Source organism: Enhydra lutris, unplaced genomic scaffold (assembly GCF_002288905.1).
Source record: "Enhydra lutris kenyoni isolate GAN:26980312 unplaced genomic scaffold, ASM228890v2 scaffoldscaffold50, whole genome shotgun sequence".
Lineage (NCBI taxonomy): Eukaryota > Metazoa > Chordata > Mammalia > Carnivora > Mustelidae > Enhydra > Enhydra lutris.
The window spans coordinates 3,439,568-3,511,656 of NW_019154134.1; the positions used below are offsets into that span (position 1 = coordinate 3,439,568).

At 37.1% G+C, this 72,089-nt stretch overlaps 1 long non-coding RNA gene across 1 annotated transcript; it reads left to right on the top strand.

Annotated features, from left to right (window-relative positions):
* Positions 1–11,347: 11,347 nt before the first annotated feature.
* On the top strand, positions 11,348–40,477 carry LOC111156959. Its single transcript, XR_002641265.1, has 4 exons — positions 11,348–11,416; positions 13,577–13,654; positions 39,686–39,853; positions 39,925–40,477. It is a non-coding gene; the product is annotated as an uncharacterized LOC111156959 (long non-coding RNA).
* Positions 40,478–72,089: the final 31,612 nt, after the last annotated feature.

Here is a 72,089-nt window from a genome sequence, read left to right on the forward strand (position 1 = left end):
CAATAAGTATATACCTATTAGTAAGTACTCTAAATGTATTGGTCTAAATGATCCAATTGAAAGACACAGGGTGACTGAATGGATTAAAAAAAAACAAAAAAAAACCATCTTTATGCTGCCTACAAGAGACTCATTTCAGACCTAAAGACACACACAGATAGGGAGAAAAAGGTAGGTAGCAAGACTTATATCAGACAAGATAGACTTTATTGTTTGCAGTTGTGTTTTCCCATTCAGTAGGTTGCATTTTTCTTTTGTTGATAGTTTCCTTCATTATCTAAAAGTATTTTTTGGGGGGGGTGTAATAACAATAGTTTTAATTTTGTTTCCTTTGTTTTAGGATACATATCTAGAAAACTGTTGCTAAGGCTGATATCAAAAGGATTACTGCCTATATTTTCTTCTAGATGTTTTATGGTTTCATGACTCACATTTAGATCCTTTCAGTTATGAGTTTATTTTGTGTGTCTGGTGTGAGAAAATGGTCTAGTTTTTCTTTTGCATGCAGCCATTACATTTTTCCCAGCACCATTTATCAAAGTGATTGTCTTTTCCCATATATTGTTGCCCCCTTTGTCACAGACTGACATATAGGTTTGGCTTTAATTCTGGATTTTCTATTCTAGTCCATTGTTCTATGCCCTTTTGGGGAAGGGGGTGCTAGTAGCATACTTAAAAATCTGGGACTGTGATACTTTCAGCTTTTTCTTTTCTTTTTCAAGATTACTTTGGCTCTTCAGGTTTTTTTGTCATTTCCTACCAATATTTGGATTATTTCTTCTACTTCTATAAAAAAATACTGTTGGTATTTTGATGAGAATTGACTGAATCTATAGATTGCTTTGAGTAGTATGGACATTTGAACAATACCATTTTCAAATCCATAAGCATGATATGTCTTTATACATTTTTGTGTTGTCTTCAATTTTTTTCAACATGTTTTATAGTTTTCACAGTTACAGGTCTTTCACTTACTTTGTTAAGTTTATTCCTAAGGATATTATTCCTTCTGTTGCAGTTGATAGTTTTCTTAATTTCTCTTTGGGCTACTTCATTGTTAGTGCAACAGACTTCTTTATATTAATTTTGTGTCCAATTTTAGTGCAATTTTACTGAATTCATTTATTAGTTTTATTAAGTCTTTGGTGGAGTTTTTAGGGTTTTCTCTGTCTGGTATCATCTGAATATAGTGATAATTTTACTTTATTACCTGCAGCTAGAACTCCCAGTACTATGACGAATAAACGTAGTTGAGAGTGGAAATCCTTGTCTTCTTCCTTATCTTAGAGGACAAGTTTTCAGTTTTTCACCGTTGAGGATGATACCAGTTGTGTGTTTGTCATAAATGGCCTTTATTATGTTGAGGTATATGCCTTCTAAACTCTACTTTGCTGAGAGTTTTTGTCATGAACCAATGTTAAATTATGACATGACTATTTTTTGCATTTCTTAAGATAATCATACGATTTTTATCCTTCATTTTGATTATGTGGGGTATCATGTTGATTGATTTGCAAATATTGAACTCTCATAGTGTCCAAAGAATAAATTCCTTTTGATTACAGTGCATGATCCTTTTGATGTTTTATTGAATGTGGTTTGCTAATATTTTGTTGAGGATTTTTACATCTTCGTTCATCAGAGATATTGGCCTTTTAAGTGTCTTTGGTTTTGGCATCAGGGTAATACTGGTCTCATAGAATACATATGGAAACTTTCCTTCCTCTTCTATTTTTTGGAATAGGTTGAGGAGAATAGGTGTTAACATTTCTTTATGTTCGGTAGAATTCACCTGTGAATCTGTCTGGTCCTGGACAATTCTTTGTTGTTGGTTTTTTTTTGTTTGTTTGTTTGTTTTTTACTGATTGAACTTTGTTACTAGTAATCAATCTTGTTTAGATTTTCTTTTACTTACTGATTCAGTTTTGAAAGATTATATTGGTAGAAATTTACTTCTTTAGATTGTAGAGTTAGTTGTCATACAATTTTTCATAGCAGTCTTGTAATCCTATTTCTGTAGTAGCTTTTACTATTCAATTCTTTAACTTCTGATTTTACTTATTTGTGTTCTTTCTCTTTCTTGATGAGTCTAACTAATGGTTTACCAATTTCGTTTTTCCTTGCAAAGCCACAGCTCTATTTTTAGCCTCTGTTTTTCTCTGTTCCAGTCTTTAGGTGTATGGTTAAAGCATTGGAGATTTTTCTTTTTTCTTAGAGGTCATTATCACTATAACCTTCCCTCTTAGAAGTGCTCTGCCTATGTCCCCACGATTTTGGCCCATTTTGTTTCCATTTGTCTTCATGTATTTTTTTAATTTCTTTGTTAATTTCTTCATTCACCCACTGGTTGTTTAGACAGAATAGACTTTAAAACAAATAATGATAAAGAGATCTATCCAACAGGAGGATATAATAATTGTAAATGTCTATGCACTCAACATAATATATATATATATGTGTGTGTGTGTGTGTATATATATATGTATATATATATATATGGCAAATATTAATAGACATAAAGGGAGAAGTTGACAGTAATACAGTAATAGAAACAGGCTTTAACACTCCACTTACATCCAGACAGAAAATTAATAAGGAAATAGTGGCTTTAAGACACACCCTTGACCAGATGGGCTTAAAAGATATATACAGAATATTCCAGCCCAAACCAGCAGAATACACATACTTTTCAAGTGCAAATAATACATTCTTGAAGATAAATCTCATGTTCGGATCAATACATTTAAAAATACAAAAATCATATCAAGCATCATTTTCAACCACCACAGAATGTAACTAAAATTCAATCACAGAAAATGAAAAATGGGGGTGAGGGGAAGAAAAATGTACAGGCTAACAACATGCTATGAAACAGTAAATGGGTCAACAAAGAAATCAAAAAGGAAATAAAAATGCACCTCAAGAGTAAAGAAAGTGGAGAGGAGAAGTGAATTGGGGAAAATTGGAGGGGGAGATGAACCATGAGAGACTATGGACTCTGAAAAACAATCTGATGGTTTTGAAAGGGCGGGGGGTGGGAGGTTGGGTGAGCCTCGTGGTGGGTATTACAGAGGGCACATGTTGCATGGAGCACTGGGTGTGGTGCATAAACAATGAATTCTGGTACACTGAAAAGAAATTTAAAAAATTAAAAATTTAAAAAAAAGAGTAAAGAAAGTGGAAACACAATGGTTCAAAATCATTGTAAGGTAATAAAAGTACTTCTAAGAGGAAAGTTTATAGCAATATAAGCCTACCTCAAGAAACAAGAAAAATCTCAAAAAATCTAACCTTACACTTAAATGAACTAGAAAGAGAATAAAGCCTAAGGTTAGTAGAATAAAAGAGCAGAAACAAATTGAAATAGAGACAAAAACCAATAGAAAAGATCAATAAAAATCAAGATCTGGGTCTTTGAAAAACAAAATTGATAAACCCTTAGCCAGGACTAAAATAATACCTGAAAGAAATGAAAAGTTACAATCGACACCAAAGAACTAGAAAGGATTATGAGACTACTATTAAAAATTATATGCCAATGAATTGGACAACCTAGAAAAAATGCTGAAATTTCTAGAAATATGCAGTCTTCTAAAACTAAATTAGGAAGAAATAGAAAATATTAAAAGATCCATTATGAATAATGAAATTGATTAGAAATAAAAAACTTGCAACAAAAGTTGGAAGAACCAGATGGCTTCACAGGCAAATTCTACTAAACATTTAAAGAAAAGGTAATACCAATTCTCTGCAAACTATTACAAGAAATAGAAGAGGAAGAAATGCTTCCAAATTCATTCTATGAGGCCAGCATTTCCTTGATACCAAAATCAGACAAATAAATAAACTAAGTGCAGGCAAATATATGTCTCTGAAGAACACAGATGCAAAAATCCTCATCAAAATATTAACCAATTGAATTTCAAAATATGTGATCATTATCCTTGACCAAGTGGAATTTATTTCAGGGGTAGAAAGATGGTTCCCTATCTGCAAATCAATCAATGTGATATATACATTAACAAAATAATAGATAAGGTTACCTGAATAGCTCAATTGGTTAAGAATCCAACTCTTGATTTCACCTTGGGTCATCATTTCAGGGTTGTGAGATTAAGCCCCACATCAGCCTCCATGCTGGGCATGGAGCCTGCTTAAGATTCTCTCTATGCACTCCCTCTGCCCCTCCCCCGTCTCCTTCTCAAAATACATACATACGTACATACAGGATAAAAATCATGATTGTCAGGATGCCTGGGTGGCTCAGTGGGTTAAAGCCTCTGCCTTCAGCTCGGGTCATGATCTCAGGGTCCTGGGATCAAGCCCCGCATAGGGCTCTCTGCTCCACAGGGAGCCTGCTTCCTCCCCTCTCTCTCTGCCTGCCTCTATGCCTACTTGTGATATCTCTCTCTCTCTGTCAAATAAATAAAATCTTTAAAAAAAAAATCATGATTGTCTCCATAAATGCAAAAAAAGTCTTTGACAAAATTCAACACAATAGATTTAGAGCAAACATACCTTAACATAATAAAGTTACATATTACTGACCCAGCTAATATCTTTTTTTTTATTTAAAATTTTAAAGCTTTATTTATTTATTTAATTTATTTTTTTTTTAATTTTCAGCATAACAGTATTCATTGTTTTTGCACCACACCCAGTGCTCCATGCAATCCATGCCCAATACCCACCACCTGGTTCCCCCAACCTCCCACCCACCACCCCTTCAAAACCCTCAGATTGTTTTTCAGAGTCCATAGTCTCTCATGGTTCACCTCCCCTTCCAATTTCCCTCAACTCCCTTCTCTAACCCAGCTAATATCTTACTTGATGGTAAAAACTTAAAAGATTTTCCTCTAGATCGGGAAGAAGAATGTTCACTCTCACCACTTTTATTCAACATAGTACTGAAGTCCCAGCCATAGCCATCAGACAAGAAGTAAAAGGTATCCAAATTGTTAAGGAAGAAGTAAAACTATCACTATTTCAGAGGCCATGATACTGAATATAGAAAACCCTAAAGACTTCACCAAAAAACTATCAGAATAAAGGGACTCAGTAAAGCTGCAGGATACAAAATCAATACAGAATTATCCACTGCATTTCTATACACTAGTAACAAAAGAACAGAAAGAGATATTTTTTAAAAATCCCATTTACAGTTACACCAAAAAAATAAATATATAAATACCTAGGAATAAATTTAACCAAGGAGGTGAAAGACTTGTACTCTAAAAACTATAAGATGCATATGAAAGAAACTGAAAATGACACAAATGGAAAGATATACTCCTGGAAGAAATAATTGTGTTAAAATACCTATACCACCCAAAGCAACCTATAAATTCAATGCACTTCCCATTAATACATCAATAGTATTTTCCAGAGAACTAGAACAAAAAAAAATCCTAAAATTTGTACGGAACCACAAAATACCACAAAAAACAAAGATTAAAGAGATTAAAGAACAAAGCTGGAGTTATCACATCCCAGATTTCAAACTATACTACAAAGCTCTAGTAATCAAAACAGTATAGTACTGAAAAACAGATACAGAGAGCAAGAGAACAGAATAAAGAGCTTAGAAATAAACCCATGCTTATATAGTTAATCTGCAACAAAGGAAGTAAGAATATACAATGGGGAGAAGACAGTCTCTTCAATAAATCGTGCTGAGAAAACTAGACCACTTTCTTACACCATGAGTGCACAAAAATAATCTCAAAACAGATTAAAGACCTAAATGTGAGTCCTGAAACCATAAAAGTCCTAAAACAAAGTTTAGGCAGTAATCTCTTGTATAGTAGTCTTAGCAATATTTTTCTGGCTATGTCTCCCCAGGAAAGGGAAAGAAAAGCAAAACCAAACAATTGGAAATTCATAAAACTAACAAGCTCTTACACAGTGAAGTTAATCACCAGTATAACAAAAAAGCAACTTATTGAATGGGAGAATATATTTGCAAATAGTATATTCAATAATATCCAAAATATATAAAGAACACATAACTCAACACCAAAAAATTAAAAATGTGATTAAAACATGAGCAGTGGACCTGAATAGACATTTTTCCAAGGAGGAAATTTAGGTGAACAACAGACAAATAAAAAGATTCTCAACATTACTAATCATCAGGGAATTGCAAATCAAAACCTCACCCCAGTGAGAATGACTAGTATCAACAAACATCGTCAAGGATGTGGAGAAAAGAGAATATTTGTATGCTATTGGGAATGCAAGTTGGTGCAGCCACTGTGAAAAGCAGTATGCAGTTTCCTCCAAAAATCAAAAATAGAAATACTGTATCATCTAGTAATTTCACATCTGGGTATTATTCAGAAGAAAACAAAAACAGTAATTGGAAAAGCTATAGACACCTCTATGTTTATTGCAGCATTATTTACAATAACCAAGACATGAATGCAATGCAAGTGTCCACTAAGAGATGTATAAAGATGGTGTGTGTGTGTGTGTGTGTGTGTGTGTGTGTGTGTGTGTGTGTGTATGTATATACATATATATATATACACATGATATGTATAATGGAATACTAATCAGCCATAAAAAAGAATTTTCTCTTTAGGAGAGCAGAAATGGACCTTAGAGTACTAGGCTAAAGTCAGAGAAAGATAAATAACATAAATTTCACTTACATGAGGAATCTAAAAAAGAAGACAAATGGACAAACAAAAGAAATGAAATTATAAATCCAGAGAAGAATTTGTTGCCAGAAGAGAAAGTGGGCCAGGGTATATGTGAAAGAGTTGAAGAGGAATATGAGATACAAACTCCCAGCTATAAAATAAATACATCATGGGGATGAAAAATACTACATAGGAAATATAGTCCATGATTATGTATTCACTTTTTATGATGACCAGTGTTTACTAGACTTATTGTGGTGAGCACTGCATCTTGTACACAACTGTTAAATCATTATTATATACCAGAAACTAATATAGTATTACATGTCAACTACACCTAATTGAAATATTTAAATAATTCAATATTAAATGGCTTGCCTGCTTTCTCAAATACAATTTAGATTGTTGTTCTTTATGTGTGGTTCAATCAGCCTTTCATAAATAGCCCAGCTACTCCACCCAATTCTTAGAACCTTGACACAGTATTTCACTTTCATTCTACTTACAATATCATTTCCTTGCTTCCATCAGATTGACTATGGTTCCCGAAGAGATCATGACATTATAGACCCAAAATCTTGCTTCAGATGATAGTAACAAAAACAATAAAATACTGATAACAATTAATATCTACAGAGTGTTTACTGGGTGAAGACTTATCATGAGTGATATCATTAATCCTTCACAACAACTCTAATGATTTAGGTACCATTTTACAGATGAGGAGGAATATTGAATCTTAGGTGACAGATGGAGATTGATGCAGTTAGAAATGGAACTCAACTCTAACATAAATCAAAGCCATTACAATACTATGTCTAACTAACAGCCTTGTGTGTATTGAAGAAGTCTGTCCATTAAAGAAAAATTACCCCAAGAAGAGAATAGATACAATCCTATTTGGTGAATTTTTTCATTTTGCTCAATAAATTTTGTTCTAGTACCCGGAGGTCCTAAAGCCCATGGTGCCAAAAAGTGAACATTATTAAAATCATAGCTGTTAATATAAACATCACCAAGAGATAATTTGTAAGGGTGGGAGAAAAGCAAAATATTTAAATTACGTTTGCTAAATCACTACCACTTACTCTTTAAGTGCCTCCTCTCTGCTCTTTAGGAGATCAACTTAGGAGAGTCTTAGAAGATGATTCTGGAAAAGGAGATTCCATGTCAAGTTTTTACAAATGGCTAGAGACTCAAATACAAATACATAACCATTGCAAACAGAGAAGCTTTTTTGCAAGATCAGATGCGGATTTATTTGTAAATTTCAAATAACATTGAACTGTAATTCAATGGCTATTTTAACAGACACTTAGCTCTCTTGCCTTGGATAGAGTAAATGGATTTGACTGCTGAACAACCCACTTTTGAAATGTTAATCTTCTCAGAATACACCCTGGGTCACAGAAGTTATCAATAAAGATGAAGCAGGGCACATAAAAGACAAAGGGTTTGGACCTCTGTGGGTTAACCTCTGTGGTTCTCTGAGAGAAAAACACACAAAACATGAAGTAGACCTTAAAAAGCATAAAGAAGGATAAAGCAGGAGGTTTTCCCCGTTTTTATTGGCTCCATTCCTTTTCCAGAAGAACTTGAAGGAGAACAACAAAGGAAGAGAACTGCCTGTCCTTTACCTACATGCTACCTTGCTACTCTCTCTCCTCATCATGAGTGGAGGATGAATAGATAAAAGCGTGGAAGGAGGAGGAGAATGTGATGAAAGACTCAGCAGAATGGCTTTGGAGAAGTTCAGGCATCTGTAAAGTTCAGAGAAGGAATTAAAGGCCCAGGAGAGAAGGCAAGATTTTCTGCTGCCGGCATCTAAGATGTGACTCAGAGAATGTCTGTAGGTACTGAGAGATGCTTCTCCATCCTTGGTCAGATCTCTATTACCTGCCTAAAAAATCTCCAAGGCTGAAGTCAAAACTAACTTTGGTTAAGTATCAAAATCCCTTGTGGAATTTAGCAAACCTGTATATGCCCCACCTCACCCCAAAGGTATATGGCAAGGCTGGCAAGACCGGCAGGTTTACGAAAGTTCAAAGCGATTTTGATGCCCCCGGGACTGAACACCAAGGAAATAATGACAGACAGCAATGCCATTTAACTCTTAGGTGCATGCAGACTTTGTGGGGATCTTGATAAAATGTTGATTATGAACCAGTGGGATTTGGAGTAGGGCTTGAAATTCTGTATATCTAGCTGACTGCTCGGTGATACTGATGCTATTGCTCCCTGGACCCCAAGTTGCATGGCAAGGGTTTCAAGAATCTGTCTTGGAGTCAGATTATCTGAATGTGAACACTGTGCTAAAAGGCCAGGATACTTCTCCTTCTCTAACATTGGCTCCTTCGTTCTGGATAATAACAATTTAAAAGGGTCACTTGTTCAGTGGAAACAGAAGGGTTTTTTTTGGTTGCGTAATATTGTCCATGCTTTGAATTTAAGTTAAAGCTTTGTGTTAGGAGAAAGAAGATGGACTTTACATAGATTTCATTGGCTTCTAAGTTAGAATTCCCCAATCCCTTGCACCTTATTACACCCTTCTCCCAGAACAATGCCATGACTGCCTAGATTGATTTCACAGGGTAGGTTCAGGAAGGCTAAGAGAGCTCAACTGGAGAGAAGTCTTGCAACTGGTCTCTTCTATTCCCAAAGGACTTACTTCTGTATCAGTAATCACATTTTATTTCAGCATCCAGTATTTCTTCACAAAAACAGTGTCTTTATCTATAGAATAAAAAAAAAAAACATGGTGATGCCATTAGAAGCCTACATCAAGGCCTTGGGTAAAGTTCTTCAGTTTCTAGTGAACAGCAAGAGCTCAATAAATGGCTTATTATAACAGCATTCTTTCTACTTAGCACTCACTGCCATTTTTGGCAGAAGTGGGCTAGTGACTTACAGAAAAGAAACAGAGTCAAGTTTATGGAAGAACCCAGTCTCTGCCTCTGGTTCAGGTGGGTAAACTGAGTCCACTTTATTCCCAACCTCTCTTCCCAGGGCTTTTTTCCCAGCTCTCATGAGGCTGTTTTCATTGTCCAAATACGGACAAGCACCCTGGATTTCTCTGATAAAAGAACTGGGAGAGGGAGCAGAAAACTTTTTGTCCAGTGAACCTGGATAATTAATTGCTGACCGTTTACTTCCTATGTTTGAGATACGTGTCTAGAGTAATGAGGAAGACTTCTCAAAAAAATAAATAAATAAAAGGAAAAACTGAGTTTATAATTCAGCCTGAAGGTGCATAACTTTTTATTTGCCAGTTCAGACTTGAGCTAAGAATCACCTAATCTATAAAACACTCAGTTCTTCATGAGTTCAATTAAAGCCATGGACGCCCAGATGCAGACTATTCGGCTTTGTGTAGTGATTAAATTGCTCTGGTTCAAATGGAATCTGATTTTTCTACTTTTTTCAACATGCCACCAAATTCTATACTTGTGTTCAAAAGGCCAAGATTAATCTGATCTCCATCGCTGTCCATATTTCCTCCTAGTTTCTCCAGCTAAGCACTTCCACTAATCTTTGCAGAAGGGGAGATTAATGTAAAAGGAATGATGAAACATTTGATTTATATTAGGTGCTTGTCATTCTTCATTAGCTGCCCCTGAGTCACCTTCTTAAAGCCCTGCAAACAGAATAAAATGGGATATGCCAATAGTCCATGTAGCATATTAATAAGAAGAAATGTAAATGGGAGAAGACTTTCATTTTGCCAGAATAAACAGAGCAATATGCAACTCTCCATCTCTCAGCTTTTTGTACTTTCTCCAGGGGCTCGGTCCAATTAGCTATTTCATATTAATCACTATTTGTGCACTTGATTCCTCCTATGGCAGCTTTCCATTTTCAGTTGCCCAGAAGATCAAAAGGCTTTTTATATTTCCTCAGATACTCTGCAGGATTCAAAAAAGGAAAATAGCAATATTTTGTGTGTATATTAGAATTTATCCTTTTCAAATTCATTCCATGTTTTAGCTCCTTGACACTCAAATCCCTTACAAAATGGTCAAGCCATGTGTGCACCTCAATAGCTAGTATCAAACTTTGCATCTAGTAGGTACTCAGAACAATTTTTTTTCAAATGGATAGATCTTCATTTACCTTCATGGCAGGTAAAGAAAATGATTAACAAAGATTCTAAGGGAAAAAGAAGATGGAAGTATTTAGGAATTAAGGTTAGATGTGCTCCCATTTCTCTTGGTAACTTTTTTGGATACTGACAGATAAGCAAACTTCAGTAAAAGGTTTAATAAACCCTATACAAAGTATAATGGAGCTACTCTGACCAAATGAACTACAAGTAAAAGTATGTGAGACAAGTCCACATCAATGGTATAATTAAAATATTTATAGCACTTATATTTTCAGACAGTATTTCTTTAAACTATTTTTGTAAAGTAGCCCAATAACCCAAATCAATTAGGTAATTGGTCTTTTCATTTTTCCTAAAAATACTTGGGGTCAATAAACTTTTAGTCTGTACTAAATAAATGCATTAAAAGAATAACATGTATTGGTTCTTCCTCAGGCTTTTACATGAACTAATATTTTAGAGAAATTAACTTTGTTTTTGAAGTTGAAAATTTAGATCCACTTTCCTTTGAAGCATATATGGATATGACATCCTTAGACCTCCCTTTCAAAGAGTTTCTAATCATTCTTTTAATGATCTGTTTTGCATTTTCAGAAGAGCCACCTATGTTAGCATTATTGGTCATTTCCTCCTGGAGGATACTGACTTACCAAAGACCCTAGATGTGCTGGTAAGTATTACATGAGATATGATAGATAAACCCAACTGCCATGACTACAAGTGATTGGAAAAGAATGGCTCTTGACTAGGTTACCTTTCCCATGCTTTTGAAATACCATCTACAACACTGAGCGAGTTGGTTTGGGGAAGCAGGTCCAGAGGCTGAGGCTTCCCTGTTTTGAGCACCTACAGCTGGCCATGAGTCAAGGCATGAGTTGGGAAAGGACAAGAGAACAGTTAAAAAAAAAAAAAAAGTGAGGACAGATGCAGAGAGAAAATGGGAAATGGGTATGACAGGCAATAATTCTGGCAAAAGTCATCCATGACTTTCCCCCATATAAGAGGCTTCCTGATTGCTTGATTTGAACTACTTCAGATTTCCTTATAAGATAATATCTTACATGCTGAGGCAGCATTTTTCACTTCTTTTTTTCTTTTTGGGTTGATGGCTTCAACTTCTAAAACCACCAGAAACATATAATTACATGAAGAACAAACTACCATTTTCTAGAGAGGGATATTGTTAAAGGAGAATTTTATGCTTTACAAATGAAAAGTAAAATACAAAAAGTGGAATTGCACACACACACAAAAATCATAGAAACCCAGGTCTGTGAATGAAGAACCCAACATTTATCCCACATTTGTTTTATGAAGATGAAGCCAAGTAAGTTGAGTCCTTAGAGTAAAAGGAGTTTGGGAGACATACACTGAAACAAATGTGATGCCCTATTTAATTCATTAATTCCATTTTCACAAAGTAGACTCATTCAGTAGGACCTGACAGTTTGACATGGATTTTTTTTAAACTATAATACATTTTAGAGGGAAAAAAGTCAGATTTTTCATTTGAGAGGTAGCATGGATCATGGGCTGTGGAGGCAGACAGACCTGAATTTGAGTCTTAGAATGAGCTCTTACTTCTTTGCTACCTTGAGGAGTTTACTTTGTCTACCTCAGTCTGGATTTCCTCATCTATTCATTGGGCCAAATAATAAGTGACAATTAGTTTCACTGTTGCCTTTTGGTGCTGGGGGGAAAGTGACTGAAGATCTTTTAATATGTGATGTACTTTTTATGTGAATCTGGGTGGATTTTTATTGAACTTAGAATCTGAAGCATCAGAATATCACCATACATATGGCATTCTGTGGCCCAAAAGCATTTTCGTGAGGTACTATGACATTTAGTTCTCCTCGCACACTCATTCACTTCTTCCACAGACATCTGTTAGATGCCTGCCTTGTGCCTGATCGTGTGCTAGTCAGCAGAGATTCAGCTGTGCAGATGACAGACTTAGCCCCTGCCCTCCTGGAGCGTAAACCCCCTGAGGCGGAGTTGGCTATTTTTACATTTTATTTTTTAAGATGATAAAAATAAGAATTAGAGCACGTAAGGTACTTGTCCAATATTTGCACAGTTGGAGAGGGTCAGACCAACATCAAACTTGCATTGTGACTTTAGAAGTAAGGGAACAATTGTTGTCTTTACATCTGTGGAGGGCGCTCTGCTTCTGGAACTGAGGTGCCTTAGACAGAATTAGAACAAGTCATGTTTCTACTGAATATATTTTTTACTGATTGAGTTTCATTTGCCTGAGGGCTGAAGCCAAGCTGGTGCTATGATTCATAAGTCTCATTTTCCATATGTTTGACTTAAGATTTTCCTTGACAACAGTTGATTAGCCACTCTTGTGATTTTAACTCACTAATGATAACTTGACCCGATTTCAACTGATTTCTCTTGGTTCAAGGCTCCCTGAAAAAGAACTCCATTGAGAGACGCCAGTACAGCTAGCATTCTCAGCTTCAACCAAACTAACCATCTCCATGTGCCAAGCCTGGTGTCAGTGCTGTCAGACTGCTTCACAGGTGATAGCCTTCTAGTCCTTTAGTTAAGTAACACACTAGTCCAGAATGGAGTAATGAGTTCCCAGATCCTATGCTGCTATAGTTCTGAAGATAAGAAAGCTCTAGATCAGTTTTATCATCCAAGTCCAAGGGGCTTTCTGTTTATATAATTTCTCTGCTCAGTGCCCTCAGCAGTTGTGCACTATAGATGGATAAAATCCAACATCCTTAGTATGGAACCAGATTTTTCATGACCTGGCCTTGACATCCTTTTAGAGCCTCATTTTTTACTAATATTTTCCACATTATCTATGTTTCAGCACAACCAAAATGCTTCTGGTCCTGGATCCTCAGACATATCATGGTGTCTACTATTTCTGCACCTAAATATTATGTCTGTAAGTATTGACTTGCCATTATTATGCTAATAACTAGACGGTGCTATGATTTTTTTCTATGTAATCCTCAACTAAAGAATGAGATCCAAAGCATTCATTTAGGGAGTCTATTAAAAGATGGCAGATGTCATAAACTCTTCTCCCTGACTTGATTTCATCCAATTGGCTTATAGCTATTTTAATGAAAACTAACAGAATTCTATTTATCAGAAAGACAGGTTATTGTGAGAAGAAATCAATGTGATGTCAGGTTCAGTGGGAAAGTGGGAAGTTTATAAGCTTGAATGGGTTGGCATATTCTATTTCAGTGAGTGCCATCTAATGTGACTGTGATGGAATTTTGCAAGACAGACGGACAGCCAGGACATATAAGGGAATGCTACAGTGGTAGGAGTAATTATTAGATTTCTAAGCTGGAAACTAAATGAGTGTTGGGTTTTGGGAGCCCAGACAACATCCCACCTCTTATCAAATTATATTCTTTTTACAACGTATTTGAAACGAGAAGAAATTTAGATCCTATATTAAGTCTTTTTGGTAATTTTGTTAAGAACAAGGCATTTTCTATTAAAATGGTGCAACTGCACAGCTCTCCCTCAATTTACTGAATTCTATCTTTGGGCAGGAAAAATCCTTATAAAATAAACCAATGAAAGCTGATAATACTACATCGCAGGGGGTGATATTAAGCTAAGTCCTATAAATACCGATCCTAATAGCTATAAGTACTCATCAAGCATCCAGAAACTCATATTTTAGTATTCAGTGACAATGATTTGGTCTATAAAAAGAAAAGATGTTTTCAAAATCTGTCAAGCATGTCCCCTTAAAATCACTTTAAAAATTATATTCCACATTTAACATTATTCACATTGAAATATTTAAACTGGGAAGCATTTTGTTCAATAAGAATGTTAGGAAGACAATCATGGTAAACTGATTAGTCTTAGATGGCTTTTAATAGTGATGATTTTGGCTGCATTCACATTTACTTTTTTACATCCTTCTTAAAATAGTCATCCTTTTCTGCTCAAAGTCTATAAGACAGGTATGACTTTTTTGGAATTCATTCTGTTTTGGATAATGTTACTTTCAGGTCAGCTCAGTATTCAAGGTAAATGACTAAGGCTGACCTTGAGAGAGTTACTCAGCTTTGCTGAACCTCTGTTTATTCATCTGTGAAATTAGGGGGTAATACCAGTACCTACCTCATAGGGTTGTAATAAGGATTAAGTGAATTAATACACAGCGTGTAAAGGCTTAGAAGAGTGATTGGCACATAGTAATTTCTTAGTAAATAGTAGTTATTATTATTATGACCCAGAGCAAGAGCAGAGTTGTTGTTTTATTTTTTTAAAGAAACAAGTAAACTTTAGAAGCATGAAAGATCACAAGTGAGACGTATTATTTCTCAGAACCTGTGTTCAGATATCATTATGTCTTCCCTGCATTGCTGCCACAGGCTTCTAAATGACATTCCAGTTTTACATCTTTCCAAAGACATTCATCTGGAGTGATCCTTTGATAACTTAGATCTCTGTAGATCTGATCCTTCAGACCACTCCAACTTTCTCTCAGTCCTGTCATTATCTCCTATTTAATGTTTTCTGACAGAAACATACTCCATTCCACTCCCATTATTCCCTCTCTTCCAATACCCAACCCACACAGCTACACAAATTCACCTAGAAAATTCTCACCAACTGTTCAAGCCAGGCACAGACTTCACAATTTATCCAGGAATTTTTTCCTCATCTTTTTCAGTCATGTCTCTGAGTACCTCATTTATGCTCCTTGGCACCTTGTACATCCTTATCAAGCTAGGTCACTATTATCTATTGTATCTATTGTACAAGTAATAGTGAATTCACTTTTCTAGCAAAACCTCAAAGAATAGGAGGCAATAGAATTGAGCATACCATAAATAATCACTAAAATATTTACTGATATTAAAAGCTCAATGGAATATTTTTTTATTTTTTTAAAAGATTTTATTTATTTGAGAGACAGAGAGAGCAAGAGCAGGAGGAGGGGCAGAGGAAGAGGAAGAGGCAGAGCAGGGAGCATGGAGCCCAAGGTGGGGCTGGATCCCAGGACCCTGAGATCATGACCTATGCTGGAGACAGATGCTTACCCAACTGAGCCACCCAGGTTCCCCCTCAATGGAATATTTTTTAAAGGAATAGGTACATATCATTACCATCCTGCTGAATATTCATGTTTTAAGATGATCTGCATGATGGTATTACCATGGAGTATGGACACGAAAGAAGAGTTATCCACGTGAAGCCCCCACACAACATTCCCGTCTCCTTTTCCAAGATATCCCCCTTGAGTGCTGTAATCTAACCATTTTGAATACAACGTGATACTCTGTGCTTACCTTCCATATGCCAAAGCCTTTCAGCATTTACGTAATGTGCTCCCTTTGCCCACAATGCACGCTCCACATTTTCTCCTGGTAAAGAACCTGTTCATGTAGAGAGCAGCCCACATGTCACCTTCCTAGCCATATCTCAGAACAAACACTGATCTTTCTGCACACCTCCCTCTATTCCAAAGAGTTATTCAGCCTCCTGTTAAATTAGTCCACACGTGTCTGTCTAGTGTGGGAGCCACTAGCCAATAGCCGTGTACTGCTATATAAATTTAAATTAATATTAAATAAAGCTTAAAATTCAATTGCTCAGTCCCAATAGTCATATTTCAAGGGCTTAGTCATCACATATGCCTACTCACTAGCATCTGGAGCAGTGCAGAGTATTTCCATCAAGTTCTACTAGAAAGTACTAGTTTTTTATACCTTGTGGCTAGTACACTCACATACAAGCACTCGATAGTCTATGATAGAACGAATTTTGAAGAATCTAGTTTCTCTGTTATAGCCCTTCCATCTGTCAAGAAATAGAGTTCAGCTCCACTGTTTCAAGTGAAGATAGTTACAATAAAGGCCTGCTTCTGAGGTATTGCATGGTTAATGGAATGAACAAGACATGTTGGGACACTCAGGGAACAGTAGCAATCCAAGCCACTACCACCAGGAGAGCTGAATCAGGAAGAATGGATTTATTTGACAAAAATAAAAATACTCCTAAAAGTTTGAAAGCTTCCACCCTCCAAGGAAGAAGGCAGCAGTGTTGCCCAGAACCTGGTGAGGGCTGGAGCTCGGGGAGAGGAGAGGATGGAAGGAGCAGCAGCCATGGAAGCCAGAGGCACTTCCAGAAGCTAGATGTCCAAGCAGGGAGGAGTGGGAGAGAAAATGTGCACCCTCTGACCCTCCTACGAGAAATACAATTGGCTGAACTCATCTGGAAGCCGGTGGGTAAGGGAGCAATTCACTGGCATTAGCCTCCCTCCCAGAGCACAGAAGAAATGCAGAGAATGAATCTATGGTGTAGGAAAGTAAAGAATAGCCATATTGCTTAATTTATCTGTTGGTTTTTCTCACCGGCAAGATTGAGATCACCCTAAGTTAGGGACCATACCTTACACACCTGCGGTGCAGAGCACAATGCATGACGCAGTGCGTATTCAATAACGGCTATTGAATAAACGAAGTCATCTCCATCCTTTCTATATTGGGTGGCCGTTTTCAGAAGCTAGGGTCACAACCTGTGTGGATTGCTGCCTTCGTTTTGTTATGGTACATACATGGCCTCAACCCCTGGATTTATTTGACAAAGTGAAAATAACTCCTTCATATGTTTTAATGGTTGAAACTATGGTTTCAGGTTTTGATGCAATTGTCAATACATCCTCTGACATGCTTAGCAAATATGCTGTTTTCATTTTCCCTGGCATATATCTTATCCTGATGGCACAAGTTGCTGACAAGCCAGTCCCCAGCAGAACAATGCGATCAAACACTCAACAAAAATACCACTTTCTTTAACAATAAGGCACCATCTGCTCTTAGATCTCCAGGCAGAATTTCTGAGGAAAGGGATTAAGTCAAGGAGGAGGAGCACCTCACTGCAAAACATGGCTTAAAAACAACACAACAGAGAACCTGGGTAGTAAATGGGGAGGAGTGGTAATGTTCCATGTCAACAGAGACATGTTCCATTTCAGCTTTATTTTGTTTTCCAGTGCGGCACACGTGAAGTGAAACTCCATATAATTGTTCACATTCTGTCATCACACTTGAGTTGTTTTTATATAATTTTAAAGGACTCGAGTTCTATTAATTTTGATTTATGTGATATCCCAGCAAAACTCCCATTACTGTACATGTTTTGAGGACTGAGATGAGAGGTAGAATTGGAGTAGGATCTCTGATCTGTTGCCATATTACACTTCCTTTTTGTAATGTTGGTAATAACAATAACCAGTACCACTTAAAGAGTGGTTTCTATGTGCCACTGTGGTAAATGGCCTGACTGCATTAGCTCATTACAGAAATGAAGAAACTGAGACCCAGAGGTGTTAAGAAATTTGCCAAAGATGTCACAGTTACTTGGTCAAACCAATGTCCTGAACCATTACACTGTTAACTCTTGACCTCTTTTATATTAATTGGAATTGGAATTTATTGGAATCATTAGAATAGTGCAAGAAATCTCTTCCTTATTTCTAAAATGTGTACTTTTGATATTACAGTTGGATCTCTTAGTGTGCATACTTATAAAACCTAAACCACTCTAAATAGCACTCACTTTATTAAAATACAAAAGCTTACCATATATTTCTATCTGTAGAAAGACTATGTTAGAATGCTTTAATAGAAGTGATGACCAAGCTTTTAGGGAGAGTAACTATTGCAAGCCAGTGGTCATTTCAAAGTGTCGATTCTGGGGCGCCTGGGTGGCTCAGTTGGTTAAGCAGTTGCCTTCAGATCAAGTTATGACCCCAGGGTCCTGGGATCAATTCCTCTATTGGGCTCCCTGCCCAGCAGAGAGCCCGCTTCTCCCTCTGTCTGCGGCTCCCCCTGCTTGTGCTCTCTCTCTCACAAATAAATAAAATCTTACACACACACACACACACACACACACACACACACATACACACAAAGTGTCAATACTTTTAAAATCAAGTGTTCCTAGAAAACGGAATTCTTTTTCATACAGATTGATTTTTGCATTCAAAGAAATATAGCATTCATAGGATACATCCAGTCCTATTTGTGGAATCTACATGTGCATGAACAAAAATAGTTTTTTCTTAAGTAATCCAACATGTTCCGATGATACAGGTATACGGTGTCTCAAAATATTTCAGTATATGGTCAAAGCCCATTAAATGGTCCAGCAGCTGGAAAGCAGAAGCACCCCCCTGCAGATCCAAAGTCACTGGGTAAGGCTTAGTAAGGGAGAGTCATTAGGGCGGTTCTTCATTCTCGGACACAGTATTTAATCTCTCTGAGCCTCCATTCTCTCATCTATATGTGGGGATTATAATGGCCTACGATCCAAAGTTTCTGTGAGTTACAGACATGAGAACCTAAGGTATCTCCAACAGTCCCTGACATCCAGTAGGTGACCAACAAATGTGGAGGGTAAGCTATGTCTTCACAAAAAAAATCCCTTACTCCAGGTTGAACTTAACGGACTCATTTAACCTCTATCTTACAGACTTTGGATGACAAAATTTCCCTCAGAACTCTTCCTTTCTCCCTTTGAAACTCATCCATCAAAATTTAATTTAGACCTTCTCAACCTTTAGGAACAATTTGGATGCCTAGGGCATATGATTTTCTTTTGCCTATGGGATATGCTATTTTGGGATTGCCTATAGATTGTGCTTTTTTTTTTTTTTTTAATGCATTACACATTAGTGTTAATTTTATCCTGTACTTCCCGGCTCCTAATTTTGTATGTTACAACTTGCCAAGCCTAATACCCATTAAAACTATGTTGCTGGTTCCTATGGCTTTGCTTCATGAAAAGCTCAATCATTTATGTAACACTAAGCAGTACACAGGTCAAATCCAAACTCTCATAGAACTTGCATTCTATTTGAAGAAGACAGACAATAAACAAACACATTAAATATAGACTATTTCATGAGATAGTGTTAAGAAGAAATATAAATCACAGTAATGGGATAGAGAGTGGTCAAAGGGATTGTTTTGGAAGAAATGGGAATGAGGGAAAGGGTCTCAGTAAATATTTACAAATCTGAGTGAAGTGAGGAGATAGGCTTTCTCGGCCCCAGAAGATGAGGGTTTCAGGCAAGGGAAGGGTCCAGGGTACATCTGGCTCTGAGCTAGGAGTATGCCGGCAGCCAGTGTGGCTGAAGCAGAACATGAGAAGGGAGGGTGACCAGAAGTGAGGGAAGAGAGATCTGAAATGCATTAAGTGAAATGGGAAGCCACTTAGAGGGCTTGGGGGGAAGAGGTAGCAGATGCAACCTGTGATGTAAAAGAATCTCTGCTAGCCCCTGTGAGAAGGAGAGGCAACGTTTCCATCAGGTGGAAGCAGAGAGACCAGGTTGGAGTGTTGCAGGAGTCCTGGTGAGAGGTGAGGTAACACTGGCCCTGAGTCAGGAATGATTCTAGCATCTGAGGCCTGAACAAACCTTATCACAAAGAGGAGATCCCTGGGATATTATAAGCCCTGAAATTGCAGTAAATTCTTGACTCCCCTTACTCCATTTTTGTCATCCTCCTGGCGCAACACCTCAACTTACAACATTCATACCATGGGAGAGGGGGAGATAGAGACAAAAGTAGGCCCAATCAGATAAACCATTAACAGACTTTTTAGTGCAGCCTGAGGTTACCCTCAATAATCCTAATAGTTACATTGCTGGTATCAGACTGAGAAAAATAGGAATTCTCACCCTTCTCCCTCATGGTGTTACAGAGGACTCTGATTAGATGGCCACAAGTCTAAAGCCATTTACAAGGCAGTCTATCAATTTCCTGGGAATGAACAAGCTGTCCTATTTCAGAAAGAATATTCTGCAGAGTTTAGGTAAGAACAACAAATTTAAAGTATTCTGAGTTTTTTTGTCATTCTTTTCCTCAGACTATTCAATTTGAGTTTTAAGTAATTCCCTAGAGTTCCTCTGTTTTATCTACGAAGGTCAATATACTATAGTATGACTTAGACGAGTGGATTCTGCTGACAGAGTGCCTGGGTTCATAACCCTGTCTGCCACTTACTGCCACGGGCACTGAATAAACTCTCATACACCTGAGCCCCACTTTCTCATCGGGAAAATGAGAACAGTAGTAGTACCTCTACGGAATCTCAAAGCACCTATCCTAGGTCCTCTCTCAATAAAATTGCTCCAAGAACGTTAGACATTATTAATTTCTCAATCTGATTTCTAATTACTAGGGAGAAACAAACCAAAAAAGCCAGTAGTCCTCTTAACTAAAGAGTTTTTATCTCCTCTTCTACCTTCAGCCCATGTGAGCCTGCAGATGTGCTCAGGGGAAGTAGTCCTTAAACAAACAATTTGCATAAAATCATCGGTGCCTCTTCAAACTTGCACAGATACTGAGTTTGAGCTCTATTCAGATTTTGAGCTCAAGTTCCTGCCAATTTTATGTTATCAAAACAGGCTTGCTCATCTTAGTTAGAAATCTCATAAAACGATCTGTCACTGAGAGATTGCTCACCCTCAAAGGGAGATATGGAAGCTTTCTTTGAAATCCAGATACCCAAATTGTTTCCATTTTGCATTTGGAAACCTGAGTTAGGCAAAGCACTTCCACTTTTGTCACACCTCCACGGTTGGTGGTAGGAGTAACCACAACACTAATCCAATCTCTGACCTGCCTCAACATGGCAGACATCATGGCGCAGTAAGAAATTCTCCACATAACCCAGCTTCCTGGGATCCAGGCAACAACAGATGCTTTGCATTTGAGTGACTCCTGCATACTGCCTCCTGCATTCATCATCCCTATTCATTCTGTGCCGCACATTGAAATTCTGACTTGAATTGAAAAACCATGCTGATCTGCAAAGATTGCCTATTTTGTTGCATTTCACTGAAATGATGATGATTCAATATACCTAACAGGCAAGTTCCCTTAGAGCATCTTACTCCTCTGCACGTTTGCTACAGCCAATTTCCACTCTTCTCTTTCCCAGAGAGAGAAATACACCATTAGTAATTTAGAGTTCCAGTGGGACCTGAGGAATGAGTTACACTAATTATTCCTAACAGCACTAAATAAGTGAACAAATACAAAGATGGGTGGGAATCTGATTTAAACACAATCAGATTTTTAATTTCATGAGCTAACCAAGAACATACACCAGCCTGGTAGAATTTGTTTTGGAAGACTCGTTTTAGACTTTGATATTTCCTATACCTTTTGAGGACTTTTTGAATGAAAAGAGCCATGCAAGAGAACGGAGAGAAAGCCTCAAAAGCAAAAGTGAGAACTCATGGCAGATTGAAAAAAATAAAGTGTTTTTATTTATGGGGTTTTAATCAATATATTCCTTTGGTATTCTTTGGCTGCAGGAAAATTCTAAAATGGGTTATTGCATGTAGAATAAGGAACGTAAAATATTAAATAGTAAAAGTAGCTGTGATTCCTCTCAGCAGATCACAACTTAATAAGGGTGGGACGCCGTCAGGGAAGTCTGTGGGGTTTTTTTGGTTATTGTTGTTGTTTTTGTGTGTGGGTTTGGGTTTTTGTTTGTTTTTTGTTTTTTTTTTTCTGTAGTGAATAGTGCTAGAAATGCAGAGACATGAAGCTAAGTTACAGAAATTCCACAACCTTGGCAAGTCTGTTGATGGGCACTCCAGCAGACAATAAGCATTAAGCAGTGACTTTGTATTAATCACGGGGCTTCTAGGGTTGAATGGAAAGATGAATAGGACATTAAGATGCTATCCCAATCCACTAGAGAGTAGTGGCATGCACAGTAACATTTGTGTCATGTGATAAACCTTATGAGTGAACCTTAGAGCTCTTCATGGTCCCCTTCCAGGCAGACTGCACTTTCCACCCACTGTAAAATTAGGCATGTCCATATAACTTCTTTAACCAAAGAGAAAGGAACACAGTGACATAGTCATTTCTAATGAGGAGCTTTAAGAGCCAGCTCATGATTTCCCATGCTCCTTTCCCTCTGATGTGGAATCATGGAAACACATGTCAAGATATATTTTCCATCATCCTCAGGCCCTGAGTGACCCTCATGAGCAAAGCCCACCTCACCCATCCTTAAGATACTTAGCTATCATGAAAAAGAAACCTCCACTGTTTTAACTCTCTGAGATTTTGGCCGTGTTTCCACAGTACAACCTAGTCTACTCTAAAGGACAAACTATTTTAGCAACATGGATCAGATAATGTGTTACCAGGAGAGAAAGGTCAATTTAATCTGAGTTAGGCCAGAAGTCTTCAAGAAGTCTGCTAGAAGTCTTCGAGAAGTAATTACTGCTGTCCTATGTCTTGAAGATTATGTGGCTTTAGATAGGCAGAGAAGACAAAGGAAGAACTTTAGGAAGACAAAACAGTGGGCTGAGAAGTATAGAGCCCGGAAAGCACATGGTTGTGTAGGTAAGTTTTCTAATGAAGCTGGAGCTTGGTGTTGGGAACATGTGGTGATGAGACAAGAAAGAGTAGGTTATGACTAGAATATTTTTGGAAATTTCATTTTGATATAATTTTAGAGTTATAGGAAATTTACAACAACAGTATAAACTATCTCCATGTACACTTTACCAGATACATCAATAATTTCTATTTTTTTCTTTAGTTTTATCTCTTTCCTTCTATTTTCATAGATAGATTGATAGATGGGTAGATAGCAATGCAGATATATATGTGTATGCTTACTTTACATGCAAATTATTTATTCTGAGCTATTTAAGAGTAAGTAGTAGAAAATATTTTCCTTTACTCACTTATTTCACAGTGAATTTACTAAAAAGGAGGACAGCCTCTTATATAACCACAATGCAGTTATAAAACTTGGGAAATTTTACTGATACAGTACCATCATCTAGTTCTTAGGCCATATTCCAAGTCTTTCAGTTGTTCCAAGAATGACCTTTACAGCTATTTTTCTGATGGTCCAAGATCAAAATCAAGATCACATATCACTTTTAGTTTTAATGTGTATTTTTTATCTAGGAGAGTTTCTCAACCTTCTCTTGGCCTCAGCATTTTTTAATAGATAGACATTAATAATAGAGATAGTATTCAGCCATAAGAAAGAAGAAAATCCTGCTTCTTGTGAAGACATGGGTGGACTCTAAGGGCATTATGCTAAGTGAGAGAAATCAGACAAAGACAAATACTGTATGATTTCACATGTATGTGGAATCTAAAAAAAAAAAAAAGCAACCCACAGAAACAGATTGGTGGCTGCCAGAGACAGGGGATAAGGAATGGGACAACTGGATGAAGATGATCAAACGATACAAACTTTTAGTTATCACATGAGTAAGTCCTGGGGATATAAAGTACAGTAGGGTGACTGTAGTTAACAGTACAGTATTATATATTTGAAGGTTGCTAAAAAGGTAGATCTTAAAAGTTCTTCATCACAAAAGAAAAAATTCCTAACTATGTGTAGTGATGAATGTTAATTGAAGTTTCTGTGACAATCAGTTTGCCATAAATGTATGTATCATATCATTATGTATATCTTATGTATACCTTAAACTAATACAGTGTTACATGTCAATCATAGCTCAGCAAAACCTAGGGGGGAAGTTGTAGATCACCAACTCAGAGATACTGCATATTGGTTATGCTGCAGTTAGTTTTTCTAATCCACTAGTATTTTAATAAAAATTTAAGTTTAACATTATTCTCCATTAAATCAAAAATCCGAATGATAACAGTTTCATTCCATTGCCTCATAATATCAGGAGTATTTATTACTTACACAAAGAACCTAATGGTTTTCCTAAAGGTAAGGCTATTATTCATTTAGAATTGGGGTGAAGGTATAATACTCTGCAATAAAAAAAGCAATTTAGTCTCGTAAGGTTGTTCCATCTCATTTAAATTTCAATAATGTGTTTTTATTAAATAATAGGAAAAAACACAGGGAATGAAAAATCATCGATAACCTGGTCCACTATTTTGGTTCAAGGAATTCAGAAATGTAATTTTCCATTAAGAATATAATGTTAACATCTGTCATCTGTATTTTAGCATGGGGCTTTACAGTGTTTAATGATTTACATCTAAAAAATAACTTACTCTTTTTTAATCAGAAAACCAATATATGTTTTGTAATGCAATTTAGAAAATACAAAAATTATAAAGAAGAAAATGAAAACCACCCATTCTCCCACTACTCTGAGAGAAATTTTGGTAACATTTCATACATAGACAAAACTATGTTATGCTATGTAGGACCTAAGAACTCACATGCCCGGAAGGCAACAAGTCAGGGGTAACAGTCACGAGTGCTGGGAATTTTGATCAAGCAGAAAACATATGCCAAGTATAAAGGGGCCAAGCCTCCCCATCTCTAGGTTATTACAGCTTCCAGGTGGATGAACATTGAATATTGCCCTATCTCCAGGATTTTAGGAAGGACCTAAATATAAGGTCATTATAAAGTGAAACTAGGGGGTTCAGGAAAGATGTTGGAGTAGGAGGATCCTGAGTTCACGTCCTCCCACTGACCTACCAGATCAACAACCAAATGTATTGTAACAAACTTCAACAACAACCTGAAGACTAGCAGAACATATCTTACACAGCTAGTTCTAGAAAGATGACCACATTAGGAGGGGCAAAGACAGGGCTGAGAACCAAATGCCCTGAGAGACTAACCACAAATGGAAGCCACAGGGCTAAAAGAAACTGACACTTTGCCCTGAAAAAGGCAGTAGGCTAAGTAACTCAGCCTGAGACCTAACACAGAAGCAAAGGTTTGAAAATCATCTGAAGTATACCTGAAGGTGATTTATTGACCAATTTTAGGGTGTGTGCTAGAGGACCAGGGATCTGCAGGACATTTCTCTGGGATCAAAAGTGCTCATTCTGATGCCAATTTTCTTGTCCTTCCCTAGTCTAGATAGCCATATGCTTGCAGGAGTCAGTCCTAACACTATCTATCATGCTAGTACTGTGTGTCTCACCCCAGTAATCCCCTAAGGACAGGTCCCACCCAAAATGCCATCCTGAGCAGACACCCCCTCCCACTGGGTAGCTCCTGTCCCCCCACACCTGGTAAGCAGCCATGGCCAGGACCAGGGCCACATCAATGTGACTCCTGCCCTGGTGAAGGGGGGGAAGGGAAGATAATCCCACATACCTTTACGTCCACAGTTCCAGTAGCTTGATCTCTTAGCTGATTATGTGGGCAGCAAATCCTAACCTTCAGTGCACCCGTAGCTGTCACAGCTATTATCTGCACATAGCCAGGTTGAGTGACAGCCTGTTCACCAGTGTGCTTAAGATTTCTGCTACTGGACCTCTCAACAACATACAAACAAAACCAAAAACACTGCCCAGTATATTTGCAGGAGGTGATGGGGGTCATTGCAGCAAGCCGGACTGATGGCAAGCCACACCCACCAACATGTCCAGAGCAAATGCAACTTATCATAAGAGGAATGTAGATGGAGTCCCTACAGGGGATACCCCTTGGGGTGCCTGCTTCTTTTAACCATGGGGGTTTTACACTGAAGGGCACTACAGTACTACTACTACAAAGGGCCACACCACTTTCAAAACCAGGTGACATAGCTGACCTACCTAATACAGAGAAGCAAACAAACAGAGTTACACCAAATGAAGAGACAGAGGGATATGTTCTAAACACCCTAAAATAAAGGAAAATGAGCTAAACAATATGGAGATAAGCAATCTACCTGATACTAAAGATTTCAAAGTAATGCTCATAAAGATACTCACTGGAATTAAGAGTGGATAAGCTCACCAAAAACTTAAAAAGATTAAAAAAAAAAACAGAGCTGAAAAATACAATAATTGGCATGAAAAATATACTAGAGGGAATCAACAACAGATTAGAAGATGCAGAAGAAGGGATCAATGATCTGGAAGACAGGGTAATGGAAAGGAACCAAGCTAAAAAGAAAAAAAAAGAATAAAAAATGAGGATATGTTCAGGGACCTCAACAACATTATCTAGCATAACAATATTCACATTATAGGGATTCCAGAAGGAAAAGAGAGGTGGGGCTGGGGGGTGGGAGGCAGAAAACTTATTTGAAGGAACAATAGCAGAAAACTTGCTTAGTCAGAAAACTTCCCTAATCTGGGCAAAGTAAAGGACAACTAGGTGTAGGAATCACAGTGAGTGCCGAACAAGAGTAACTCAAGGAAATCCACACCAAGACACACAATAATTAAAACGTCTAAGACTAAAGATGAAAAAAGAATCTTAAAAGTAGCAAGAGAAAAGAAAATAGTTACTCACCAGGGAACCACATAGGCCTGTCAGCTGAGTTTACAACAGAAACCTACAGGCCAGAAGGAATAGTGTGATATAGTCAAAATTCTGAAAAGAAAAAAACCACCAACCAAAATTACTCTTCCCAGCAAGGCTGTCATTCAGAATTGAAAGAGAGATAAAGAGTTTCCCAGACAAACCAAGTGAAAGGAGTTCACTACTCAACTAGCTTTAAAGAAATGTTAAAGGAAACTTTTAAGTGGAAAGAAATGACCATAACTATAAGTAAGAAAACCATAAAAGGTAAAAACTTCACTGCTAAAAGCAAACATTAGGTAAACATAGTGGACTGATAAAACACAAAAGTAATAAAATCAATTGTGTGCAAAAAAACCAGTCAAGGAATATACAAGATAAAGAGATGCAAAACACAACATCATGTACATAAAATGTGGAGGGGGGAGTAAATACATAGCAGTTTTCGAATGTGTTCAAACTTAAGCTACCATCACTTTAATATATACTGCTAGACCCAAAGAATGTTATTAGTGAAACCAGTGGTAACCAAAATTCCAAAACCTGTAACAGATATATAAAAATTCAAGAGAACAGAATCCAAGTATAACAGTTAAAAAAAAAAGAAAGAAAGAAAGAAAGAAAAAAACCATCAAGCCACAATGGAAGAGAACAACAGAAGATGAAACAAAAAGAGAATACCTACCAAAAACAAAAACATAAACAGAAAACAATTAACAAAATGGCAATAGATACTCATCAATAAGCACTTGAAATGTAAATGGACTAATGCGCCAGTCAAAATACACAGGTTAAATAAATGTATAGGAAAGAGACTCTTAATCTCACAAAACAAACTGAGGGTTGTTGGGGGTGGGAGGGTAGAGTTAGGGTGGTTGGGTTATGGACATTGGGGAAGGTATGTGCTATAGTGAGTGATGTGAAGTGTGTAAGCCTGACGATTCACAGACCTGTACCCCTGGGGCAAATAATACCTTATATGTTAATAAAAAAATTAAAAATAAATAAATAAATGTATAGGAAAACAAAGCCCATCTATTTACTGCTCTAAAGATACCCACTTCAGACCTAAAGACATAGCTGTCTTTACTGAAAGTAAAGAAATGGAAGAAGATATTACAGGCAAATGGAAATGAAAATAAAATAAAAGGCTGGGGTAGCAAGATATATACTGGAAATAGACATTAATAAGACACAAACAAGGACATTACATAATGATAAGGGAATCAATCCATCAAGAGAATGTAATAGTGATAAATATCTATATACCCAACATAGAATCATGTAAATAGACAAAGCAAATATTAACATACACAAAGGGAAAAGGTGACAGTAACACAATAATAGAAGGGCACTTTAATACCCATTTGCATCAATGGATGGATCATCCAGACAGAATATCAATAAGCAAATGTGGCTCTGAACAACACATTGTCTATATGGAATGAATATACATATATTCATTCCATATAAATATTCATCATATATATATATGTGTGTGTATGTATATGTATATGTATATAATAGTCCATCCCCTCTAGAAAAGAATACACATTCTCTTCAGAGGCACATGAAAAATCTCTCCAGGACAGATCATGTGATAGGCCACAAAGTAGGTCCAAACCAGAAATCCATTACAAGAAAAAAACTAGGGGAAAAAAAAACCCAAACGCATATAAACAACATGCTACTAAATAATCAATGAGTCAGCAAAGCAAGAGAAAATTACAAAATACATGGATACAAATGAAAATTGGAAAAAAAAATGAGGCAAGTCTAGGATGCAGCCTAAGCAGTTCTGTCAGGTGCTATAGGCCCACCTTAGGAAACAAGAGAAATCTCCAATAAACAACCTAAACTTACACCTAATGGAACTAGAAAAAGAAGAACAAACGAAGCCCGAAGTTAGTAGAAGGAAGGAAATGATAAAGATCAGAGACTTTATAAAAATAGACTTTAGAAGTAGAGACCAAAAAAATGAAAAATATCAATAAAACCAAAAACTGCTTCCTTGAAAAGATAAACAAAATTGATAAGCCTTTAGCCAGACTCATCAAGGAAAAGAGAAAGAACTCAAAGAAAAAATGAGAAAACCTTCAACTGATACTACAGAAATACAAAGGATTGTAAGAGAATACTATGAAAATTACATGCCAACAAGTAAATACACAGACAACCTAGAAGAAATGGCGAAATTCCTGGAACCATGCAGTCTTCCAAATCTCAATCAGGAAGAAATAGAAAACATGAGTAATAACTATTCCTAGTTATTACTAAACTGATAATCAAAAACTCCCAACAAATAAAAGTATAGGACCATCAGAATCCTAGAGGAGAACATAGGCAGTAATCTCTTCGATACCAGGCACAGCAACTTCTTTCAAGATATGTCTCCAAAGGCAAAGGAAACAAAAGCTAAAATAAACTTTTGGGACTTTGTCAAAATCAAAAGCTTCTGCACAGCAAAGGAAACAGTCAACAAAACAAAGATGCAACCCACGGAATGAGAGAAGATATTTGCAAATGACAGTACAGACAAAAGATTTATATCCAGTATCTATAAAGAACTCCTCAAACTCAACACACCCAAAACAGATAATCATTTCAAAAAATGGGCAGAAGACATGAACAGACACTTCTCCAAAGAAGACATACAAATGGCTATCAGACACATGAAAAAATGTTCATCATCACTAGCCATCAGGGAGATTCAAATTAAAACCACATTGAGATACCACCTTACACCAGTTAGAATGGCCAAAATTAGCAAGACAGGAAACAATGTGTGTTGGAGAGGATGTGGAGAAAGGGGAACCCTCTTACACTTTTAGTGGGAATGCAAGTTGGTGCAGCCTCTTTGGAGAACAGTGTGGAGATTCCTCAAGAAATTAAAAATAGAACTTCCCTATGACCCTGCAATTGCACTACTGGTATTTACCCCAAAGATACAGATGTAGTGAAAAGAAGGGCCATCTGTACCCCAATGTTTATAGCAGCAATGGCCACAGTTGCCAAACTATGGAAAGAACCAAGATGCCCTTCAACGGACGAATGGATAAGGAAGATGTGGTCCATATACACTATGGAGTATTATGCCTCCATCAGAAAGGATGAATACCCAACTTTTGTAGCAACATGGATGGGACTGGAAGAGGTTATGCTGAGTGAAATAAGTCAAGCAGAGAGAGTCAATTACCATATGGTTTCACTTATTTGTGGAGCATAACAAATAGCATGGAGGACATGGGGAGTTAGGAGAAGGGAGTTGGGGGAAATTGGAAGGGGAGTTGAACAATGAGAGACTATGGACTCTGAAAAACAATCTGAAGGGTTTGAAGAGGTGGGGGGGTGGGAGGTTGGGGGAACCAGGTGGTGGGTATTAGAGAGGGCACAGATTGCATGGAGCACTGGGTATGGTACAAAAACAATGAATACTGTTACGCTGAAAATAAATTAAAAAAAAATGATTACAAAAAAAAAAAAAAAGTATAGGACCAGGTAACTTGAGAGGTGAATTTTACCAAAAATTTAAATGTAAGTTAATACCTATTCTTTTCAAATTATTCTAAAAACATAGAAAAGATAAGAAAACTTCCAAATTCATTCTATGAGATAGCCATCATTACCCTGATACCACAAACAGACAAAATACTACTAAAAATGAAAACTGCAGGCAAGTATCTCTAATGAACAAAATGCAAAAATCCCAGGACCCTGGGATCATGACCTGAGCTGAAATCAAGAGTTGGCCACTCGACCAACTGAACCACCCAGGAGGCCTCCTAGAAACAAATTTAACCAAGTAGATAAAAGACCTATACTCTGAAAATATGACACTGAGAAAAGAAACTAAAGATAACACTAACAAATGGAAAGATAAACCATGTTCACAGATTAGAAGAATTAATATTGTTAAAGTGTCCATATTACCCAAAGTGATCTGTAGATCTACTGCAATCCTATCAAAATACTATTAGCATCTTTTCAGAACTACAACAAATAATCCTAAAGTGTATATGAAAACACAAATGACCCCATAAATCATGAGTGATTATTTGAGAAAGAACAAAACTGAAAAGTATCCTAATTCCATATTTCAAAGCTATAGTAATCCAAACAGTATGGTACAGACACAAAAAAAGATACATAGATCACTAGAATAGAGAGTCCAGAAGTGAACTTTATATGGTCCATTAACTAATAATGAAGGAAGAGTACAAAGCATAAAGAGCATATATTTGATAAATGGTGTTGAGAAAACTGGACAGCTACATGCAAAAGAAGGAACCTACACCACTTTCTTGTATCAAACACAAAAATAAACTCAAAATGACCTCAATAAAGACCTAAGTATAAGACCTGAAACCATAAAATTCCTGAAGAAAACATGGGCAGTAATCTTTTAGACATTGGCATTAGCAACACATTTACAAATATGTCTCCTCAGGCAAGGGAAACAGAGCAAAAATAAACTATTGGGACTGCACCAAAATAAAAAGCTTTTGCAAAGCAAAGGAAACTATCAACACAATGAAAAAGCAACCTAGCGTGTGGACAAATATATTTGGAAATGATCTGACGAGGGGTTAATACCTAAGAACTCATATAACTCAATATCAAGAAAACTAAAACTATGATTTCAAAACGAGGAGAGAAGGGGCACTTGGATGGCTCAGTCTGTTAAGCAGCTGCCTTCAGCACAGGTCATGATCTCAGAATCTTGAGATCGAGCCCCACATTGGGCTCTCTGTTCTCTGCTTAGCGGGGTTCTGCTTCTCCCTCTCCCTGCACTCCCCCTGCTTGTACTCACTCTCTGTCAGATACATAAATAAAATCTTTAAAAGATTAAAATAAAGTAAAATAAAATGAGAGGATCTGAGTAGACATTTTCCAAGGAAGACATATACATGGTCATTAGGCACTTGAAAAGCTGTTCAACATTACCAATCAGGAAAATGCACATCAAAATTACAATGAGATATCCCTTCACATCAGTCAGAATGAGTAGTATCAAAAAGATAAGAAATAACAATTATTGGCAAGGATGTGGAGAAAAGGGAATTTTCATGCATGGATGATGGGAATGTAAATTGATGTAGACACTCTAGAAAATAGTATTGAGGTTTCTCAAAAAATTAAAAATACAAGCACCATACAACCCTGTAATCTTACTATTGGGTATTTATCCAAAGAAAACAAAGACTAATTCAAAAAGATACAAGCACCCCTATATTTACTGCAGCATTATTTACAATAGCCCAGAAATGAAAGCAACCTAAGTGGTCTATCAATAAATGAAGAAAATGGGGTACATATATACAATCAAATACTACTAAAAAAATACAGACATCTCACCCTTTGTGACAGCATGGATGAAACTAGAAACATATTAAAGTAATGAAATCAAATATCCTGATTTTTAAATTTTAGAAACTACTTTAAAAAATTACCAATGTGATGCCAGACCTAACAAAGCTATAGGCTAGCTTCCACCAAAGAGTTCTTTTTATCTCGTCTATATTGCTCTTTCATTTCCTACATTTTTTGCTTAATTTTACCAACTGAGCATTTCCCTCATATCATTAGTCTTTCTAAATGTAAACATTAATCTTAATGCCAATTTAGAATTAAATCATAAGCATCTGTCATTATGCTTATTATGCTATATTCTTAATATTTGGGGATTGTGTTAGAGTTTTTTGTTGTTATTCTTATTAATTCTGTGATGAACATTGTTGTATTTAAACCTTTGTGTACAACTATATATTTGTCTGTTCTTAATTCCTATAAATGGTCTTAGTGGTTCTAAACTGTGACATTTTTAAGGTACATATAACTAAACTGCTTTCAAAATTGTTGTACCAATTTTTACTCTCACTAGCAATTTTTAAGAACACCTTATCTATGGCAGTCTTACCATTATTTTGTATTTGTCTTTAATTTTAGAAATTGAACATGGGAAAGTGGTGTTATAACAGAATTTTTTTTTAATTTAGTACTTTGGGATTAGGCTTCAGCAACATTTTCCTTTTTCCTGAAATCGCCATTTCATAATCCAAAAATATCAATTTATGAGGAAAATCACTATCTGGATAAAACAGTGGTTCATTAATAATTACATTACCATGAACAAAGTAAAAGTCACCTTGCTAGAATATAGTTTAATGCTCAAACACTTTCCATTTCTTTCATTTATTCAGCTTTGGGGACTGATTAAGCCAAGAAACAGCCATGGAAAACTACTATGTGTTTGAAGAGTAAATGACAATGCATATTTCAAAGTGTAAATGTCTCTTGCTTTGCAGGGCCAATGCATTTCAGCAAAACTGGTTATAAAGTGAATTGTGTTTCCCTATAGACTTTTGATATAAAATCAACAATATGTTGTTTTAGCAAGAAAAAAAAATGACTAACATGAGTAATAAAAATAGCTTCAGAATAAATAAAGATTACCAAGTTGTGAGATATTACATGGATTCATTAATTCGTTCAACAGATATGTGAGAGCTTAGAGGGTCCCAGAAGCCTGCCAAAGACAGAGGAGAGAGCAGACAGAGACTGAAACAAAATGCCCTATCTTATAGTACTTTGCAAGCTTGGAGTTCACGCTTTGCTTGAAGGATTTACATCCCATGCTTAGGGCCAACTTTGGTGTCACTTTGTCCCTAGTTTCCTAGATGAGTTGCCTTCCTCTGTGCTTTGTTTATGAAATACAAAATAATTAAAATGCAATATTGGAGTTTGCATGTAGGTGTCAGTATGTATCACATACTCCTTTTTAGATGGACATTTTAGTTTCACAATGCACTTAACAGTTTTGTACATTTTGGTTTTGCTTAAGTGAATTTTCTTAAAATGAAGAACACTTTGTCTTAATTAGAAAGTTAGTTTCTTACAGTGTTTCCATGTTCACAAAAGTACTTCTCAAACACCTATTAGCACATGATACGAAAGATGTTGGTATCTTGACTGTGATGGTCAAGTATATATGGACCTTGCCTTTATAGATTTGCATTTTATCATGGGATACAGGTGAAAAAAAAAAGAGCAAATTAATTAATTGCATGTTACTGTATTAAGTGCTATAAAGAGTGTCTACTTCAGGCAGAATGATCAGAAAAGCAACTCTGAGAATATTAAGTTTTATCTGGGAATCTCACATGTGAAGATTTAGGGTAATGGTGTTCCAAGCAGAGAAAATAGCAAGTACATAGGTCCTAAGACAGAAGAAAAAGAAAAAAAAGTCTTACTTGAAAAACAAAGGAGACTAGTGTGACTGGAGTTTAGTGGAAAAGGAGGAGAGACACCGGATATGTGTCAGGATATTAACACAGAGGTCAGATCCTTTAGGACCTTGTAGATGATGGTAGAAAATTTAGGTTTATTCTAAAGGCAATGAGAACCATATGACAGAGAACTACAAGAAGGCTGCACAAAAATTTGATGGTGTTTTGAGTGCATAATACTGGTTTCCCAAGACTGAAATTCATACAGTGACAGAAGGTAATTTTCACTATTTGTAGTACTCAGATGCGTATTTTACAATATAGACTACCTATACCCAAGATTGAGAAAAAAAAATAGATGTTCTAATTGTACAAAAACCCAAAGAACATTTGCATAAGTAATATGACTACATAAGAAAGACTGCTAACTCCAACTTTTCTAGGGAGAGAAGTTCACCACACAAGCATGCAGACTTTCCAGAACATAAGCCCTGGAATGATATGGCTCCATTGCAGTTTGTAATGGTTAAGGAGATTCTGATATGAAAATGGAATTGAAAGAGCCCCAACCACAAAAGGGGAGGGAGGGAAGCCACTCCAGTCCTACGAGAAATGCATTTTGATGTGCTATCAAGTATGGAATCTTCTCTGAGATAGATTGCATATTAAGCCACTAAACAGAACTCACTAAATTTAAGGAAACTGAAACTGAAAACATATTAAGCATCTCATCCAACCTAACTATGAAACTAGACATTAATTATAACAACAACAACAAAGAAAAACTAGAAAAAACAAAAACATGTGGCAACTAAACAGCAGGCTACTAAATAACCAATGGGTCAATGAGGAGTCCGAGAGGAAATTTAAAAATATATGGTGTTGGGAAAATTGGACAGCCACATGCAGAAAAATGAAATTGGATCATTTCCTTACACCACACACGAAAATAGACTCAAAATGGATGAAGGACCTCAATGTGAGAAAGGAATCCATCAAAATCCTTGAGGAGAACACAGGCAGCAACCTCTTCAACCTCAGCCACAGCAACATCTTCCTAGGAACATCGCCAAAGGCAAGGGAAGCAAGGGCAAAAATGAACTATTGGGATTTTATCAAGATCAAAAGCTTTTGCACAGCAAAGGAAACAGTTAACAAAACCAAAAGACAACTGACAGAATGGGAGAAGATATTTGCAAATGACATATCGGATAAAGGGCTAGTGTCCAAAATCTATAAAGAACTTAGCAAACTCAACACCCAAAGAACAAATAATCCAATCAAGAAATGGGCAGAGGACATGAACAGACATTTCTGCAAAGAAGACATCCAGATGGCCAACAGACACATGAAAAAGTCCTCCATATCACTCGGCATCAGGGAAATACAAATCAAAACCACAATGAGATATCACCTCATACCAGTCAGAGTGGCTAAAATTAACAAGTCAGGAAAAGACAGATGCTGGCGAGGATGCAGAGAAAGGGGAACCCTCCTACACTGTTGGTGGGAATGCAAGCTGGTGCAACCACTCTGGAAAACAGCATGGAGGTTCCTCAAAATGTTGAAAATAGAACTACCCTATGACCCAGCAATTGCACTACTGGGTATTACCCTAAAGATACAAATGTAGTGACCTGAAGGGGCACATGCACCTGAATGTTTATAGCAGCAATGTCTACAATAGCCAAACTATGGAAAGAACCTAGAAGTCCATCCACAGATGAATGGATAAAGAAGATGTGGTATATATACACAATGGAATACTATGCAGCCATCAAAAGAAATGAAATCTTGCCATTTGCGACGACGTGGATGGAACTAGAGGGTATCATGCTTAGCGAAATAAGTCAATCGGAGAAAGACAACTATCATATGATCTCCCTGATATGAGGGAGAGGAGATGCAACATGGTGGGTTAAGGGGGGTAGGAGAAGAGTAAATGAAACAAGATGGGATTGGGAGGGAGACAAACCATAAGTGACTCTTAATCTCACAAAACAAACTGAGGGTTGATGGGGGGAAGGAGGTTTGGAGAGGGGGGTGGGGTTATGGACATTGGGGAGGGTATGTGCTATGGTGAGTGCTGTGAAGTGTGTAAACCTGGCAATTCACAGACCTGTACCCCTGGGGATAAAAATATATTATATGTTTATAAAAAATAAAATTTAATTAAAAAAATATTGTTGCTCAAAAAAAAAAAAATATATGGAGACAGATAAAAATGGAAACAAACCAAATAAAAATCTTTGAGATGAAGCAAAAGGAGTTCTAAGAGGGGATTTCGTAGCAGTATAGGCCTACCTCAAGAAAAATAAGCATGTCAAGTAAAACAATTTAACCGTACACCTCATGGAACTAGAAACAAACAAAGCCCAAAGTTAGTAAAAGGAAGGAAATAATAAAGATCAGAGAAGAAATAAATGACATAGAGACCAAAAACAAAAACAAAAAAACAATAGAAAACATCTGTGAAACTAAGACCTGGTTCTTTGAAAAGTGGATAAACCTTTAGCAAGACGCAAGGAAAACTGAGCTCTCAAATAAAATAAAAAATGAAAAAGAAGTTACAACCAACACCACATAAATACAAAGGATTTTAAATGACTACTATGAAAAGACTTATATCAACAAATTTGACAACCTAACAGAAATGTTCAAATTCCTTGCAATATGTGTTCTCCCAAGACTAAATCAGGAAGAAATAAAAGATATTAGATCAATTATTAGTAACGAAATCGAACTGGTAATCAAAAACCTCCTAACAAACAGATGTCCAGGACCAGAAGGCCTCAGAGATAAATTTTACCAAACATTTTGAGAAGAATTAATGCCTATCCTCCTCACACTGCTCCAAAAAAAGAGAAGAGGAAGGAATTTGTTCTATGAGGCCAGCATTACCTTGACACCAAAACCAGACAAAGACACTAGAAAGGAAGGACAATGTACTGGAAATCCCAGCTGCAGCATACAAGCCAGGAAAAGAAATAAAAGGTAGCCAAATTGGTAAGAAATTAGTATAATTGTCACTATTTGCAAATGGCATGATACTATACATAGAAAACCCTAAGACTCCACCAAAAAAAAAATTATAACTTATGAATTCAGTGAAATTGCATGATACAAAATATGCAGAAATATATTGCATTTCTATACAATAATAATGAAGTATCAGAAGGAGAAATTAAGAAAAGAATCCCATTTACAATTGCAGCAGAAAGAATAAGATGCATAGAAATAAATTTAACCAGAGATGAAAGACCTATACTCTGAAAACTGTAAAATATGGATAAAAAAATTGGAAATGACACAAACAAATGCAAAGATTTACCATGCTTATGGAATGGAAAAATTATTGCAGTTAAAATTTCCATACTACCCAAAACTATCTACAAATTCAATGCAATCCCTATCAAAATACCAATAGTATATTTTATAGAATAAGAATAATCCAAAAATCTCAATTGAAACAGAAAAGACACCAAACAGCCAAAGTAATTTTGAGAAAAAGGAACAAAGTTGGAGATATCACAACTCTAGATTACAAACCATATGACAAAGCTATTATAAACCAAACAGTATGGTACTGGCACAAAAACAGACACAGGGATCAATGAAACAGAATCCAGAGCCAGGAAATAAACCCACACTTATATGGTCAATTAATCTATGACAAAGGGCCAAAGGGGGAAAAACAGTCTCTTCAACAAATGGTAATAGGAAAACTGGACGGCTACATACAAAAAAAATTACACTGGACCACTTTTTTCTACCATAGAGAAAAATAAACTAAAAATATATTAATAACTTAAAGATGAGACCTGAATCCGTAAAATTCCTAGAAGAAAATATTAGGCAGTAATCTCTTAGACATTGGTCTTGGCAACATTTTTATGGATACGTCTCTTCAGGCAAGGGGAAAAAAGGCAAAAATAAACTATTGGGACTACACCAAAATAAAAGCCTCTGCACAGTGAAGGAAACCAACCACAAAACAAAAAAGCCACCCAGTTCATGGCAGAAGATATTTGCAAATGATATATACCATAAGGGGTTAATATCCCAACTATATAAAGAACTTATACAACTCAACACCAACCCCCCCACAAATAATCCAATTAAAAAATGAGCAAAGGACTTGAATAGAATGGACATTTCTGCAAACATATAGATTTCCAGGAGACACATGAAAAGATGCTCAATATTACTAATTATCAAGGAAATGCAATTCACAACACCAATGAGTTATCACCTGACACCAGTCAGAATGGCTGATATCAAAAAGACAAGAAACAATAAATATTAGCGAGGATGTGGAAAAAAGGGAATTCTCATGCACTGTTGGTGGGACTGTTAATTGGTACAGCCTCTATGGAATATAGTATGGAGTGTTCTCAAAAAATTTTAAGAGAGAGGGGTACCTCGGTGGCTCAGTGGGTTAAAGCCTCTGCCTTCGGCTTAGGTCATGATCCCAGAGTCCTGGGATCGAGCCCCACGTCGGGCTCCCTGCTCAGCAGGGAGCCTGCTTCCCCCCCTCTCCCTCTGCCTGCCTCTCTGCTTACTTGTGATCTCTGTCTGTCAAATAAATAAATAAAATCTTATAAAAAATCTTTAAGAGAGAAATACTATATGACCCAGTAATCCCACTCTTGGTATTCATCCAGAGATAACAAAAACACTAATTTAAAAAAATATATATGCAGTCCTATGTTTACTGCAGCATTATTTATAATAACCATGATATAGAAGCAAACTAAGTGTCTATCAAGAGACGAAAAGACAATGTAATGTGTGTGTGTGTATATACATACATATCCATATTATATATATGTATATGTCTATATATTTATATTTATACATGCACAATGAAATATTACTCATAAAAAAAGAATGAAATTTTTCCATTTGTAACAACATGGGTAGAGCTAGAGGGTATTATGCTGAGTGAAAAAGAAAAAGACATTCCAAATAATTTTACTTACAGGAGTCACCTAAAAAACAAACAAATAAACAGAAAACAGAAATAGACTCACAGATACAGAGTACAAACTAGTAGTTGCCAAAGGGAAAGGAAGAAGAGTGTGTGTTTTGGCGGGGGCAGGGTGGGGGAGGATGAGTGAAACAGGTGAGGGGTTTAAGAGGTACAATATGTAAGTCATGGTGATGAAAATTACAGCATAGGGAATAGAATCTATAATATTTTAATAACTTTGTATGATGATACACTTAATGTGGTGAGCATTCATAATGTACAGAATTTTCACATCACTACACTGTACACATGAAACTAATATTGTACATCAACTATACTCAGTAAAAAAATTTTTTAAAAACTGATTAATATCAATTCTTAAGTGATCATTAACTTTGTATCATCCTTAATTATTTTGATCTCCTGTATATCTCTAATGTTGTTGGTGTCAGCTTTTATAAATTAGTATTGTTTCAAATCTACTACCATTTTTTTCTTCCAGAGAACAGATTTAATGCATTGCTTTTTGGGACAAAAAGCCAAATTTCTAAATCTCAAATAGCAAGAGATGAGGCACATTGGTGGAGAACAACTGTCTGATCCTAATAATGGATTCACCTAATCCTGGGGCCAGTGAAAAGGACGTAAGCTGCTTCAGGAATTTAAAGAGGTATATTTACATGTACATTCAAAGATTTCAGTAAAAATGCTTCTCATCCTAATCCTTTGCATTCTGTGTAGGAGCAGGGATTTTATATGTGGAAGAAATAATGAAGAAGCTTAAAAAAAAAAAGACATTTCTGTGGATACATATCCCCAAGAATAACCACCATACTACTACCAAGTAGCCAACTCATGAGTCCAGACTGGAAGAAGACAGCTGAATTTAATTTTATATGGCATTTCCCATGATATTATATTTGCTTCTGCCAAATGGATATGGACATTTTTAGCTCCGATTTTCAGTGGTTTGTTTTTTCATCTTATCTGTGCTCTGATGCACAATTTCATCTGCTCACACCTGCATAACCAGCATGTTGGCTGGGTAGAAAACTGCCACGGCTCCTACTACCACATGGGACTCTAGTACTAAATGCTTAATGGGCCAGTTGCTTCCAAAGAAAGCAAAAGATTCATCAGGATTTAGACTACCTTTATGGTTGCCTAGGACAAATAAAAACACCTTTGTTCTGTTTATGCCAACATTTCTTCTCTAATTCTTTTATTAGAAGCTTTACCCCTTATTAGATGGACTACTTATTTGGTAACTTTCACTAGTACTGTTGTGCCTCATGATTTGAAGAATTTCTCAAGAATGATTTATGGGAAGAAAATATCCAAGATTCAGCAATCTTTTGTAGATATTGATGAGAGACTTAAAATACTCTTAAAAGCCATATTCAGTTCCTAATTTCACTTTAAAACTAGTCCTTTAGTTTTCATCTTCAGCTATGAATACAAAAGAAACAGCACCTCTGGTTCTGTAGAGGTTCATGAGAAGAGCTCTTATCTGCCTCTGCGGATTTAACATCTTCAACAGCCACACGGCAAAAATTTCAGTGAAAACAGAAGTGTACCCCCTAAACCGGAACCAAGTTCTGGATAATGGAGACATATATGTATTCATTCATGAATACAAACAGGTCTCAACTTCAATGTATAATGGTGAATATAAAAGTACTTTTTTCATGAATCTAATGGTATTATAATGAAGTCTGACAAATTGAGAAATCACACAAATATATACAAAGTTGCAGCTGTGATAAGCGCTTCCCAGGAAAGTTACAGGGTGCATTGAGAATACCTAACAGCAAGATCTAAGCTAGACTGTGGGTGGATAAGGGTCTGCATCCAAGTGTACGTGCCATCTGAGAAGTAAAAATGTGCAAGAGTTGAACAAGGAAGATTAAGATTGTAGGAAAGTCTAGTTTACTATGGCAAGAGGTATGATATTCTGAGAGATGGCAAGAAGACTGGAATCTGAATAAAAAAATAAAGATAAAGGGGAGAACAGTGACAAAGGATGAATTTGGAAGGGTAGACAGAGCCTGTCTCCTACAGTAAGAGCAGGAACTTTTATTGAGTTCTATTTCTATGCCAGCTATCATTCTGAACACTTTACTTGTATTTACGCATTTAATACAACAACCTTATAAAGGAGGTGTGTTAACATCCCCATTTAGCTGATGATGGAACAGAGTCCGGAGAGGTTAGAGGTCAGCTAGCAAGTGGTTGAGCCAAGATTTAAAGCCAGGCACCTGTCTCCAGAGTCAACACTCTTCATCACTATTCTACACTGCCTCTCCACAATAGAAAAAGATTTAAAGAGTGCTAAGTGTGTGGCCTGCTTTATAGCGTTCTACCCTTCTGTACTGGTTCCTCCACAATGGACTAGATCCACTTAAAAACACAACTTATGGCAGATTGAATGAGTTAATACACATGAAGCACATAATACAGTGTTTGGCACATAATGAGTCCTATAAAGTGCCAAATAATAATGTTAACTTGTTGGTACTGTTATTCTCTTGGAAAGTGAATACTATAAGCTGTGTGTGTGTGGCATGGTTATATGTAAGTTTTTAGAAGACCACTAGCTACAATGGGAAGAGTGGGTTGGGGGGAAGGCATTTTTGGAACAAGAAGACCATAGTTGAAACTACTCAGCTGTCCAGGAGTAAAATAATGGTAGGGCAGCTAAGATGGAAACCTGAAGATGGAGACAAATGGTTGGACTGAAGAAATACTGAATCACTAGGATTTGTTGAGCATTGGTTATTGAAGATGGAGATCAAGGTGTTGAGTATGGTTATCCAGGCTAGGCAAGGAGTTTCCATCCACTGAGGTCGGGATTATTAGTACAGGCTTGGGAGAAAAGATTTTAAGTTCGCTCTTTAATCTGATGAGTTCAAGGACTTTTGACACATCCAAGTAGAGATATGTTAGTTGTTATTATTCTATGCTGCTTTATTACAAAACTAACACAAGCTATCTACAAGCTACAAATTTATCAGTCCTCTGTACCAGAAACTTTAATAGACGTTTTACATCACTTATTTCCGTAACAATGCAAAACTATTAACCATTCCTTACATTTACAGTCACATGTTCACTTCCCTGGAAACTCTATAGCCAGCTTTACTTCTTAAAACTGTAAGAATATTTGGTTACAAACCAAAGGGAAGGAGTCAAATAAGGTTCTTGAATATAACAATGAAGACTTGGAGCTCACAGTATAATACACAGACTTTAAACAGGCAGTTTCAATAGTGATGCGTGTCCCGAAGGAGGAGTTGAATATGTTGTGGGAATATGTAGTGGGGGGCCTAGACTCATTATGGAGATGGGGACATCAGGGAAAACCTCCTGGAGAAAGTGATACTTGATCTGGGACCTAAAAGACAAAGTAGCTCTTTGCCATGTGAAAGGGTTGGGGTAGGAGAAGAGAAAATGGTAACCAGGTCAGAAATACCAGGTTTGTCTGCAGATTCAGATTCCATAGAGTTCTGATTCCTGGCATGTTCAGGAACTGAATGAAGGTCAGGTTGACAGAAGCAGAAAAATAATAAATAAATAAGTAAATAAATAAATAAAGGCAGCCACAAACGAGGCTAAAGAGGTAGGTAGGGCTGGATCGTCTCAGAACTTACAGCCACTTGAGAGACCTCAAATGTTTTCCTAATGACTATAATGGGGGCATGAAGCAAATAATTTCAAACATTTTAGGGATTTCCTCTGCCTATGGTAGATCTTAGCTTTATGGTAAGCTCTTTCTTGGCTTCCAGCTCTTCTGAAATATGCTAATTACACCTAATAGCCTTAATAGAATAGAAAAAGATACAGAACTGCATATTCCTTATGCATATCTATTTACCTACTCACATACCTACCTATTATCTGCCTGTTGCCTTCTCTTTGTTTTGTTTTAGGTTTTGTCTCTTTGATTTTGCTTTCCAAAGAAACATCTGCAATCTCTGTGGATTTTGGTCTTCATCTCACTGCCAATCACACTCCTCCTCTGCTCCACTTTACATGTTTTTTTTTTCCTGTTGTATATCATCAATTGTAACAAAATTGGTGCTCACTGGGAATGTTCATTTTCATTCAAAAGAGGAACATGCACACCTGTTCGTTAGGAAAATGTTATCTTTAAATTAGCAAATCTGAGTCTACACCAGCAAATATGGCTTTAAAGTTTTGGGAAAATGTTGCATTTCACTCAGATACCTGATGGAAGTCTACATTTGGCTAACACACAAATATGCATGCAGTATATGCCTCATTGTTATACATCGACCATGCCTAGAATCTCCATAGAGAGTTTTGTCAAAATGTAATCAGCCCAAAGCACAGCATCCTGCCTATGACAGGAATTGAGCATGTGTCAGCATGAGCCATGAGACAATATACAATCACAGTTCAGAAATGAGCATTTATGTTATTGAATGCTGCAAATGCACAGGCCTCAGATTTCTTTTCTCAATCATGAAAAATCCTACGGAAGTATGCATGTTCAAATAATAGTGATAGAAATATAGTTAAGTTTTGGTTATTTACATTCTCGCTTAAAAAAAATACGAGCCCTATGAACTGAGAGCCTCTCCTTACATTTTCTCAAGTGGTAACACACTTTTGAATGCCTACATTCCCCATATTCCCACTATGACAAAAAGGAAGACCAACTGCTGACTTTTACTTATGTAAGCCAAGAGAATGTGTCTTCTCCATGTTTACTTTGCCACCAACCCCACAAACCCAAGAAGAACAGTGGATAAAACAAATGAAAATAGGGAACTCCTTTTTAAAACATTTTTGAGTATCAATGTCAACATAGAAAGTCTAAGTTCTAGGACCTTTGATGACTCTAATTAACTTGGGAGAATGTTCCGAAGTTACTCTCTTTAGCTTCAAGACTTCTTTCAAGGACTCCACTTCGGAGGAAAGAACTTATCCCTGAGTCTTCTTAGCAGCTTGCAGTGTTCTTGTCGTGACAGTCCCTCATGAACCAAAAGTAAAGGTGAAGGAATTTGATCTGTAGTTAACAGACCTTTTAATGTTTACTAAAATGGACTTTGTTGGTATTTTTAGAGAATCCTTTTTAAGGTTTTTTGTTTTTTTTTTAAGATATGACTGAGTCAAATATGGCGGCTCAGAGCAGTATTCCACATCAACGGAGCTCTGGAGACCTCACGTTTTATATAAAAACAGATGCAGTGTTGATCGTGGAGGAGGGTGAACACATGTAGCAGTTTCCAGATGCATAATAAAGAGGACAGACAGGATCCACCCCATCCTGATGGGATGCTGACAGGATATTACTGCAAAAGTGTGTTCAGCCCTCGTGGACCCTAGACTTATGGTCACACATATGAGTTCCAATCTAAGGAGCGAGCTTAGCATTCTATTACCAGCCATGATTGAAACAAGCTCTGCTGCAGTCTAGCCTAGGAGTTGGTCTACTACCTGGGAAGTCAAGATTAAGTCTTGTAACTTGTTTTCAACCTTCCTCTGAGACAATGGTTCTTTTTCAGAAATATAAGCCAGCCTGGGGAAGACCAGTGTGTAATCGAACCTAAAAATCTCCATCTTACTCCAGATTCAGTATTTGAACCTACATAGCTGCCAGAGTGACAAGTCCAGTGCAAGGTCATCAAACCTCATGATCTGGCTGGTAAAACTATATTCTGATTAAAACATATTGTATAATGAACCATCAAGAACCATAGATAACCCTGAAATCAAACCAACTTTATACAATGTTTACCATATAATAGAGATTCAGTAAAAATTACTTATTAATTAAACTTCCAAGACCTTTTGGGAATTCATTCCAAAACCATATTTCCTAAACCATCAAGTATCAGCCCTGACCTCCTGGGTCTACCATAACATAGGATGTTTTTCAGAATTGACTTTTTATGATCATTGCAGAATATGTAACCTTAGTACTTTTATCTCAAGATAGATAAAAGACTAAACTCACCAAGTGACATACGGTCAGAACACTCACTGTGTTACTTCAAACCAAGCTGACCCATTACCCTTTCCTGAACCAGCCAGTATAATCTCTTCGGTGTGACCCACTTGCCACTCCAGAGAGCAGTAACTGCCGAACCTATGCCTACTGACCTACCAATCTATCCTAACTCCTGACTCTCAGAGTTGCATGAGATCCATGGGTCCCCTCCATGGGATGTCTAGTCACTCAGCTTCTTATTGAGTCCTCCAGTAAAACGAAGCTAGCTCTTCAGAGACTGCTCATTGCACCTTAGCCTGGGAGAATATCCTCCTCATTCTGCGCCATCATCAGCCACCTTTGGGGCTACCTGGATCAAGGTTAAACCTTGATTTTCATGACAGTCTCTCAAATACTTACAACAGTCATGACTCCTTTGAGTCCTTTCCTTTACAGGATAAGGTCTACTTATTACTTTGCCTGATATCAAGGGGAGAAAAGACTTAGTTTACAGATTAGGACAAAAGTAAATAGCTACAAATTCAAGTCTCATGACCAGGACAATGAGAAAGAGAGGAAAAGGAAACCAGGATAGAAAGCACATGTGGTGCACCTGGCTGGCTCAGTCCATGGAGCATGTGACTCTTGATCTCGGGGTTTTAAGTTCAATTCCCACATTGGGTGTGGAGATTACTTAAAAAATAAAATCTAAAAAAGAAAAAGAAAAGATGTGTTTTCAAATTCTCTATTAATCTTCTTATACAGTTTCAAGAGATTCATAGATGCTCCAGTTGCTGGGTCATCATGTCTCATGACCTTGCCTGACCAGACCAGATAACCAGAATACAGAATATCAACTTGGAACCATACTTATCCTCTGAGGTAGGACCGTCCCTGGTTCAGGGCCATTAGGAAGGTCCAACACAGAGTATCTTGATGGGTGGGGATGTGGAATATGGTATTAGAGAAGGAATAAGGAGCATGCCCAGCTGCATGAAGGAAATCTGTCACTTTGTGATAGTCCTGGCTTCTGGAACAAGGTTTTGAAAGAAGATTTATATTTTGTGGATGACACTAGAAGAAAATCAAGGCAAAACTCCAGCCCTAGAGGGACTATTCTATTGGACAGTACTTTAGGACTAAGTCTTAAGAAAGAGTAGAGACTTGAGGAAGTATTGGAGACTGAAATATAATATAGGAGCAAAGTCTAGGGAACAAGGTAAATGCCCAGGGCTCAACAGGGCTAGCCTCGAGAGCAAAGTATCAGTCCCAGGAGAATGGGCTAGAAATAGGCAAATATCTCTTTTCTCAGATAAGAAACTGGGGAAAGACAGAACATGAAGATAAGAGATGTCTCTGGCAATTAGAAGAGAAGACATGCAAAGTTTAGAACAGGGCCTGATGAGTGGGGAAAGAGAGAAAAAAATCTCATGTCTTTTCTTCTCTTTTTCTGAGTATGATTTCAGGAGCCAATAGTATAATTATCATGTTTCTATCTAGGAGCAAACTTACATAGAAATGTTCTAATTTTGTTCTTCCTAAAGTAGGTGATGCATCAGAATCACCTGGGGAGCTTGTTAAATATAAAGATGTGTAGGTATCAAACCAGATCTATGATTCAGAATCCTGAAGGGTCCGGGAATCTGTATTTTTAATAAGATCTCAGTGATGCTTACATATGGCTACGGTTGAAGCCATTGTCTAACATACAAGAAAAGGTTACATTAAAATTGTAAAGAATAGAAAATTCCCCCAAATTAAAAATCTCACTCTCATATGACTTATGTGTCTGCCACACCATAAGGTCTGAAATAGTTAAAATATACCTGTTCTTCATTTGACTTCTGTCTCTAACGCACTCACTTGTCCTTTAAAGTATATTTCCCACTTAATCCCTTCTGCACTGATCTGTTAAATATTTGAACTCAATTGTTCAAGTGATTATTTGAAATTTGCATCTGGCATTTAAGATCCCCAACTGAATAAATACAGTACTGTTAATCAAACAAATTCATTGTGAAAAGGTAAAAACGTGTTCTGTATTAATTTCAGTAACTATTTCAGGCACTCATCAACAAATTAATCCCCAGTATAAGTTAATCATCTAATCCAAAGTCCCTAAAAGTTCACAGTCAAATAAATCAAAACCCCAGCAATGATAGATTCTTGTAATTATCTTTATCAAGTTAATGTCTGTATACAATTACCCACAATATAAGATTATGTGAAAACATTGAGCTCTGGGACTGATTCCCAAAACAACAGGCACTTTATCTTGTAAACTTATAACAACAACTTGTACTTTACAGACCTTTTCATCCACTGGTCTCACTCCAAAGATGAATTAATTTGATTATAACATAACTCCTGGGAACAAAAGCAACCTTCTCAAGATCAAAAAATGCATTCCAATTATTATCTTATGAGAGCCCATTTTTGGTACAGTTTCCTTGAAAATGTGTCTTTCAGTTACAAGACTATTCCCCCGCTGCATTAAAGAAGTGGAGGGGGGAAAGAAATCTCTGGAGAAAAATTTATTTCATAATTTAACTTTATCTCTGATTGGAGGCAGGACTATAAGCCAAACCTCTTCACTTCAAGACCAAGTTTCTGTCTACAATATCACCCAGTAAGTAAGAATAATGGAAGGGGTATTTCAGAGAACACAGAAACTGCACTAGTATTTATGTCTAAGAAATAATTCTTTCTACCCAGCTAATCTCCACTCACTGTGCCCCTTCTATAGTCCATAGAGAGCTCTCTACTCAAAAACAGGCTCTTCCCCCAAATCTTTCTCAGGTATTAAGGATTAGATCCCGATCTCAGTATTGGACTTAATCCTATTAAGACCATTAGGTTGATTTTTATTAATTTATTGAAAGCAAACATAATAATGTTATGTACCAAGCACATAAGTTAAAAGAGATATATGTTATTTAAACTAAAGGATTCTTATTAGAGCAAGAATACTAGACCCATCAGGTAAAGATAAGGAAAGCCTCACCTGTTCATAAAACCAGCTGGGCCTCCCAAGTATTCCCTCCTCCATGCTTGCCACAGAGTGATTCTATCCCCAGAACGTGATCTCAGAGGCAGGCCAGGAAAAATAAATTAGAAGCTAGAGATCTTAACAAGAAAACATGCAGTGCCTACTTCAGCAGCTTCTACCAACTTCTTTGTATGAGTCTATTTTATGCTTTCAAAAAAAAACCCAAAAAAACAAAAAACACCTATTTGAAATGGCGAGTGTTTTGAAAGTTTTGCTAAAAAGAACCAGTATTAATTAGCTATTGCTGAGTGATACAATTCCCCAAACTTAGTGGATTAATACGATAAATATATTTTTTATCTCACAGTATCTGTGGGTCAGGAATTCAGGAACAGTGTCAATGACTGGTTCAGGCTCAGAGTTGTTCATGAAGCAGTACCCCCAAGATGTCCTTCAGAGCTACAGTCACCTGAAAGCCAGAATGGCACTGGCAGCTTCACTTCCAAGGTGGCGCACTCACGGGACTGTTAGCAGGCCTCAGTTCCTCACGCCATAAGTCAGCTGAATATCTTTGTGATGTGCTGACTGGCTTCCCCCAGAGAGAAGACAAGCCAGAGGCCACAATGCCTTATAAATCCTAATGTAAATACCTTCACTTTCTCCATGTTCTATTTGCTAGAAGGAAGTCCCTAAATATAACCAGCACTTAAGAGGAGGGGAATTGGGCTTCACCTTTTGAAGGGAAGGGTCTCAAACCGTTTGTTGCCCTATTTTAAATTAAAACCACCACAGGGTCTTTTCTAGGACTTTGCCTTATTCTGTTTATCATGTCAGGGCAGCTCTATAAGACGATCCATTCCTTAAACTGAATACAATGCTAATCCCATGCATGCCATTATCTCTGGCCTACCTCGGAGGAGAGAGTCAGATAGTCAAGTAACAAGGGATAATGCAAGGCATTATAATTATTGAAACGATTTAAATAATGGTTTGAAATTGTCACTGGCAATTTCAGGACAGTTTGTGAAAAGATCTAACAGGCTTAAACAGTTCTACCTCTACGGACAGTTTGGCCACCCACTAGATTTGTGTCTGGAGAGCTTCAAAGGATACAATAGCATTGGACTGTCATCCTTCTAATCCCCCACACTTTATTTGAGCATGTTCAATTTTGCAGCCTTCTCCTCTCTACTAAGCTGAAATCAATGTATTGACATCTTGGTGGGAGAAGTAGAACAAGAGACCAGCTAAGTTATTCCTGGAGGGAAAACTCAAGAGAGGAGGAGACTTCTTATTTCCACACATCAGGACAGTTAAGGTCAAAATCTGCTAAAAATTCTCTCTGTGGGGTAATGGAGGAGACACATGGACCCCCAGATAAATATTCCTGCCAGTGTTCTGTATTGCATATGCTGCTTGGACCTTTGAGGATGCTCAGTGCAATGAAAAATCAACTAATGAATCTCTCTCTTTCTCTCACTCACTCATTCACACACACACTCATATATACACCATCCTAACTAATAGATCAGGCTCTTTTAGAATCTGTCCTGAAACCGTCAGAACACTTGTATCTTGTATAGAGGTGTAAGGGATCCAAAAGACATTCTCAGTTATGCTGAGTGACACCCTTTGAGAAGCCTCGCAACCCCAGAAGAGTGGAAGTATTTTTTCAAAAGTACAAGAGTGATAATAAAGTGTACATTGTGTTTCATAAGCTGTGCTAAGTTCTTGAAATACATCTTTTCCTCACAATAATGCTGACATACATAATATGATTCATAATAATAAAGATGAATGATATTGTTCTTATCCGCATTTGGTAGATGAGAAACTGAGCCTCAGAGAAGTTCAGTGAGTCACTTGAGGTGAGCCAGCTAATAAGCCGTCCAAAACCAGAAACCATACAAAACCATCCAAAATCAGATCCCATGCTGGTACCTAGCACTGACTTAAGCACAAAATGAATAGATGAAATAATTACTTAGTAGAGGAGAGAATGGATGAAGAAGGAAGAGGAGGAGAAGCCCTACTGTTGACAGTTTTTATTTCTTGTAACGTCATGACCACTAATTACAAGGCTTGATCACTCATTATTTGGACACGTATTTTTGTCTCTGAAATAGACTGGTATTCTGGTAGTTGGGGTCTGTCTCATGGGTTCTCTATTCCCTCCTGAGTACATATGAAATGCTGGAAAAATAACCTCCATGCCACCACAACAAATCACAGATTCTCAGATTTCTCAGACAATTATACTACCTCTTCATATTGTTCAGTAATTTACTCTTCATCCCTCAATTTCTTACATTTAAAATAAAATAGAATCCACCTCTTAAAGTTTTATTAGAGTAAAAACTAAGTGAGATAGTGCTTATAAAGAGATTAGCACAGGCCATCACAAACTAGGTACTCAATGTAATTTATTCTTACTATTATTACAATATACATGTCTCCACTGTTTCAAAATGAACTATATCTAAAATATAAATGTACATATATATGTGCATATGTACATTTTACTATATGTACTACTAATACTGCTAATAAAATAGTAAAAATTACCATTTCTGAAGTATTTAACATCTTTCAGGCACTTTAGAAGATGACTTATATATACCACTAATTTTAACAATGAAGCTTAAAAAGGTCAACTTAATTTATTCATGATCACATGTTCAAGAGTGAGCATATAAACATAGGTCCATGTGATTTCAAAATCAGTGTTATTTCTGCTAAAACAAAGGACAGAATCTAAGCCAGGTTCCCACTCCTCTACTCCCCCACAAGATGTGAAGATCAAATTTTGACCGCGCACACACAGTTACTGCTGGTAGGAATTCTTCTTGCCTCGCAGGCCTATTTCCTGTCTTGGGATACAACATTTCCCGGGGCAGTTCCAACTTCTCAGTGATACACTATCAGCTCTCTGGCATCTGAAGACAGACAGACTAGGAGGAGGCAGTAGCTACTTAGGATCCTGTTGGGACATTGAAAGTCCTCAGTGATGGGAAATCAAACCCAGAACACAGTCATCTCTTCCCACTCTTCTCCAGCTCATCAGATAAAAGCATTTTTGTTTCCTGAAAGAGAAGCCACTGGTCCAGCATATCTCAATACACACTAGTCCATTTACGGCAAGGAGGGAGTCCACTCAGACCCTGGTTACCTGTTCCCTCAGGGACACTCAACATCTCTGCTGTGGCAAAGACATCTAAGATCACCTACTACTGTGTGATCACAAAGGAAACAAATTTTATTTAACAAGGCCAAATGCCAGTTTCTTACACGCTACCCTAACTCAAAGCATTAGGTATAATTAACAGTCATTTTCTCCTTGCTTTTAAAAAATCAGATTAATGAAGCAAGAGTGCTTTTTTTTTTTGATTAATACTAATTCAGAATAAGGTTTTTTTTTTAGTTTTTTAAATTTTTTTATAAACATATAATGTATTATTAGCCCCAGGGGTACAGGTCTGTGAATAGCCAGGTTTACACACTTCATAACACTCACCATAGCACATACCCTCCCCAATGTCCATAACCCCACCCCCCTCTCCCCACCCCCCTCCCCCCAGCAGCCCTCAGTTTGTTTTGTGAGATTAAGAGTCTCTTATGATTTGTCCCCCTCCCGATCCCATCTTGTTTCATTTATTCTTTTCCTACCCCCCAAACCCCCCACATTGCCTCTCCACTTCCTCATATCAGGGAGATCATGTGATCGTTGTCTTTCTCCGATTGACTTATTTCACTGGGCATAATACCCTATAGTTCTATCCACGTCATCGCAAATGGCAAGATTTCATTTCTTTTGATGGCTGCAAGAGTGCTTTTAAAATACAACCAACCTGGGGATTTGAGGGCTGATAACAACATTCACTATCTATACTGCTTTCTGTGTCTTCACATTTAAGCTTAGTTTACTTCTCTGCAAAGTGAGTAGCAAATAGACCATCCTGTTTGAGAGGTGATTACATTTATATTGATTATACTTAATGTGTTGATGGGAATGGGAGTTTATAAGCAAAAGAAGATGAGTTATTGACAATCTTTAATTCCACGGCCTTTTAAAATCTGCTCAGATACTGCGTATCACTCTGCTTCATTCTCTTGTCTCTTCTTATTTTCATAATCAAAATCAGAAAAAATACAAATGAATAGCAATATTGATTATAATAGTTAACAATGACTGAGTGTTTACCAAGGCCCAACCACTTAAAATCTCACTTATGTCTCACAACAGCCATATGAGGGAGGTGTTATTATTTCCCCCATTTTATAGCTGAGAAAACTGAGATCCACAGCTTCTAAGACAACTTTCCCAAGAAGTTCTTACTGCTCATCAAAGGTAAAGGGAGAACTTCCTGACAGGTATGTGTGCCATGGTCTGTTCTTGCCCATCATACCAGAAAGCCTCTGTAAGGAGGAAGGGCAAACCCAGAGTGATGAAAATGTTGCCTCCTCGAACACGTCTGCTTGGGTCAGAGTACTTCCTAACAAGAAGCTCCCAATTCCTGTTACAATTTTCTTGGTGGCCTAGACCTATTTAAAGCTTTTCTTTGGCTCCAAGATAGAAAGAAGCATTCATTCTAACTCTTCCATAAATACTTGCTTAGGCCCTATCTATACCCAAACCTGTGTCAAGCACTGAAGAAATGTCAATAACTAAAGACTTCCTTGCCTCAAGAATTCAGTCTACTTTTTCAGAGTACAAGATGCACATAGAAACACAAAGCTGGGCACCCAGCTCAGAATGACACAGGGACGTACTGATAAAGCTAAGACCTGAGGATGAAGAGGATTTAGGCTAAGGCAAAGTATATTTGTGTGACAGATGGCCTCAGTATCTGTTCTGTTCCTAGCCCTCCAGCACATTGGGAATGTTCCTCTTTATGGGTTTGCCAAAATCAAAAGTAACAATCCCAACCTTCCAGCAGTTAACTAAGAGGAAAGGCAGTATGAAAAGGTAGAAAAGAAAAAAGAACAGAAAAGAAAACTAATAGGACAAGAATGTTATGATGGAGTCATAGCTTCTAGTGACCGTGGCACTCAGAGTCTCACTGAACAGTCCCCTTCCTTGACATCACTACATAAGTATGTATATAAACTGAATGTCAAAGACTTAGTCTTCAGAATGTAGTCAAGAAATGGGGCTCATGGGCTGGTGCTCTTATGGTAGGGTGACAGCCCTTCAATCCCATAACCCCAGTATGTTCTTTTCTTTGGGTAAGGTGTGCAGTTTCTCCAGAACTATATGACTGTTACTCATTGGTCAACTCAAGCATAGGATATATTTACTCCTTTAGGTGCACACAAGCCCAGAGCAGGTTCTGGAATCAGCCTGGGCCTGCAGATATCAAGGAAAATCTACTTTCCTTCCAAATCAGCGACATGCAAACTGACATGGTAAGAATGGAAAATTAGGATTAAAAAGAGCATGCTTCTTTGTTCTTTGGCAGAAACTCTAGTTTCTTTCTTTAGGGATTGACATCCATGGTCATTTTTTTTGTTTACAAAGATCTGATTTTATTTTGGCAAAAAGTAATGGGGTACATTTACCATCCTAGGGGCTGGTAAAAGATAGAAACCACATTTAAGTGTATATATATGTTCATGTGATAAATTGTGTATAAGTCTTTCATAGGAGGAAGTGAATTCCAGCAAAGTGAAGGGTCTATTGTAGATGAAAGAGAGTGAGAGAGAGGGAGAGAGAGAATGAAAAGAAAAGAAAGAAAGAAAAAAAGAAAGAAAGGACTTAATATCTAATTTACAGTCTCAGCTTCTCCCAGGAATAGAATCTTAAACCACTCAATCTGGAATTACCTGGTCAGGCTAGTGAGGTAATCTGCTTGACAGACTCCTGCCATGCCCATTCCCTAAAGGAAGGTGACCTTGCCACAACCAATCTGCTTTTTGCTTGTGTAATAACTACCTTGTCCCTCTCCCTTCTGCCTATAAAAGTCTCTTCATTTTGTACAGCAACTCAGAGCACCTTTCTGTCTGCTAGATGGAATGCTGCCTAATTAATGAATCACTGAATAAAGCCAATTAGATTTAAATACACTCAGTTGAATTTTTTAACAATATGTTTAAAAAAAATGGTGTGTTCCTGACCTCTCATAGTGTTTTGGTTTTTTTGTGTGTGTCTGGATCATAAAGGTTCTGGTAAAGAGTGATGAAATAGGAGGCTAAGGGGGTGAGCAAGGGCCAGGGCTTAAATCATATAAAGAATTTTATTATTTATTTTATTTTTTTTAAAGATTTTATTTATTTGTTTGACAGATATCACAAGCAGAGGTAGAGAAGCAGGCGGGCGGGGTGGGGGGAGAGATGGCGGGGGTGGGTAGCAGGCTCCCTGCTGAGCAGAGAGCCTAACGCGGGCTCCATCCCAGGACCCTGAGACCATGACCTGAGCCGAAGGCAGAGGCCTTAACCCACTGAGCCACCCAGGCGCCCCAATCATATAAAGAATTTTAGATTGAGTTACCTGGTCTAATCAAATCATCCTACTAGTCAGAAGTTCACCAAAGAGAAGAGGCTATCCCACTATCTAAGAAGTAGACTGATTTGCTAGAAGATGTTTGACTTCACCTTTCTGTAGCTTCTGTCTTTCTTCATGGCAACCTAAAAGGGTTTATGAACCTGAAAGGTACTGAGTCACCATCTATGGTCCAGAAGATGCTTTAAGCTGCCCTGGTAAATCACAAGGAAAGAATTTTCTGTGAACACTGGGTCACTATGTCCCCTCTTCCCTATAAGAGGAAGATACAGCCTTAGCCACTGTCCTGTCTGCTTCAGTATCATGCCGCCTTGTTGATACTGAGGTTGGCCTTGTGGTGATACGCTTGGACCAAAAGAATGTGAGTGATTTTGACATATACCACGTTAGAGAAAAGGAATTAGGAAGCACTGCTTTTTTTCTGCTAGCCCTGTTGCTAAACTGGGTCTGTTCCTTTACCTTGGTTCCTACAATGCGGAGATGAAAAATGAGAAGCAAGGCCACAACAACATATAATGTAAGTGAGAAATAAAGTGGCATTGTAAGTCACTAAGAGAGTGGGACTGTGCATCACTGCCGCAAATCTGAATAATATACCTTCTAAGAGAACTCTTTAGATTTTTGTTGCTAGCCATCTAGGGAAAAATCAAACAAGAAGAGAGAGAGAGAGAGAGAAAGAGAAGGGAAGGAGGGAAGGAGGAAGGAAAGAAGGGAAACCAGCTTTGAGTAGGATGGCTATATATGCCTAGGGCTGATATATTTTCATTCTGTATGTCAACTCCTATGATTTTGTAATCTATCTTCCTTCCTTCCTTCCTTCCTTCCTTCCTTCCTTCCTTCCAACAAGATTTCTGTACTCCAACATCAATAGGGAACATCAGCATGATCCATTAGTAATATCTGCTTTTAGCATGGAAATGAAAGGTAATGACACAGGTGACATGTTTGCTGGTCTAGAGCCTCAATGTATCCCACCCTTCCACCCTTTCAAAGAAAGAAAGTTTGTGTTTTCCCCACTATCCTTTGTCTTCCTCTAGATCTTTCCAAATACTTGTTACCTCTCACTGAAATTTCACAACTCTGGTTGTGGTAGCTGGGAGAATGGTGGTAAATGAAGCTGGCTTTTTTCCACCACCAGTTTAAAAACAAAAAAAGTCAGTGTAAACACTCATCCTTTTTCCTTGGATGACTGGTCCATGTGCTCTTCCTCTCTGATTACTCCTTCCTATACTTCTGAAAGAATTGATCCATTTTATTAACGCTAACTGATCTGACATAAAATACCTATATCTCTTCACAGAGCAAAAACAAGTATAGGTACCTCCACAAAACCCTATTTCTGCCAATTCTACTAGCTCATTCAGAGTTAGGCTGGTATATAAACTGTGGACCACAAACATATTTCATGTAGTAATCAGGCAGCCCCCAGCGAATGCCATATTCCTCACAAAAAGCCACCCTCCAACAATTCACTCTCACATTGTTAGAGCGCCATCTACAGGTCACTACAAGTACATTTTCCCACGCCTCTCCGTTGGCCTGCTAGGAGGAGAGTGACATTACAAATTAAATGAGGAAGAAAAAAGGAGGTAAGTCATGTTTGCCCTGTATCTCTATGTTCCAGAGTGCTATCAGGGGAGACTTAATGCTTTATCTCTCTTAGCCATATAAGTGGTTATTATCATTTCCATTTTACAGATGAGAAAGCTGGGCCCCAGGCATGAGTTATTTTGCTCAACCAAGAAGCAGAGCTAGGATTCAAAACCCAGTCTTGCCGTGTCAGTGCGATGCTCCATCCACCAGTTAACACTCTTCAACTCTTGATTTAATTCAGTGCTATCAGATTTCAGGAAACTTTGTTACTCCTAAAAGAATATGTCAACTTCAATGAAGCAAAATAAATATATCTGTGTAGAACTAAATGCACTTACTTAGAGGGTTCCTATCTCTACTTGTCTTTCTCCTCCATGCCAGATATGTACGAAACAGATTTTGTTGGATGAATACATGACTAAATGAATGAAATGGGTTTTTCTCTTGACTTCTTTTAAATTATTTGCAAAATTACACTCCCATAATAGCTACACCCATATCTGACCATTTCTTATATTCTCATTATGTGAAAGGTCTCCGCTGCCATCCACCCCCGCAGTCCACATCAATGCTTGGCTACACAGTCCATACATTTTTAAGCATAAAATAATTCAGAGTTAAAATTAATCAGGACACTTCCAATGTAAAGAAAGCCCGATACGAAATCATTTTTCTATAATAAAAAAGTCATTTAATTATCTAATAACCACCTCCTTCTGCTTTGTTAAGTTTGATTTCCTGATACTAGTTTATATTAACCAAGGTATGACTATACATCTACATATTAATGCTCATTTTTCAGTAGCATGCAGTTAAGCATCTTTAATATTTTTTCTAGGGCTCTGTGCATCGTTTTAATGAGAGTGTGAGCCCTATGAGGACAAGTACTAATCTTTAAATTATTTTATAACTTTCTAATTCCCATTACAATGTCTTCAGCTATCTTATTAAATGTTTATAGCTGACCAAGGATTCTCCCCTTGTCTAGCCAAGAAATATTAATGAGCAATTAAATGTTAAAAAGGAGCAAGAGAATGAAGAGTATATTTTCCCAGAATGTAATTATTGAGGGCTTACCATATTCCAGGAACCACACTGGGTGGTGGGAGCCCACTGTCTCTTGCCTCAAGGATATAGTCTAATGGGATAAAGAGACAATTACAATGCAGTATTCCAGGTCCGGTCGGCAGAGTCTCAGAGGTACTCTGCACTTTGAAGGAAGTCGAAAATGACTGACTGCAGAGGTCTCTAATTACAGAGTTTCCTCCTGAAGTCATGGTAAATGCTATAATGCAATTATGATAAATATTATAATGCAATTACAATAAATATGTGTTGAACTGAATTAAATCAAATTGTTGCCTCACTCTCCAGAAACTCGAATGTGAACCATGGCAATTGGAATTTTAGTTTTGATTCAGGTCTTCCCAATAAGTTGCCCATGGAGCTATTTCAGAAGATTTTAATCAATGAGTCCTTAAGAAATTTTATAAGATGCTGTCCTACTCAACTGGCCCTTTGATTTGCTAAATATATCCATCTAGAAGCTTCTTTAGAATTTTCCCAGGCATTTAAGGTAAAGGAATTTAAGAACCTAAAAAAACGAGAATCTAATTTTTCTGCCAATGAATGATTTAAAGTTGATAATGACAGATAATTGTGTTGGGTATTATACACAATTTGTACAAAATTATGTCACATAAAACTGTCACCCTCAGCAAAACCTATCTATAAATTCTCTTCTCTCAGGCTAGGGGCATATTAAGCCCCTTTCCTATCCTGCTAAGTTAGTTCTCTAAGGGCACAGCCTGTGTCCTTTTTGTTACCATATCCTGGCTCCTGCCAAAGTGGGACACACAGAGTAGGCATCTTACATGTAATGGGATGAGTGAGCATGCGCGGAATGCATGAAAATTATTATAACTGACTATCCCTTGGAATGGCCTAAAGTTCTGTGGGGTTTTTGTACATCTCTCCATCAACCTCCATGTTAGGTGAGTATATCTTCTTTCTTAATTTAAACTTCCTAATTTATCGCTTTCTCTTTTTTTGTTACACAAGTAAAACATGTTTTCACAGACCAGTTAGAAAAAAATAGCAGAAATTTTAAAAATCAAAAATTCTACCACCTAAAGTTAAACAACATTAGTATTTTGTTATATGTTTTTTGAGGTTTTCATATGCAAATACACACTTTTAAAAATACACTTCCTGATGTATGTGTTATTTTGTGACTTATGTATGTACTATTTATGAATAGTAAATAAATATATTTGATGTTACAAATATTCATGTATATTCCCATCTGTAGTGGCTACAGAATAATCCATTGCATATATCTCAAAATTTATTTAATTTGTATTTATTGTCAGACAGCTAGGTTTTTTCCCAAATATTTGCTATTTTAAACAACAACATTGTGATAATGATCTTCATCCTCACTTCTTGTATTCATTTCAGAATGCAAGGAAACTAGGAGAATTGCTTGGCCAAAGGGAAAGACCATTTTATTTTATTTTTTTAGATTTTATTTATTTCTTTATAAGAGATGGAGGCACCAGTGGGGGGCAGGGGCAGAGGGAGAGGGAGAAACAGACAACCTGCTGCTGAACAGGGAGCCTGACTTGGGCTTTATTCCAGGATCCCGAGAACAGGACCTGAGCCAAAGGCCGACGCTTAAAGGACTGAACCACCCAGATGCCCTAGGAAAGACCATTTTAAAAGCTCCTGATGCTTAAGCCTAAATTTCTTTTTGGACTCACCTTGAACACTCACTGTGCCAATCCTAGGTATTATTATTATATAAGCCTCTATGATGAGGAAAACATCTTTTCAATATTCATTTATTTTCTACATTTAGTGAACAAGAACATGAGTCTATAAACACTGTCTAGGTGTATAAAAGCAGATTGTGTAAGAAGGGAGTTTGCAGAACGCCTGGGTGGCTTAGTCCATTAAGCCTCTGCCTTTGGCTCAGGTCATGATCCCAGGGTCCTGGAATCAAGTCCCCTCATCGGGCTTCTTGCTCAGTGGAACCTACTTTTCCCTCTGCCTGTTGCTAGTCTCCCTGCTTTTCCTCCCTCTCCCTCCCTCCCTCCCTCTATCTCTTTCTAAAAAATAAATAAATAAAATCTTATTTTAAAAAAAGTGAGTTCTCAAGTCAGATTACTTGATCCCACATCCTGGTTCAGCTCTTCACTAATTCTGTTCCTCAATCAAGTAGTTATATATATATAAAATACATATATTATATAACTTCATTATAATTTCAGCATAACTTCATCATGCTTCAGTTTTCTCATCTGGAAAACAGGATAATCAAAATATCTGTCTCTTAGGGCTGTTTCTGAGGATTACATGAATTGATCCATTAAATGAATTCAGAATATTACCTGGCACTTGTAGGCATTTAATAAATGCTACACATTCTTTCCTTCTTTCTCACACTGAATTATTTTTTTTAGCGTCCCTTGCAATTAGGTATGCCCATGAGACTAGAATGTGAAACGAACTGGTATGCGTCACTTACTGGCTTGACCCACATATACCTTTAAGACATGATTTATGATTTTCATCCATTTCCCCATCAGCGAGCTGAAGAGAGAAAACTCCAAGGATCTAGAGCAGGTAGAACCACAGGATGGAAGGAGGCTGGATCTGTGAATGAATGTAGGGAACAAGAGCTCCCCCCGCACAGACCAAAATGAACTGTCAGTACATCAATGAGAAATAAATGTACATTGTGTTACGTTTCTTCTTTTTTTTTTTTTAATATTTATTTGACAGAGATCACAAGTAGGCAGAGAGAGAAAGGGAGAAGCAGGCTCTCTGCTAAGCAGAGAGCCTGACGTGGAGCTCGAACCCAGGACCCTGAGATCATGACCTGAGCCAAAGGCAGAGGCTTAACCCACTGAGCCACCCAGGTGCCCCATTGTGTTAAAATGGTTTGTTGCTCCTGTTACAGCAATTAGCCTTTCTGGACTAACAGAGTTGCCTATTATTATTCTCTTATCAGGTACTGTCTGTTTTAAATAAGAGAGAATTTTGAACTCAAAATATGATGGGAGGATAGATGAAAGGAGTTCAGAATAAAAAATTTGCTGCAGAGAGTCTACAACTTGATAATATATGAATTCAAGGGTCATTTATCCATCTAGAAGGTAATTTATCTCATCTCTTTCTTAGATTCCCCGTTTGACTCCAAGCAACAGAAGTTAATGTCAATACAGCCAAATGGGTTTACTCAACTTAAAAACACAGATACCTCATATCCCCTCTTAACTTCACTGGTGAACATTGTTTTCTTGCATTTACTGTAACATTTGGACCATAAATACCACTGAAGTAGCTGAGAAAATCCAGGAGGAAACATTCTTTAGGAAAAAGGAAGAAAAAAAAAAAAGAAAGGAAGGCTATTGCATAAAAAAAAAAAAAAAACAACACCAATGACGGAAATTTCCCTATAATGGTTCTAAAATGTCTAAAGCAAAGTCACACCAAACAGGAAAGTATTTCAATGTTTTCCTCTTGAGGAAAACAAACATGAAAGAAAAATCCTCAATTTGGGGTACTGTTCGTTTTGCAAAAATGTTATTTGTTACCACAGGAAGGGGAAGGAAAAAGGATACCAAGGATAATGTAGACTATATAAAAACATATATATGTCATTTCATGAGTGCTGCGGCAAAAATTTATTGAAATATTAAACACATGATTTGTTTTCTAGGTTAGAGCTTCCAGTTGAGACTAGCTGAAATATTTCCAAAGTATTTGACTCTGGAGGGACTATAAGATATTAAATAACACTGTCAAATGAATCTTTCTAAATATAGAATTAAATCGCTATCCCCTCACATTTGCATCCTGCTGTGCAATGTGTTTTGCATAGAGGAAGCTATTATCAGCACCCCCACAAAGACACTTAAATCTGGAAAAGTTAAAGGGCTTGTCCAGAGTTACCTGGATAAAGTTATAAGGCAATTCAAGCAATCACTCACTAAGTATTGTGTGGCTTCAGTTTTCATGCTATGAATATTCTGAAAATGCTTCAAGAGACAGCTATGATCAAATTAGTCAATGTAACAGTTACAGATATGCCTGGGAGAGAAAAATGTGAACAACAGGTTGCATCTGAATTAACCCCGATTTATATCACAGGAAAGGACAAACGAATCACTTAATGAGCAATGGGTTAAAACCTAATCCAGTAATTTCAGTGAGAATATCTGAAATACGAAAGGTTTACCAAGTCCCACTCTAGTAGCTTACTATTTACAGGAAAGAGTAAATAAAACTAATTTTTAGACAACTAATGTGATTTAGCAGGGCTTTTTGGTCTTTAAATGGCATGATTTAACCTCTGCTTGTCTTCCTGAGCAAGAGCTATGTAACATACATTTATATGTTTAAATCTTGTTTCCCATTTATTTTCATAATTCCATTTTAGATATAATTCTCTAGAAAAGGAAGAGCAGCTAAAAGACCTTTTTATGAAATCACACAGATAAAATAAAAACTTGTAAGTGACCATGCATTTAAAAGAAAATCATACTTTCTTGAAAATGTAATAAGAATATTTAGAATATTTGAATATTTGGACTATAAGAGTATTTGCCATAAGAATATTTGGAATATTCTTATTTCCAATCAAAACACAAAAGAGAAATTTAGAGTACAAAGTGAAAGGCATTTCAACTTTTTTGTTATTGTTGTATGATTTTTGTGCTCAATGGACAAATACAAAACAGAACCACTAAAGAGAGAAATGCTTTCACTTCTCAGTTGGTTTGGGAAATATGCATTGAGTACCCTCTTTATTACGAAGAATGCCAGCAGGAACAGACTTCACCCAGAAGACTCAAATGAAGAGACTTTAATAAACCAACTACTTAAGGAGGAAGTGTGAGCACGACTAAGAGAATGAAAAACAAATGCAGATGTTAGGCCAAGCTTTCTTTCCCAAATCAGGACAGAGAAGAGCACAAGTACTCAAATGGTCAAACCTGCTGTCGTTGTTCAGACTGACACCCCACTTTTGTTTTGCCATCTTGGGAGATAAACTTGAAGAAAGACATTAACAATTACATTATCTTTCTCAATGCTATCATCGTCATCATCATTATCATCACCATCATCATCCTCATAAAATATTTATTGTTTACTCAATGTTGAGAGCCTGCTTGGTGCTGAATAATTGTTAGAATGATCAGTCTGGAGTTAGTATGGGGGAAATGAGAGGAGAGCAAAGAGAAATCATGAGCCCAAAGGCAGGGGAAGTCCTTAAGAAGCAAGAGAAAGGGAGAAGAAGAAATGGAGAATCTGTGCGGACCAAGGCAGGGACAGCCAGCCATCTAGAAAAGGTGAAAGGACAAGGTGAGACCAAGAAACAGAGGAGGAGGAGGGTCCATGGATGTGATGCATGACTGTAGCTGAAGGGTTGTAAGAGAGAGAAAAAGAAGACATGTTTTCCTAAGGTTCTCATTCCAAATGCCCACAGGAATAATGAGGCCATTGGTAGCTAAGGAAAGAGAGAAGAGTAGCGAGGTTAGAAATTAGTGTGAAGGAATAATGAGGCATTTTTTATCTCACTGGATATAAGAAGAGGAGCCTAGTCATATACACTTGGATTCAAGTCCTGATTCATTGTGGGAAAATGGGCAAGTCTGCATCTTTGTTTCCTCACCTAAAAAACTATGCTAACTTAGTGCCCTCCTCAAAGAGCTCTTTCTCAGTAGTAGTAGTAGTAGTAGTAGTAGTAGATGACTTTATTTTTTTCCAACAGTTTCAAGTTTGTGAAACACGGAGCAGAAAGTACAGTCCAATATACCACCTCGCTCCCCTGCCAACTTCCCTTACTCACATCTTGTATTGTGTGGTGTATCTGTTACAACAGATGAACCACTGTTGATATATTATTGTTAAGTGAAGTCCGTAGTTTATATTAGGGTTCACTCTGCATTATATGAGTTTGGACAAATGTGTAACATCCATCCACTATTACAGTATTTCTCAGTACAGTTTCACGGCCCTAAAAATCTTCCCCACTTCACCGCTTCGTCCCTGCCCTCTGCCCCAAACTCATGGCAGCCGATGATCTTTCTTTGGTCTTTATAGTTTTGTCTTTTCACAGTGTCATGTAGTGGGAGTCGTATGGCATATAGCCTTTTCAAACTGGTCTCTTTCCACTTAGGAATATACACTTTGTTATTTATATGGTTTGATTAATGGCTTGCAGACAAATACTACACAGATGCCAGTTGTTACTGTTACTCTTAGCACTGTTATTATTTCACAAAGGCTTCATTTTCCTACAGCTTCAAAAAGGAGATCATGCGTTTTTCTGGAGTCCTAAGGGTCCTGTTTGTTGGTCCCCTTGCTTTTTCTCCTTCCTTTCACTCCCAACCTTTCTGTTATATTTATTTTACTTCTAATTAGCTCATTCAATCCTCTTCTCCCCTCTAAACTGACAGAGAGAATAAGATAAACAGGAGAAGAGGGTGCTATGAGAACATGTTCCCCAAGATGGGAGTAAGGGTCAAGGGCTTGATACAGTCCTACAGCTCTCTCACACAGGGACTTCCGTGCTTGCTAAAGGGAGTCTGTATTTAAATTATTCCCTATCTTGGTGGCAACTGGGTGGCTCAGTCAGTTGAGCATCCTACTCATGATTTTGGCTCAGGTCATGATCTCATAGGTCCTGGAATTGAGCCCCACATTGGGCCCTGTGCTCAGCAAAGAGTCTGCTTGAGACGCCCTCCCCATTCATCTCCCTTTTCCCCTCCCCCACTCACTCTCTCTCTTGCTCTCTCTTTTTGAAATAAATCAATAAATGATCTTTCAAAAAATAAATTATACCCTGTTCTCAACTTGAGCATATTAAGCTTTGTGTAGCTGAGAAGTCTCAAATGGATTTAGATAGTATGCCGAATATGTTACTCGAATATGTAAAATTCAATATCTGATCATGAGTTTTTGAGATAGCAGGTACTTACTGAAGCCCAACCCACACTGGAATGAACTTTACCCTAATTTTCCTCTAGAAATTTACCCTAATTTTCCTCTAGAACCCACAGTTCTACCTGAAAAAACATCAACACAGTATCTTATGAGTCGTCCTGAGGACTTACTCCAAATAAGAAAAAAGAAAATTATTAACAAAAAGCAACTGCCGTTTCTCCTCTGGCTCATCTCTGGAGTGTTCAAAGCCTGTCTTTTCATTCCTGAGTGTTTTTCTGTTTGTTTCATTTTTTTATTTTTAAACTAACGATAATGATACTTCGCTGATGTCACGCTAGCAGAAAGGTTAAGCGGAAACTTTCCTCTAAAACCAAGATGTTCCTTTAATCCACGGGGAATCCTTAAAGCTAGATACTAATATGTCCTGTAATTAAGAAATAATGAGCTTTCCACCATGATTTATTTCCATAGATTTAGATTCGATGCTGAGAAGCTACAGTTTAAATTATTGCAATGCCCAATGGTAAAAACTCCTATAAATCCTCAGAGGTCAATTTTAAATAAACTTGCATTTCAGCAAAAATAAAGTTAATGAAGATGTCCTTCTTCTCTTTTCCTTCCACACAAAGTAAAGAAACCAGGCAGGCAGGCAGATGCGGACACAGAGTGTAGGGAGGAGAGAGGGAGAGAGGGAGGGAAGAAGAGAAAGAGAAAAAAGGAACATTAATATGAAAAAGCATTACTGTGAGATCTTTAGGTAGTGTCTCTGGTTGGGTCTGCGCCTCTGAAGTCTGAAGCAGTTCCATTTCCATTCCTCAGGGTGCCTGCGGTGAACTGAGCAGTAAGAAAAAGAATGAATGACAAGGTCAGAGGCCCTGATTAAGATACTTCTCAGCTGCCCTGAAGGATTAACGATGACTGCTCAGGGCAAGAAAAAAAAGGGCACTGTTCACTCACAAGAAACGGAAATTTAGCAGATCCAAGCAGCTCTTAAATGCAACCGTTAACAGCACAGACTCTGGAAGGAGATGGCTTATTAGCTGTGTGAACTTGGGCAGTCTGCTTAATCTCTCTGAGCCTCATTTTCTTCAACAGTAAAATGTGGTTCATGATTCCTCCCATAATAGACTGTGTAAGTCAGTGTAAAAAGAACAATGGTACTTAACACGTTTCCACTTTTAAAAAATTATATATTTTATTAGTTGAGTGGGCCTCAACTGATCTTCAAAGAAGCCTCTAGAATGAGGACAGGATGGAAGGTCACAGAACCCTTGGCTTAATTTGGGACACCCTGACATAGGGTAGACCATGTGTGGGTCTGGGAACCTTGAACCGGGGAGAGGATATTTTCTTTGGAATACACAAAACTGGGATGGAAAAATTAAAATATCATAAATATGATAAACGAGAAGATTCATGAAATTCTGTGTTATCCTAATTAAGGTCAAATATATTTCTCTATCATTCTGTAACAAGAAAATCACAGGATATTGAGAAAAATAAAATTAGATCCTTCTTAATAAACTTCACACCAAGCAAAAGTAGAATAGTCTTGCTTCTCACAGCCTGCAGAACTTGAGTTGAATGAAAGTGTTAAAATCATTCATTTTTTTTTTACTTTAATATTTTTATCAGTTTCTGGGGATATAATAATGTATATAAAAGACATGCTTTTTTTGCTTCATGGATCTGATAATCAAATAGGGGAAGAGAATCATGCATAAGTAGTCACACAAATAAGAAAGGTAACTTAAAAAAACAGCAGTTACTCTTAAGCGATAGTGCAATGTAAAGGTATTCTGATATAGACTGAGAAGACCCCGCTGGAGAAGGGCAACTATGTCCTCCCTTCCTTAGCATGGGCTCTGCCAGAGACCAGGCTGCAGTAACATGCCAGGCATAGGTCGTTTATTTAGTAGCAGGCATGAAAGACAGAGAGCAAGAGAGCCAAGGAGGTCACATTATAACATGTACTGCCATTCCAGACACAACTGGCCGCTCAGTCTCATAGAGGCAGCTGAGAAATCTCATGAAATGCCTCTATGCACCATCTGCCTGAGGGAAGAAAACAGAAAGCATTTGTCTATGGCCTTCCGTCCCACAGTAGTCCAAAGTTGCTCCATGGAGGTCTCACTTCCCCACATTCTGGGATGTGCATGCATGAGTGCCTAGAATTGACTACGCCCCAGGCCTGCCATGCCCAGAGCAGAGAAACCCCGGGGCAAAGCAAGAGTTATGGGGTATGTGCCACAGACAAGGCTGTGCCACTTACACATGCGCAGAGCTGGTCCCTGAAGCAGGGACTGGAATTAGAGGAAAGGCCAAGAAGGTCTGATGTGGAGCACAAGACAATTCTAATATAGCTCCTGTCTCTCAACTACCCCACATTCTACTCCAGATTCTTCTTTCAAAAATTTTTTATCATGGCATTTCCAATTATGAAAACCTGCTAGTGGCTCTCTATTATCTTAACAAAAACAAAACAAAACAAAACAAAACAAAAAAACAAACAAACAAAAAAACCCCAAAAGCCAAACTCTTCAATATAACACTCAGGCCTTCCCCACTATTTTTACACCACTCTTTCACATAAACCAAAGTCGTCTTCACTGGCAACTACACTTCCCAAGAATACAGAATATGAATCTTCCACATAATACGTTCCAAAAGTATTTGTGAACTACATCTCTACAGTGATATTTATGCTATATAAATTAGGATACATATAAAATTTAAGTAACATATCCATCATAACCATAGTTCTTTTTAGCTTGATCAAAAACATTTTCAAGGACTGTGTTAGAAATGCCAGTCAGAACCTATAATATCCTCAACCATTTTTGAGAAAACCTGCTCTGTACATTGCTGTTAGAGCCAACTGTATTGTGTACCATGTAACTAGGCACCTGCCCCAAGGCAGACAGTTGCATTACAAGTACAAACCCAATGAGAAAGAAGAATTTGAGATTTCCAAGATCCTGATTAGGATAACCAGGTAAGAAGTGTTACATTGAGCATATTGTAGGAGAATCAAATCTGAAGACTTAATTTTAAGTTTGCATTACTCATGAAAGCCTAGGGAAAGATCATGAAGAGATAGAAGATACAGAATTTCAGACTCAGGAAAGAGGACTGAACATAGGCAAACATATACAAGGGGCTGGGAAAAAATGGAAATGGATAAAACTGACGAAGGAGAAAGATAACAAAGAAAAGTGAAAAATAGATTTCTGAGGAACACCAACATTTGAAACATAGCTGGAGTAACAGGAATTAATGAAAAAAAAATCATGGCTTATGTGTCTTGTGAAGTACTTAACTGTATCCAACAGCAGAGAAGTACTTTGATAAATTATAATTAAATACGTGATAGCCATTAACAATGATATTTCAACAAAGTCTTCATGATATGGGGAAGTATTCAGGATATAATAGTAAATGAAATGATAAAATCCCTGTATTTTCTTTCTTTTTTAAGATTTATTTATTTGAGAGCAAGCGAGCGTGCGCATGAGTGGAACAGGCAAAGGGAGAGGGAGAGAAATCCCAAGCAGACTCCTTGCCGAGTGAAGACCCTGATGTGGGATTCAATCTCACAACCCTGAGATTAGAGCCCTAAGATCATACCCTGAACCAAAACCAAGAGTCCAAAGTTTTACTAACTGTGCTGCTTAGGCACCCCTAAAATGCCTATATTTTCATTCCCCTCCCAACTCTTGTATGTGTGTGGGGGAAAAGGAGGGATGGAGGCAGGCCCTTGGTAAAATAAAGAGACAAAGATATTTATGTTGTTCTCTTTGCTTGCACATATTTTTCAAGTTCTCTACAACAAGCATGTTTTCTCTTATAATTTAAAAAGTTAACTTAAAATTGTAATTATAAAAATGCATAATATATTTGAATAGAATGAGAAGCCAACTCTGTTAATAGGAAAAAAGAATCCAAGAGTCAGGAATATCACTGATCTAAGTTTATCCTAGATAAACTGGCTGTTCTTTGTGAAATCAGAGAGGTTTATCTGTTCCCTGGCATTCTCTCCTCACTTAAACTCTAGGGAGACAAAATCACGCCAACAACTAAATTTAAGAAGGAGATGTCTCAGGGACTACAATGAAAATTTCCAGTGCCAACCTGTCATTTCAGGCCATCCTGTGTTTCAGTTATATAAGCTCAATAAATATTATGCTGATGTTTTTTCAAATTCAGGAGCCGTTTCTTCCCCTATTGCTGTCAGCATATTTCCTGCATATTAAGAAGCAGCACCATATTTCATATGAAATATAAGCTTCATTTTTAAGTAAGTTACAAAACTATAAATGTGCAATTTGCTCAAGAATATAGGAATTTAGAATTTTCCTATTTTGGCTTTTGTACCAAACCCAAAAGTGATGAAGCTGATTAAAACTAACATGCCCCCTTTCCAACTCACAAGTTCTTGCTAGTCAATAAGCACTTTGCTTTCATCTCTCTCATGCTTCTCCAAATTCTAAACCTTTTCAGCCTTCCATTACTGTTAGCTGATAACATTCTTTTAATTCAGTAGTATTTGGGGATGTCTGAGCCTTATACTTAATTTTGAGTACTTTGTATATATAAATGCTCTTCTATAATTACCTTCCAAAATTCTCAGAGGATTTGACAATGGAATATTACATTCCCAAAGTCTATTTCCTGTTTTAACAACAGTGAAGGTCAAAATCCTCATTTTATTTCCTTTCTAGAGCTTTGTCCACTTCAGATAGAGGAATTATATTTTTTTCTTCTCCACATAAATCTAGGAACATTGCAACTGTTGCCAGGAAAAATAAATTACAGTTTTAAGCTGCAAATCTGTAGGTTTAAAGGTGCACCTTCCTTCAACATTATTTTAAAAGAAAAATACTATATTTCAGCCAGCCAAGAAGACAGGTTCTTGGGTCTACTTCCCACTATTAAGTTCAGTTCTCTGTTTTGGAATGCCTAAAGGAATCTTATGATTCTTTCCAGAAAAGAAGTACAATTTAAAATCCTTGGACATTGGCCTCAGTGAATAGCGAGGTGATTGACACATTAAAATGCCATTATTTCTCAAGACTATTTCCATGTATTTTTTAATTTATTATTTTTATTATTTTTATTTTTTATTAACATATAATGTATTATTAACCCCAGGGGTACAGGTCTGTGTATTTCCATGTATTTTTATACTGTCTCTCTTTCTGTCTTCAATGCATGACCAATTACATTGTGCATACAACCTTGCTGTAAATATTTAACTGGAAATATAGAACTTGAATTGTCTTTATATATCTAGAATTTTTCAACTGTGTTGCCTTTATAAAATGTGGTTTGGAAGAGCAATACTTACATTTTGTGTTCTTTCCAGAGAAACCACCACTATGTCGGATTACAGAAATAAAAACTAAAATACTCAAATATGCACAGACAAACCTCATTCACATGAATGGGGGGGCAAAGAATCAGGTTTACAATGTGCAATTTTTTGCTCAGATATATCTTCCTTGAAGAACCATTTTTTAGCTTAAAATACCTTAAACGTATGTGTAGGGAGCTTTTTCCGCGTCAATGTTTGTGAGGATTAAGGATGTCTGACTTTGTTCAAAATGCAGATGTCTGAACCAAGTCATCGACTTCAGAGAAAATCAGTTAGTCTTATAAAGAAACTGCTCAACTGACCTACTTGCAATCAAATTACTGATAAGAGGACCAGAAGCTGAAAATGATGATGAAAAAGAACTTGAAGTTATAGACTATGGAGTTGTAGGGTTGGTTTAGTTGGAAAGACTTAGAAAGATGGTGTAGATAAGAAGTATCCAAAGGCAGTACTTAATAAGTAGAAAAGAGTGGTTTAGAGTTCTGAAATGGAATACAAATACCAGGCAGCCACCAAGTAAGTAGGTAATTATTGGGGCATATTTTTCCTCCAACACTGTTAAATTTGAAACTGGGACATAAACAGTACATGGAGCATGATCCCAATAAAGCCAAATCAAAATAAAAAAACTACCCGGGATTACTTATGGGAGGTAAGATTATGGGATACTGCAATATTTGTTCATCACTGTATCTGAAATAAGCACTTAATAATTATTTTCATCTTCCATCCAGCTTTTTCCAGTTTCTACAGTAAATAAATGGTACCTTGTACTAAAAAAAAAATATATTATTTAAAAACAAAAACATACTTGTGTCTGAAATGATCAAGATCAAGAGTTGTGGTAGAAGATCAAGAGTTGATGGCTCAGCAGTCTATAGCTGCTAGGTAATTTTTCCCCCAGGGAGATGTAAATCTAGATGAATAGGGGATTATATGGAAGAAATCAAGGAGATTTTCTTAATCCAACCGACAGCTTCTGATCTTGACTGTACAGAAAAGTCTCCATTAGCACAGCATCAGAGAGCAGTAGAAGGCATATTCCAGGCTGGAATCATATGGATAACAGTGTTGCTATGCATAGGGATTTATCTTCTTAATTGTCCCCTTAAACCACGAAGTCAATTATTTCTCATGTATGGAAGACACAATAGCATCATAGTTTACTCTACTGGCCAAGGAAACTTCTCAAGTGAGAGAAGTACACAACCTGTAGTTGAAGTATTCCACTGGACTCTGCCTTTCTAAAGCTTTAGCCCCTGGGTAAGAACTCCCAAGAGTCTGGGTCTCTGTGTATATAATGTAATGTAATCTGCTTTTCCTACATCTCCAAACCCTAGTTTTGCTCATGGACATTACAACTTTTTTAATGGCCAAAGTTTGTCTTGAACACCCAGCCTCACCCTTCAGCTTCCTATTGTTAAGTCAGCAGATTAACAAACTTAATTCCACCTGCAAACTCAGTTCCCTTTTGCCAGGTAATCTTACATATGTACAAATTCCACAGATTAGGACACAGATACCTTTGGGGGACCTTATTCTGCCTACCACACATCAATTCATCCATTCATGACTCTCAGCAAGCTCCAAGCAGAAAAATAGGAAGCAAAGTATACCTAAGAACAAAAATCACATGTAGACACCAAACTACTGCAATATGGTTTTTGTTTTGTTTTGTTTTTATTTTTAAGTCTTAGAAGCAGCTAAGAGTGGTGGTGAGGGAGGGAAGATACATTATGTGTATGGTAACAACCAAGAAAATGTCAGCAGAATCTTAATCAGAAGATTATTAGAGGCTAGAAGACAATGGAAAAGCAGTGAAAGAAAAACAGTCAAACTAGAATTCTATATCCAGTGAAAATACCATCCAAAAATATAAGTCAAATAAGTTTTTTTCATAAAAGACAACTAAATCATCTTTAATGAATTTGCACTGCAAAAAAAACTTTTTTAAGTTTCTTAGGCTGAAAAAAAGTAATAGTAGATAGAAATCTGATGGTGCAAGAAGGATTGGAAAACACTGCAAGAAGTAATACATATAGAGTGCTTTAAAAATTATTCTTAGTATATGATTTTTAAATGTGTCTAAAAAATTATTGATTCCTTAAATTAAAAATAATGTACTGTAATGTGTGGTTTAAAGAAATGGAAAAGTAAAATATATGACAAAAAATTATGAAAGGCATCAAGACAGTAAATGGAGCATACATTTATAATATTCTTATACTGGCAAGAAGACTGTTTTGTGAAAGTAGATGTTGTTAAATTAAAGATTCATGTAATAATTTTAGAATTACTGCTCAAAATAATTAATGGAAGTAAGTATAATTTTAAAAGTCAATAGAGGACATACACTGTATACTAAAAATACTTCATTAACACAAAAAAAATGGAGGATAAAGGAAGAAACAGAGGAATAAAAGGTCAATGAACTTAGAGAACTTACAGGATGAGAGGACATACATAGATACATAAATCAATAATGTTGTAAATGGCATAAAGAATCTAATTAAAAGGCAGAGACTGTCAGACAGGATAA